Source organism: Helianthus annuus, chromosome 1 (genome assembly GCF_002127325.2).
Source record: "Helianthus annuus cultivar XRQ/B chromosome 1, HanXRQr2.0-SUNRISE, whole genome shotgun sequence".
Classification (NCBI taxonomy): domain Eukaryota; kingdom Viridiplantae; phylum Streptophyta; class Magnoliopsida; order Asterales; family Asteraceae; genus Helianthus; species Helianthus annuus.
In genome coordinates, this window is record NC_035433.2 from 75,791,587 (window position 1) to 75,863,675 (window position 72,089).

The 72,089-nt window shown below is 35.6% G+C and overlaps 2 protein-coding genes across 2 annotated transcripts; one reads left to right on the top strand and one right to left on the bottom strand.

Moving 5' to 3' along the window:
• Positions 1-9,208: 9,208 nt before the first annotated feature.
• LOC110912699 (glutamic acid-rich protein-like) lies at positions 9,209-10,471 on the bottom strand. The gene has a single exon (XM_022157520.1). The coding sequence runs from the start codon at positions 10,469-10,471 to the stop codon at positions 9,209-9,211; it is 1,263 nt and encodes a 420-aa protein (XP_022013212.1).
• A 17,441-nt stretch (positions 10,472-27,912) lies between these two features.
• Positions 27,913-32,661, top strand: LOC110869483 (organelle RRM domain-containing protein 1, chloroplastic-like). Its single transcript, XM_022118737.2, has 13 exons — positions 27,913-28,358; positions 28,484-28,550; positions 28,880-28,943; positions 29,049-29,114; positions 29,644-29,746; positions 29,834-29,931; positions 30,014-30,079; positions 30,658-30,734; positions 30,902-31,059; positions 31,211-31,282; positions 31,488-31,552; positions 31,641-31,706; positions 32,579-32,661. Exons 4-10 carry the CDS (start codon positions 29,063-29,065, stop codon positions 31,230-31,232), a joined length of 576 nt encoding a protein of 191 aa, XP_021974429.1. The 5' UTR covers positions 27,913-28,358; positions 28,484-28,550; positions 28,880-28,943; positions 29,049-29,062; the 3' UTR covers positions 31,233-31,282; positions 31,488-31,552; positions 31,641-31,706; positions 32,579-32,661.
• Positions 32,662-72,089: the final 39,428 nt, after the last annotated feature.

The following is a 72,089-nucleotide window of genomic DNA, read 5'->3' on the forward strand; positions in this document are numbered from 1 at the left end:
CTTTCTCTTAAGCATTTTAACAAACACTTTAAAAGCGTGGTTTTTAAATAACCATTATCAAGTTCATGTCTCAACTATTTAGCCGAACTTTTGTACCTTTTGCAAATTCTTTACTTCTAGCATGTATATTATTATCAGATTTGCTTCATGCAAACCGTTAACATCAGTTTTTCTGATTTCATTATTAAGATTCCCTATTAATCACAAAAACCCATTTAACACCTACATGGGTAAACATGAATATTCATAGTTTGAGAACCAATTTCACAAATTATTAGCTAGGGTTTACATCTAAACTTGTTTTTATTACAAGTTTCATCTAAACATCCCTATCAAGCTCCAATTTTCGACCTTTTATAATATACTTGGAATCTGAGTTGAATCAAAACAATATAATTTAGCATACCTTATGATCCCTTCAACGAGGTGATCACGAATTTGTGCTTGAAAATTGATTTAGAGCTGATTAGAACCTTCAATTTGAGGGAAAGCTGCATGAACTAGGGTTTGTGGGGAACCCTTATGTCGCCCCTGAGTTTGGATCGACCAGACACACTTCTGTTTCTGTGTTTGGTGTGATTTATTTTGTTTTATTGTTTTAAGTTTCTAATTTAACAAGTTTAGTCCCTCAACAATCACTTGGTTCTTATTTTAGGTATTTTAACCCACTTACATGTTACCACAAGACTCATAACTAACTGGGTTATTTATTTCCTAGTTAGCTTATTCTTGTTTATTTTATACTGTATAATTCTAATATAAAGTTTATATTTTCGGGGCGTTACAAGTCTACCCCCCTTAAAGAGGTTTCGTCCCCGAAACCTTCGTTAAGTAGTTCTTTGGTTATTTTTCATGCCTTATTTCTTTTAGTCAAAAGTTGTCATTTGCCTTCTCGCATGCATTTTCCGCATGTAAGTCCTCATGGACTTTATCTTGTGTCTTGTGTTTCTTATTTTATCACGTATTTGTCCCAATTGTCATTTGACCACCCAATATTATGAGCTTGCCCACATGTTTACGTTATACTAACTCTATATTGACAAGGGTTTTGCATAAATCCCACCACTAGTCTGACTTCGAACGGGCCCATCAGCTAGACTGATTATTCACCGTCACTTAATGCCCTGTTAATTTCGGGTCTACCCCTCTTTCCCATAGTCGAATTTAAGTAAGTTTATGATCTTCAATCCCATAACTCACGTTACGACCTGACTATATTCTATATCACTTTTCTTAATCGTGATCGTATCACGTCGTGTTTAAGTTTTGATAATCTTTTTGTTATCAATATCTTCTTCCTAATATATCGTCTTACACCCATCGGTGTTAAGACCTATGTCCTTTATTATTAACTGTTTTCTAATTTGTCTCATAGCATTCGTTTTTTGTTAAACTTTGTTTCACACTAACACTGAATTTCTGTTTAACGTTTATCGCTTTTAACTTATGTCAATTATCCATATCTGAGAATTGATGACAAGAATTTATTCTTATCCGCTATTTTATTGCGCGGGGAGTCGTATCCAGCCCTCTTACTATACCCCGAGTGTCCCGAAGGTTCTTTTGCTTAGCATCGTAGGTTATTTCTTAGGCTTTCATCCCTTTTTGGTTCATTTCCTTCTATTGCTGATGCCAGATTTATTTAGTCCTTTAAACCCTTACTCTGTTTATAATTCCAACTAGGTTATCACCCGGGACTGCTTCCCGGGTAGTTTAATTTTATTAGTTAAAAAACTTGTATTTTTATTAAAATGTAACATATTATTTCATTAAATTTTATCACAAAAATGTTAAAATACTTAAACCAAACAAATAACTACCAAACATTCATATTGGTAATTACGTTTTTTTAGGTGTCAAAAGTTTTAATACTTAAACTAATCATCAAATACTCTTTTACTAATCAAAGTCATATACGGCCCAACACTTTTATAACATTAAAGGCTCAATTTTCATTATCAATAACATAAAAAGCATAAGAATATAAGAACTTAGCAGAGCAAAAGTTAAAAGTCAACGGAAAGAAAGAAAAAAATATATATCATAAATTGCCAAAAATCTCTTTGTTTCATGACGTCAATCCAATCAACGACATTATACCTATAAGAAAAGACACAAATAATAATTTGAGATGACAAAAAAATAAAAGATAAAATTTACGCTATAAATAAATTAGGTAAACCTTGTCGTTTCGTAATCTCCCTCTTCAGTTGATACCTTCAATTCCCATTCACCTCCACCAATCATCTTAATGGTTACATTAGAATTATTATGTAAACTGGCAATATTTGCGATGTGTTCCTGGAGCAACTACAACATAGTAATCAAAATAAACATAATATTAGAATGTGAATTATAAAAAACATAATAATTTGATAGAAAAGATGAATGAAAAAAGTATTTTTTTTACCAAGGTATCAACTAAACACGGACTTGAAACATGAATATTAAATCTCTTACTTTTCATTGTTCTCGTAGACACGAAACTAAAACTGTAAGGAGAAACTTACAAAAACCCTAAACGAAAAAAAACATAAGCAACGTTGTAAGGTGAACTATCAACGGGCAGTTTCGTTGCCCTCTTCCGTAATATCTCCTCTCTTATCTCTGAAATCTTTTGTTTCTGTCCAAAACTCCAATTATTTTAACTAATGAAGGTGATCAATAATCCATTAATATAAATAAGTGACCAGTTCACATGAAAATAATTTTAATAGTAATCTTACCTTACTTAGTGAGAACTCGTTAGTGGCATAGAATCGTTTGGTAGAACATTATATCAAGCTACCATCCTAAAATGTACATGTAACTTTAGAAAATAAAAGGGTGTGAGTATTTTGCTAAAATTCATTTAAAATGCCCTTTCGAATGCTTTCAGGATATGTGTATTTTGCAAAAAAAATGTTTCATTTAGTAATACATGGGTTGACTATCCCTACCTCATCCCTGATCATACCCTCATCTAAAATTCTTTAAACATTAAAAGAATAAAATATTAGGTTCAATGCTTAATGAAAAAGAATGAAACATATGAATATTAATATGATGTACAAAATTCAAGAGGATTAGCCAATGGAAAAGAACAAAACATATGCCAAATTTACCACCCAATATTATGAGCTTGCCCACATGTTTACTTTATACTAACTCTATATTGACAAGGGTTTTGCATAAATCCCACCACTAGTCTGACTTCGAACGGGCCCATCAGCTAGACTGATTTGTCACCGTCACTTAATGCCCTGTTAATTTCGGGTCTACCCCTCTTTCTCATAGTCGAATTTAAGTAAGTTTATGATCTTCAATCCCATAACTCACGTTACGACCTGACTATATTCTATATCACTTTTCTTAATCGTGATCGTATCACGTCGTGTTTAAGTTTTGATACTCTTTTTGTTATCAATATCTTCTTCCTAATATATCGTCTTACACCCATCGGTGTTAAGACCTATGTCCTTTATTATTAACTGTTTTCTAATTTGTCTCATAGCATTCGTTTTTTGTTAAACTTTGTTTCACACTAACACTGAATTTCTGTTTAACGTTTATCTCTTTTAACTTATGTCAATTATCCATATCTGAGAATTGACGACAAGAATTTATTCTTATCCGCTATTTTATTACGCGGGGAGTCGTATCCAGCCCTCTTACTATACCCCGAGTGTCCCGAAGGTTCTTTTGCTTAGCATCGTAGGTTATTTCTTAGGCTTTCATCCCTTTTTGGTTCATTTCCTTCTATTGCTGATGCCAGATTTATTTAGTCCTTTAAACCCTTACTCTGTTTATAATTCCAAAGGTTATGACGATCCCGCAGATCATCTTTGGTTGTGAAATTTTCGTATACTTAGAAATACATTTCTGGTGTCATGGCACCCTTCTCAAGCCTAAAATTTATTTATTTTCGAATTTTATTGATTCGACCGTAGTCCAAGGCTACACCCGCTTTATTTCGGATTATCTTTCCAACTCTATGACTTCTTATGTCCCTTTCGCGTCAGTTTGTTTTGCTCATACCGTCATTCGATTTACGCCCCTATTCCTTTCAACCTGTTACCCGGGTTCTTTATCTTAATGTTTTTAACACTCCGGTTTTATTGGTTTGCATTTTCCTTTCCATGCTCTTTTACGACCTATCACACAGATTCGGTAATATTTCGCACTTCCATTATTCGTTTTGAGCTTACTTGAAATATTAGGTATTATACTTTATTCAGCCCGTCTGGCACTGCAATAGTTGAACATAACTATCGAAATTTCTGTTTTGCGAAATTTCATCGTCTTTTAGTCATAGGCTCATAGCTCTTAATCCGAGCCTTTTGACTTTTAATCTGCGTCATCGTCTCTTGGTTTACGCATATATCCGTAGTCCTACCCATCCATCGGTTATTTTACCGAAGTCATTATTAGAGTCATCATTCCGACATGCATTAAGATTTCGTTTTGATTTATTCGGTGGTATTAGCGTAACCCGTCGCCTTTATTCCACCAATTCCTTAATTCTTCCATTTATTTTGTTTGACTTGTTCTGATGAACTTTATTACTTATAATAGTCAAACTTTATCCTTGTGCCTTAACATTCTTGTTTGTTAGTTTATAATTTTAATTACCTTGATTCTTATCCCTTCCCTTGGGCTCATTACCTTAATGTAATAGGCTCCCGTTATCCGGCTTCCGTTTACCTTTATCATCACGCATTTTACTTATTTGATCCGAACACCGCCTTTCTTTTGTTAGCGACCCTTTGGTCTATTTCTTTTACAAATGTCCGGAAGGCCCATTTCTCAAGTCTTATTTGGTAAAACTACTGCTATTGTTATTCGGCTTTTGGGGTTTACCCGTCCTTATTCTAATACTTTCATAACGTTTATTTTACTAATCTTTTATATAATCACATCCATCGCTGTGATCATCGTCCTTCCTCATAAAGGTTTGATTAATAATGTGTTATTTGGATGGTTACCATACCCAATTTCCAAATTTTCATTTATTGATACTTTATTATTCATAGTAGTGAACAACACGTATCATTCATTTAACTTCTTTCTCGAGGATATGTTTGGTCGAGTTGTAATTTCTCATCTTTAACCTTAATCCTATTGTAACCATAACAGAATCAATTCGTTTCATTTTATTATTCCATATTGTATGAAATTTATCCACATCGTTTATTTATATAACGAAGTTTCTGCATATTTTATTTGGTTTGGCCAAGTCTATAACCTTGTCCTTGTCATCTATTTTTATTGCAAATTTCCGGGTTCGGGTGTTATTAGACTCCTTCCCAATACGTCAGTTATTCACTTTATTAAGTTCCCGGGTTCGAGTGTACGCGCACTCCTTCCCACGACAATATTGACCGTGATTACTTTTGCCTTGGTTTCACATGCTTACCATTGTTTATTTTCTTATGCATATATATTCTTTTCACATAATTCGCTCGTTTCACTACTCATGTATGCCCCTATGCAACTATTGTTCACACTAGTATTGAATAAAATTTATAGTGAAATTAAATTTGTAATAAGCATACCTGGAACAACATCAGGTTCAGCTTTAACCTCCGCGGCTATCATGTGGGAAGACCTTGTCTTCTCTTTCTGGGTATCAGGCTTTAATTTCTTTACGGGTCTTGGGTCCACATCCGACTCACTCCCGTCATCTTTTCCTTGTGAGAGACTATCTTTTAATTCAGTTATCATATCCTCTACTGCTAGCAAAATTGTGGTTTGTAGTCTCTCGGCGAACTGCGGTAGACTAGCTTCTATTGCCTTTCCGACTTCCTTAGAAATTTTAGCTTCCATCTCTTCAGTTAATTGAGATGCTAATTCGCTCTTGGTTACACCGGACATTTCTTTCATCTGTTCGGTGACCTTCAGCACCATATCATTATCGTTGCCTTCATCAGTCATCTTGAATCTGGATGTTTATATTAATTGTTAAACATTTCATTTTGTAACATTTGCATCTTTCGCTTTGGTTTAGCCAAGTTCACTACTTGCTTAGACCATTCATGTTTGGTGCACTTTCCGAGTCTGAGTGTATTACGCGCTCTTCCCATGCACATCTAATCGTATTTATTTTTCTATATTTACTAAGGGGCTGTTTGGTAGCCTCTTAATCCATTCAGAGGTTGTCTCTTAATGAAATCATTTGTGGCCCTTATGTCTGAATGAATAAGAGGTAACCTTATGTCTGACTGGATAAGAGGTAACATCTGAATGGTAAACCATCACATGTCACATTCTTCTACATTATCTTTGTTAAACTCTTAAATGATTTCATTAAGAGGTAGCCTCTTAATGTCATTCAGATGCTACCAAACAGCCCCTAAGTCTACTAAAAACAATTAGCTCTTACCGGATGCTTGATCAAGCTTGAACCGAACACACTTTATTTACAACCTCGAGCTCTGATTACCAACTTGTAACACTTGTCTAATTATTTAATATAAAACGTGCACTATTCAAAAACAAACTACACGATTAACAAAACTTAATTAATAAGAAAAGATGTACATCATCTTAGTACTTAACATAACCAACCGGCTATTTAAAATATTTGACAATCATTAGTGTTTACAAAACAGTCATTGTTTAAGACAAGACTAGGTTAGCGCGGAAGCTACAAAATTTGGTGTTCGGTTCTTTATGTCCTTGCTTGATCGGCATCCGAAATCCTATGAGCATTACCTGAGGTCAAACCTGCACCAATTATTTTTGACGATGTTATAATGGGCATATACAAGTTTTATTATCATGCACATAACAAAAAAACAAAAAATCTCAATTAATGGTCTGTGGCGCCACGCGCCAGACTCAGTTATAACCTTCGCGTGCTGCGGGCGGCCCCGCGTGTCACGCCAGTGCCTAGTATCCCCATCGCATGGCGCGGGGGAGTATGTTTTCCAGCAGGTCTAGTTTCTGGACCTGCACATTTGCCCAGCTCCGAATTTTTCCAAAAATCCCGACTTTAAACTTGCATAACTTTTTATTTACATGTCTGTTTTGTCCGACTCTTTTTCCTACGTGCCCGTAATTAAATTACGGACCCGTTTATCAACACAAATTACATAAAAATTCAGTTTACGAACAACTAGCCTATAATTCCACTTTTTGATTATTCGACCCATTTATTTACAAGTTCTACACCTTGTTTCATTATCCTCTCATGTGTTCAACCATTTTACCCATTCCCGGTTTACCAACCGCAGCGTTTCGCTCCCCTTCCGAGGATTACTTAGGCAGCAACGTCATGCTTATTTTCAAGGATTTGAACATGCTTTCTTAACAATTTGACAAGCATAATTTCTGAACTTTAATCCCCATACTGAGGGTTCGTTTTGCAACAAGTTTAGCGTATCCGCTTCACAGCTTACGCTTTAATTATAACCAATCAACGAGTGATGGTCACAGTTAGCCTATAATTCGGCTCTTTATTTATTCGACCCGTTTGTTTACAAGTTCTACAACTTGTATTATTACCCTCTCATGTTTTCAACCATTTTACCCATTCCCGGGTTTACCAACTATGGCGTTTCGCTCCCCTTCCGAGGATTACTTATGTAGCAACATCATGCTTATTTTCAAGGATTTAAACATGCTTTTCTTAACAATTTGACAAGTGTAAATTTCTAAACGTTAGACCCAATACCAAGAGTTCAATTTTTGACAAGTTTAGCGTGTTCGCTTCACGGCTCACACATTCAGTATTACATAATTATTGAGTGATGACCCATTCACTGAAATATTTCAATTTGATATTGTTTTGACCCGTTTGGTTGTCTGATGGAAATAAGCATATCAAGGATATACCAAACTTTACTCTAACCAATATTTTGACCCGTTTTGTTTGTCTAGTGAGCTTTGTAGGACCGTATTTGACAGTCAATTGAGTCAATTCAAGCTAGCAACTACCGAAAATGCAGCGGAAACATAAAATCGGCATGAATCAAAGCAGAAATGAGTAGAAACAGATGATATACACTTTAACACAGTTTTCTCATTCAATCTTCACAAAATACACCAGCAGCAGTTCGGCTACACGGGTGACATCGACGTACAAAATGAGAAAACAACTTGGGTATTTATAGGGGAAGTAGTTCCGCTCTTATGGACATATACGTATGAGCGAAACCTTAAGCTTGGGATTTCGCTTTTATGACCATGTCCATATAAGCGGAACCTCAACATTACAAACCCAAAATTACATATTTAACCCCTATAAAATACATGATTAACACATCTAGACCCTATACATTCAACAATTAAGACTAAGACGCAGGCTTTAGACATTATGCACCAACAAACTCCCCCTGGATACAGCCGTAGTCTTCGTCTTGTCTTTGGGTCTTCAAATAGCTCTGAACTTTTCTTCATGCTGCTTAGGCTTCCTGTTAAGCGCCTTTCTTATTATTTCGTTCTCTTTCTTCTTTGCTTTTTCTTCTTCAGCTTGAAGCTTCATAAATGTACCTCTCTTTTCTTCAAGCTTTTGACGTTCACGTTTGGCTTTCCGTTTCATCTTCTCATCAAGCGACCACCAAGATGATTTCCATTTACTCTCAGAATTGATACCTTTCTGAAAGCAAAGGGCAACAACACGTTGAAACTGCTGCGCTTGTTCTTTATCTTCTGGTTGATAGTGAATCTTGTTGATGAAAAGACATTCGATATCCTTCGCAGAGCAATTTACAAGCCACATAGGATCATAAACATGTATCTCTCGAATCTCCCCTCCTGCTCTGTAAGTAATTACGGCTTCGGTTGAAATACAACTATACACCCAACCTATGAAGCCTTTATAAAATTCTTGTTCCATCTGAGGCATAGGTATCGTTTTCATCGTTCCTGGCGGTTTGACATTCAAAATAGTCTCTTCGACTCCTGTTTCAGGATCAACCCTCTGCACTCTCTTAGGATGATGTGGCTTCCATTTACGAAACTCTTTTAATGATTCATATTTAATGTAACCCCACATAGCAACATCATTCTTTCGAACCGGATAATCCAAACATCTTACCTTCGGTAGTTCATCTACATCCCACCATGGTAATGACATAATGTCATATAAACGTTCAAAGTACTGAACTCCGCACTCTCTTCTAATTGCATAAGCATTTACTTGGGGTAAGAAACCCCAGCTGATGATGTCACCAAGAGATACGCTTCTATCACGTTGATAATACTTCAAAGGTCTCTTAAACTTTCTCTAGTGACTATTTCTAAACCATTTCTTCCTTTCTTCCTGTTCCATATCCTTTTGAGTGCTTTCAAAGTTCTTATCTTTCACTGCCTCAGCTACTTTTTGTCTCAATTCATCTCTATTCTCCTCTGCAAAGAACCCCATAAGCGTAGGATACTTAGAAGTATCTTCAACCACATCCTCATCATCCGTCCAGTCTTCTACTTCAACTCTGTCGTACTTATCAGCCTCTTCAACATACTTATACGTGTATTCAGGCTGTTGATTGATGTCAAAAGTATTCAACTCTTCTTCAGAATCAAACTTGAACTCAGGATCCACAGTATGCAACATTTCTCTGTAAGCATCCAATCCCAAGATTAACTTCTCAGTATGTTCAACGATCTGAGTTTTACTAGACTCCCCCTTTCCACTAGCTTCCCCTGATTCTTCATTTACTGAATCGTTCATCAAATCATCAACTGTTTTCTCAGTAGAATCTTCAGTAACTTTTAACCCTGTACCACCCTGAGCATCATCATCATCATCTTTACCAGATCCATGACTGCTCGCAGAGAATACTTTTTTATCCTCTTTATCTTCCTCTTCATCCTCCTCTTCATCATCTTCATCATCACTGTTACCCATCAACTCTTCAAGAGGAGTATAATCCTCAAACAGACCAGAAACTGCAGAAATAGGCTCAGGATTATCAACAACGATTGAAGGAACAATCGATCTTTCAGTCACATCTGAACTTCCTTCAACTCCTTTGCCTTTGTCTTTCATTTGCTCATCTATTTTGGCTTGACGTTCAGCTCTGAGCTCTTCAACCTGCAGCTCTTCAAACTTTTGCTCAACAAACGTATCGAGCATTCTTTCCACTACTTTATTCAGCATATAGAACTCATGATCTCTTAATGCTTTAGCTGCTTCAAATTCTTTGTTCTTCAACTTGAAGTATTCATTTTGTTCATCACGTCTAGCCTTTTCTTCTTCCAGCTCAGCAATTTTCACCTTCAAAATGTCTATCTCAGATTGATCTGAGTCAATCTTTTTCACCAACTCTTTATTATCAATCTCCAACTTCTTCACACGCATTTCTAGAATTTTCTCCCTATCGGACACTTTCTTGTTTTCAGCAACTAGCTTCTTGTTTTCCACTAACACTTCGTCCATTCTTTTCTCCAACTTCAACACATGTTCATTGTTCGCAAAACCAAAGTCTCCGATATCTTCAAGATTATCATGTGGACTATAAAGACCTTTGCTAGACAAACCAGGTTGCATTTGAGTGAGTGGGGGGGTCTGAAAGAGTTCTTGCAAGGTGAAAAGGGTTTGTTGTGGTGGTGGTGAATGATGTAGTGGTGATGGTTGTCTTGGAGGTGTTGGTTGTTTAGGTGGTGAGGATTGTTGTGGTGCTGTAGGTTGTCAGGGTGGTGATTGGATAGGTGATTGTGGTGGTGTTGATTCATGTGGTGGTGTAGGTGGCTTCATGGTTTGTTTCTTCTTGAGCACAATCTTTAGCACTTTGATCTTTGGCGTAACTTTGCGAATCTTTGGAGAAACCACTTTCTTTCTAGCTCCAGCTTTCTTTCTGCCACCTGGAGGAGATTGCGATTCAGAGACATGTTCTGGTGAAGGAACGTAAGCAGCATCATCATCCTTCTCTTGTCTCTTTCTCTTTCTCAATAACTTCTCTTTGTTTCCTCTTTAATTCTTCGTAAACGTTCAGCCTCGTCAACTACTTCTTCGTCTGAAGAACTAGAGGAGCTAGTAGTATCTTTATTCACATCATCTCCCTCAATATCATTAATCACCTCTTCTTTCCCTTTCTTTGGCTCAACATTAGCAGCTTTATCAACATCAGCAACCAATGTTGGCCCTGTCTCTAACACATCAGTATCAAACAGATCATCAACATTAAACGGATCATCTTCAGTAGTTATAACTTGTTCCTTTTCTGCAGTGATCACAGGATTATCTTCTTCCGGTTCATCAACTAAAGACGGTTTAGCAGCTTTCTTTTGTTTCTTCTTTGGTTGTGAAGAAGATCCTTCATCCTTTTTAACAATAGGAGTGGCCTTTCTGCGTCTTCTCCCAGATTCCTTCACATACCATTCATTTTTTGTACTTTTGAAGTCTACAAGAACTTTCAATTCTTCAGCATACTCCGCTTCTTTCATTTCAGCTTCATTTCTCCAGTTCTGGTGATCAACTGGATCTGGATCAGCGTACTTAGCATCTTTTATAAACCCAAAGAATGCAGCATCAACTTTCGATTCAGGGTGGTTCGGGTGATATCTCACAAGCTGTTTGATTGTAACTTCATTCATATGAGATTGCACCAATAAATCATCATTTATATTTCTGTCGATCTCAGGATACGCGTGATCAATCAGCATCTGCACGAACCTTGGATACACCCAAGTCTTGCTCTTTGACGTGATGTTCTCTGCCATGTAATGAAATACGATATGCGAAAAGTTGTATTTCTTGTTTAGCACCAATGCAGTGACCATATTCATCTGATAGTCACGCATCGCATCATAACCACCTTTTGTGTGACTTAAAGACATCAAAACACAGTGAATCAAGAACTTGTAAGGCTTTGTAAACTTAGATTTCAGATAATTTCCAGCATTTAAAGCTCCTTGATATCCCATTCTTAACATGCAACCTTTCACCATTCTTTCCGGAAATCTTGTTGGCGAATCAGCTTCATCAGGAAAGTTAATAACTTCACGTATAAGAGCTTCGGTAACAAGAATCTTCTCCATCTTGCCATGTACTTCAACAATCGAAGATATAACCTCATTCTGATCATCATAGCAGGCATTCGTCCAGAAACGTTCAATGTGAGATTTATACAGTGGTCTTTGATCAGTCAACGCCTTCTGAATGGGAATACGTCCCATGAATTCCAATATACCACTGAATTTAACCAGCTTCGGATATTTCTGAACATCCAAATCACAACAGCTGTTGTGAAGAGGATCAAAGACAACACTAAATCCCTGCACATCAACCACAGATACACTGAATCAGAATTACTTAGAAACATCTCAAAAATTTACAAGTTATTTCACATGATATCCTAAATGTAAAATCAAAATTTCACTAAGTACAAAAATTTCATCATGTGTACCAAAGAATGAAATCTCTAAAGTATACAAGAGCGGAACCACAAACACCCTTAAGAGCGAAACTACAGAATAACATATAAGCGGAACCACTAGTGTACAGATGAACGAAACCTCACAATGCACTTATGAACGGAACCTCATTAACATGGACACATAAGCGGAATTACAAATTGTGCATAAGAGCGGAACTACAATATGTACTAACAAGCGGAACCTCACAATGTACATATAAACGGAACTACAGGATGTTCACATGAGCGGAATGTCATGATGTATCAATAAGCGAAACCATAGTATGTACAGAAGAGCGGAACTTCCTCAATGCACCTTGGGGCGAAACCACTAACAATCCCACAAAATTTTATTAAACCTCACAATTTGAATCACTAAACAGTTAACATGACAAATCCAACACTTGGGGTTTTTATTGATTTCATTTTTTACCATTAACTAACCCTAGATCTAAACCTGCAGTGTCCGAACATCAACAAACATCAACCATCAACAGATTTGAACCAATCAATACACAATAATATGATCTACACACTCAGACGACTACACATGATTGATTTTGAGTTCTGATTTAACAGATAAAAGCCTAAAACTATGTTTAGTTCAACAGACGTGGCCGACAGTTCAAATTAAGCATGTTATTGAACAAATTAAAACAGAACTAACCTTGTCCATGATTTTAAACTAAGAGAATAACAAGACATCACTTCGCCTGAAAATGGTCGATACTAGGGTTTCGCTTCAACGTCGCCGGAGAAGAGAACGTATAAGCGAAAGGGTAAAAATGACATTATGAGCGGAACCCCAGTTTATATATGTGGTGAGGTTTCGCTTTTGTGACCAAAGTCAAATAAGCGGAACCACATGAGACAGCCATATGAGCGAAACCAAATTTTAAGATGACACATGAGCGAAACCTTGGTTAATTGTGACATATAAGCGAAACTAGGTTGTCATTTTCAAAAATTGAACTTTTTATCACTTTTCAGATTAAACACCGTCACACCCAGTTGACCAAGTCCAAGTCAATGACCTTGGTCAACTGCTTAGTCCACCAAGTCCAAGTTAATGGCCTTGGTTGACCGAATTATGAAGTAAGCAGTTGTTTTATCTTGAAAAATAGTTCAAATAAATGAACTTTTGAACATTTTGAACTTCCAAACATTTTTCAACTTGTCCAACACTGTACCAATCGTTGTTCTGCATCACCAGCTTACCCAGCCCTCATCATACACTGACCTGATCTGCACTAAGCTTTGATCTTCCGATTCCCAAAGTCAGTTGTCGAAAATAAATGAGAAACTAAAATCTTTTTGGATTTTTAACTGGATAAACTGAAAATTATACACACAATATTTTTGTGAGTATGTTAGGGGATCATATCAGTTGCCGACTAGACACCAGCACCGTTAAGCTGTTATTACATTTTAAGCATTAAACAATTCGCGTAGATTGCCGATATACTGATCCTCTTAAATTCTCACAAAACTTTCAACCTGTTCGGGATACGGAATTAGTGTTTTAGGACTTAAACATCTACATGTGTCCCACCTCAGTATATACTCCCGTATCCAGATCCCAGTATTCAGTCTTACAGGTGAGTATACCTAGATGATATCTGTAATGGGTAAATTACGAGGGCCGTGAGAGCTCAGGTCGATACTTCCGTATACGCAGAGAGATGACGGCTTCGACTTTTAAGGTGTGTCCCCTTTAGAGGATCTTTTGTTTTCAACAGCAGCGACTATCAATTTTATTATTTCATCAGCATGCTGAGGGCGAGCTTATATTTCAAAGCTTTTTGCAGAAAGTATTATCCGGGGACTAGGTCAGTACTTCCATACAGCAGAAGTCCCGGGATAATACCCCAGATATCACTGAGTATAAAGACCTAGTATCTCAGAATACGGGACCCTTCAAACAGGATTTCAGGGGTTACCTATATATCCTGGAGGTGTTCCCCACGTAGACGCAAGTGAAATTTATGTTTATATCCCAAACTGATCTACTAATTTTGCGAAAACCTACCGGCACATCTTTAGAGAGACTGCTTAATTGCATTTTATACATTACAATTCTTTAGCGTACTGCGTCCGTCTAGCTGATGTACTATCATTTCCCCTATTCTACACAACTCTTTTTGAATTTTTAATGTTTTTGGATTTTTTAATTTTATCATGTTTTTGTATTTTTCTGTGAATTTCTCCCCCTAAAACTAAAACATATTTTTGTGTTTTTGATTTTATCGAAAAGTAGAAAATAAACTGTACAAACAAAATTGACAATACGACAAAGGTTCACGTCAGATCGCTGCCCAAATCGGCTTCACATTCAATAACCCTCCCAGATTGCAGATTCTTCATCCCGTTTAATTTCAAAAGATAATAAAATCTCTTTTTATCAAATGGTTTAGTATAGAAATCCGCTTTCTGATCATCGGTGTGCAAGTGTTCAATCCGAATTAACTTTTTCTCGTGACAATCACGGATAAAGTGGTGACGGATCTCAATATGTTTAGTTTTTGAATGGTGAACCGGATTTTTAGTGATATTAATAGCTGCTTCATTGTCCACGTAGATAGGTGTATCTAAGAACTGCAAACCGAAGTCTCGCATCTGCTGTTGGATCCAAAGGATCTGCGAGCAACACCTGGAGGCTGAAACGTATTCAGCCTCGCAAGTAGAGAGCGCTACTGTGGTTTGTTTCTTACACGCCAGGTGACGAGTCGAGTTCCGAAGAACTGACACCCAGCAGTGGTGGACTTTGCGTTTTGCTTGCAGCTCCCAAAATCAGAATCAGCAAAACCAGAAAAAGTAAAGTCACCCGATCGAGGGTACCACAAGCCGATGCTTGGGCAGCCCTTCAAATACCGTAAGATACGTTTCACTATGGTCAGATGTGACTGCTTTGGATTTGACTGATATCTGGCGCAGAGACACGTCGGGTACATGATGTCTGGACGGGAAGCCGTGAGATACATTAGAGAGCCAATGATAGATCGGTACAATGTCTTGTCCATTTTCACACCTTGCTCTTCTAGACAAATTCCATGATTCTGTGCGAGGGGGTGGATGCAGGACTGCAATCTGTCATATCGAACTTGTCAAGCACGTCCTTCACATACTTCGTTTGGTGAATGAAGATTTCGTCGGGCATTTGTTCCACCTGCAGCCCGAGGAAGAACTTCATCTCCCCCATTGAGCTCATCTCGAACTTTTTCTTCATCACCTTTTCAAATTCTTTGCACAGGTCGTCGTTGGTGGATCCAAAAATGATATCGTCAACATATATCTGAACGATCAACAAGTGGCCTGCTTCTTCCTTGGTGAACAAAGTGCTGTCTACTGTGCCTCTTGTGAATCCGTTGTCCAGCAAGTATGTCGAAAGCGTCTCGTACCAGGCTCTCGGGGCCTGGTGAAGTCCATATAGCGCTTTGTCCAGTAGATACACCTTGTTTCTGTGTAGTGGGTCTGTGAACCCCGGCGGTTGCCCCACATACACTTCTTCTCTGATTGTTCCATAAAGGAAGGCAGATTTGACGTCAAGTTGATATACTTTAAAATCTTTCCAAGACGCGAAGGCTAGAAAAATCCAAATTGCCTCAAGTCTGGCAACAGGTGCGTAAACTTCATCGTAATCTATTCCTTCCTGTTGACTAAAGCCTTGAACCACAAGTCGCGCTTTGTTTCTCACCACGACACCTCTGTCATCACGTTTGCACTTAAAAACCCATTTCGTCTTGATTAACTTCTGATTCTTAGGCAGATCGACAAGTCTCCAGACGCCCAGCTTTTCGAACTGTTGCAGCTCCTCCTGCATTGCATTCACCCAGCTATCCTCGGTTAATGCCTCTTTGTAAGTTCTGGGCTCTATCTGCGAAATAAAACATTTTAATGAGACTTCTTTCTACATATCAGCAATAGATGAATAGAAACACGTAAGAGCTCGATCTATTTGATGTCGGGTTTTGACACCACTTTGCAGGTCGCCAATAATCTGTTCTGAGGGATGATAAGACAACGTCCGTGGCATCACGGTGTCAGGCACCATCACTTCCGATTCCAAATTCGATATGTCGAGATCAATGGTTTGATCCTCAGCCTCCGTCGAAGTATCATTTGGCTCCTCGTCAAAGGTTGGAGCGGGTTCCTCCTCTGAGTCATCAGAAACGTCAAATGATGGAGCTGGTTCCTCTGGTGGTTCATGAGCTGTTCCACTCGGTCCGGGAAGTTGTGGCGATGGAGTGTGCTTCTGACAATCCACATGTAGGACTTGAATCACCTTCCCCAGGCATGGTACAAACACCCTTTTCAGCGGGCTAGCGTAACCTACAAAGAAACCCTCATTAGATTTAGCGCCAAATTTACCGTTTTCATCAATAAAGGTATAAGGAGACCCAAACGGCTCCAAAAACTCAAGATTTGGCTTATAACGGTGCAGCAACTCAAAGCAAGTCTTTTTATACTTCTTGACAGTGAGAATTCTATTCAATGTGTAACAAGCTGCTGAAACTGCTTCACTCCAGAAAAAGATTGGCAGCTTGGAATCGGCTAACATTGTACGTGCTGTTTCAATCAGGGTCCGATTCTTTCGTTCAGCTACGCCGTTTTGCTGTGGAGTGTACGGCGCACTGAATTCATGAAGAATTCCCTTCTCGTTGCAAAACTCGTATATCTTGTTGTTCTTGAATTCCGTTCCGTTGTCGCTCCGAATCCTCCGGATTGGCAGTTTGTACACCGTTTCCATTTTCTTGAAAAGCACCATCAATGACTCAAAAGTTTGATCTTTTTGTTCCAAGCACACTACCCAAGAAAATCTCGTAAAGTCATCAGTCACCACCAAGAAATATAAATCTCCGATGATGCTCTTTACGTTGACAGGCCCGAAGAGACCCATGTGCAATCTCTCAAGAGGTAACCTGATTGTATTCATCATCTTTAATGGGTGTGACTTTCGATTCTGCTTTCCTTTCTTGCACGCTATACAATCATCATTCAAGTGAAAATTCTTTAGATTAACACCATCAACTAAATCATTGTGTACTAAAAAGTTCATTTTGCAAACATGAATGTGGCCCATCTTTCGATGCCACATTATCGAATCTTTTTCTGTCGCTTTCGTTTTAGACACAAAACACTGTTTTTGATGAGTTGTTGGCGTTGCGATGCTCATATCCAAAATATAAAGATCATTTTCCCGCGGAGCGCGCAACAGCACCATCTCATCAGGGATTTTAAACCCTGGTTTCAACACAACACATTCAGTTTTAGTAAAGTGTACACTAAATACTTTATCACAGATTTGCGAGATACTGAGTAAATTGTTCGTTAGCTCTACTATGTAGTTCACTTTGTCGAACGAAATTACTCCATTTGACAGCGTCCCTTGACCAACGATCCTTCCACCTTGATTCCCAACAAATCCAACATAGCTTCCGTTTATGGATTTGACATCATAGAGCAGAGCAAGCGTCCCAGTCATATGCCTTGAAGCACCACTATCCATAATCCACTTTGATAGTATCGACTTGGGCAGCCCCTGCAACAATCACATCAAAACAAATTTATTCAAACAATGAAGCCCATGATTTCTTTACTTCCGACACATTTCCGAACACAACATCACATTTTTCATTTGTTTTCGGAAAATCAAATGTGACATTTGGAACCTCTTCTTTCACATTTTGTTTTATTTTATTGTTAATTGTGGGAAATTCTGAAAGAAATTTGTGAAGCTCAAATTCAAACTCAACAACGTCGTCTTTAACAACATTTGATTCAATTTTCAAAGCATGTTCCATCTTTTTAACCTCAACAGATGGTTTTGACTTTGCGATCCAAGATTGGTTTTCGAAAATTTTTGTCTTAGGGTAAATCTTCGAAGTCTTTCAAGTCTTAGAGGATTCGCCAATCTCGAAAATCGATTTCGGTTTCAAAGATTCACCTCTTTTCAAAATACGGATCGGAGAAACCATCGGCTTTTTGCCTTTTGTGTCAGTCAGAGATTTAGGTCGTGGTTTGTGAATGTTTGACTTTTGAACAGTTGGTTTAGAAACAGCTTGTTTTTGAACACTTGGTTTTGAAACAGTTTGTTTTTGAACACTTTGTTTTTGAACCGGTTTTACAACAACAGGTTTCTCAATCACTTTCTGACACTGTTTGCCATGTGGCCGATCTCATTGCAGCGGTAACACACCCTTTTGTCATACTCAACAAAAGTAGATTTGACTGACTCTTCTTTCAACTTCTTTGCTGCATTGAAATCGTCCACAGCCTTTTGACTGAAAATATAATCTTTCTCATCGTCAACACTTGGACCAGCGACAAACACATCATTTATCTTCTCTTTCGGCTTAAACACCTGCTTAGCCGATTTCTTTTCAAATCCGATTCCTTTGTTTTTAAGATTGTTTTTCTTGTTATGACCATTACCAACCCCATCTTTCTTTTCCGAACTTGTGGGACGTGAAGTAACAAACGACTTTTTGGTTTTTGAAAAGAATTCATTGTTATTAACTTCGTTTAGGTTCAATTCAACCAGTTTAAACACTTTTTCGACATTTTCGATCTTCACATTCTGAAGCGGGTACTCGAAGTCGGAATAAAGTTTGTCAGTTCCAACCATAGTGTATACCACCATGATCGGATCTTCATTCACACTCTTTTCTGATTTCGGTACATATCGATCTAAGAAATTTCCTTCATCTTCAGAATCACTGACAGCCTTCTCAGAATGAGCCTTTTCAGATTTCTCACTCTCCTCATCCAACACCTGATCGACAACATTTTTGATAACCTGAGATTCGTTGTCGGTATCGGATGGGGAAAATGTGACATCTATGGTCTCAGGCAACTCATCTTCTATCGTTCTCAATTTGAGATTCAAAGCCGCTTCCACCCCATCTGGATACTTCTGTGTGTAATGATTCCACATTGGGGGTGGAACGCTTTTAAAGACTGGTGCCATATGTAGCTGTTGGGGAACAATCTGATCAAGAACGTACGAAGAAGCCACATAACTCATTAACTTCTTATCAATCCGATCGTTTTCAATTTTAACCAATTCGAGTTCTTTTTTAAGCGATGCGATTGTGTCTAAATGAAAATTGACTTCTTGTTGTTTATCAAATAATGTTGCTTTAGCCAATTTTGTAGCTTTATAATTTTCGACACTTTCTTTTTGTATCATCTTGATTGACCTTTTAAGAGTATCGTACGCTTCTTTAACTTGGCCTAGGTCAAACTTAATCATATCAGCATGGTGTTTCAATTCTTGATACTTAGTGTCTTTTTCAAGACACTCCGTGCATGGTTCTAAACACTGTTTGCATGGTGTTTCAGAGATTGAAACAACCTTTTCAACAACCTGCTCTACACACACAGTTTTACCGACATTGTTTGACTCAGACTCAGACAGTTTGACTGATTTGATCTCCTGAATTCCAGATTCCTCTCGTTTAACAGACACACTATTGACAGACTTTGACTCCTCGGATTCTGAATCTACCTCTCTGAGTTTTCCCATTAAGGCTTTGTTAGCTATGTCTTTCAAAACTTCTCCAGTTATCTCTTTTGATGCATCTATCAACTCTTCAACGACTTCTTTCTTCTCTTCAAACCTTGGGCATGATCCAGTCTTTGGTTCCTCGAAATATCCTGCAAAAGATTCAAACACATTAGGAGGCAATATTGATTTTATAGTATATATCAAATCCTCCTGTGCTGACTGGTAGTAATACACTTCAGCAGCTATTTCTTCAACATCGACTTCATTATCAGCAGCAACCTCTTCAACAACAACTTCTGATCCATTCATTGTCTCAGAAATTTCAACAACTTCAGCCATCATTTCCTGTCCATCGCTACCGGGGATATATTTATCCCAACTGAAACCTGCAGCTACCTTCTCGTCGTCTTGATTCACGATCAGTGCCTTTTCTGGTTTATTCTCAATCTGTGGCCTATGAACAGTTGGCTGTTGATTTGGTCAGTGATATATCGCTTGCCTGTAGTAGTCGTTGGTGAACGGGTTTTGATGATTGTTTACTTCACGATTGGGACATTCTCGTTTGAAGTGACCGCGTTCTTTACATTTAAAGCACGTAACTTTCGACTTATCAAACCCTAACTTTTGATCTGGGCCTGATAGACTGTTCCTGCCTGTAATTTCCATGAAACGTTGAGCCCTACACACCAAACTCGCCATACACCACTTGATGTCAATTAATTCAAGCTCTTCGGGATCGATTTGGTCGTAATCCTCCTTCGTCATGTCAGGATTACCGATCCTCCCTGCTACTAAGCCCTCATAAGCCTCAAGAACGGAAGCAAGCATTGCTATGTGCTATTTTGCGGCTATTTCAGTTATCTCGTTTCCATTCTTTATGTTTACCGCAATGTTGCACTGAACCCCAGAAACGTACGCCTGATGATTTGATCCTGTTGAGCTTTGAGGTGAAGGCTGTTCCTGAGTTTTGACATTCGATTCAAAGTTCGCAAATGGTGACGAATTGCCAGATTGCGGAGTGTTTGAAGAAACACTTGAAGTGTTATCAGCACTGAACCCTGTATGTATTTTTGGACTTTGATTGGTTGAAACTGTAGGGTTGCCTTTGTAATACAACGATACATCCTGCTGCACACTTGCTGAGTTCATTTTCTTGATTTTCAGCAATTCCAGCTCGTGAGCTTCAATCTTCTCGATGAATGAGCTGAGGTTGAGATTCACAAAATCAGAATTGTTCTTTAGCAACGTTAGATACGTGCCCCACTCATCATACGGAAGAGCATCACACAACTTATCAATCCATTCTTCATTTGTCTTTTTAATTTCCAAACGTTTCATTTCGACCACAAGATGACAGTATCGTTCGATTAACTGCTTTGTTGTCTCGCCTTTAATCCCAGTAAAGATATCAAATTCCTTTTTGATTAAGGCTTTCTTGCTCTTAATCATTGAAACACTGCTTTGGAATTTCAGCTGCAACGCTTGCCACATTGACTGAGCATTGTCTTCATGTTGTAGCAGAACGAGGATATCTTCCTTGATGGCCTGTTGCAAAATGCTCACCATCTTCTTTTCAGCCTTGAAATCAATTTGTTCAAATTCTGTCAAACTCCCGATGCCCTTTTCCAATCCCATTCCATTAACTGGTGGTACATACTTCTTTTCTATTTTAAACCTTTTTTCGAAGTGATTAGCTTGCACCCAGTTTTTGAAACGGCCTGACCAACCCGCATATTCATCCAAACTCATAAGCTTCGGAGACTTTTGCATCGTCCCCGTCTCGTTTTCCATGTTAACGTTCTTCACTATACTTGTCGGACTTGGCGTAGCCGTACCACTCCCCGCAAACAAGTTATAAAAATCTTGATGTTCCATTTTAGTGACAAATGTTCAAAAATGTTTAACTTTTTGATTAACAGATTGTTTTACTCGAAAAACTTTTCACACAGACTGAGTTTCCTACACTTGATCACGTACGAAATGGACTAACCGCTCAAAATACGATTTTTACACTAAAACAGGTCAAATAAGCGAAACCAGACACTAAGTGTACTAATGAGCGAAACCTGTTTGTGACCCGATAAGCGAAACCTGTAACTTGACAAATGAGTGAAACTACTTATAACACTAAGAGCGGAACCACTAAATGACACTTGGAGCGAAAACTACGAGCGAAACCCCTGAAATGTCAATATGAGTGAAACCTTAGGAGCGAAACCTCCAAAAATGTCACTAAGAGCGGAACCATTCGAGCAAAAACCCCTGATAATGACACTAAAAGCGAAACCTCTCGAGCAAAACCTCTGACAAACATATGCCGTAAAAGCGAAACCTCTAAGATGACAGATAAGCGAAACCTATTTTCGAGCCATTTTATGTCACTTTTAAGTTGTTTTTAGGTTTGAATTTCTCAAGGGTTGTTATTAATCAGTTTTACACTATATACTCAAATCTCAGTCCATTTTGTCCGTCGGAAAGGTCTGAAACTCAAAATGTGCTTGAAAAAGGCTTTGATTCGGGTCAACTAGCTCACAACTGGCTCTGATACCAATTGTAGGACCGTATTTGACAGTCAATTGAGTCAATTCAAGCTAGCAACTACCGAAAACGCAGCGGAAATACAAAATCGGAATGAATCAAAGCAGAAATGAGTAGAAACAGATGATATACACTTTAACACAGTTTTCTCATTCAATCTTCACAAAATACACGAGCAGCAGTTCGGCTACACGGGTGACATCGACGTACAAAATGAGAAAACAACTTGGGTATTTATAGGGGAAGTAGTTCCGCTCTTATGGACATGTACGTATGAGCGAAACCTTAAGCTTGGGGTTTCGCTTTTATGACCATGTCCATATAAGCGGAACCTCAACATTACAAACCCAAAATTACATATTTAACCCCTATAAAATATATAATTAACACATCTAGACTCTATACATTCAACAATTAAGACTAAGACGCAGGCTTTAGACATTATGCACCAACAAGCTTCGTCACTTCAGTGACGTAATGAGTTTGCAATTTGCGCTAATTTCGTTTGCGACAAGTTAGAATTAATAAATAAACATAATGTAATGATACTACGGTTACATACTTACATAATTCATCAATGTTGGTCTCTAACCATAATTACCCATTCCCGGGCTTGTCAACCTTATCGTATCGCTTCCATTCCATGGTTTGCGCTTTATAACCCAATTTAATGAATGATGTTTGAGTCATTTAAAACACTACCAATTCAACTAATATTTGACCCGTTTGGTTTGTTGAGTGAGTTACATCATTCATTGGCATTCCAAACGCCATCATTTTCACTATATCAATATTAAACATATCTACAACTAGGTCTATCTACATAAGTGTAACGAGACGACAAGTCACGTACCTTTAAAGCGCTCCTTTCAAACGCGTGTCTTCACCGGCTTGTCCACTTGACGATCCGGATTCCTTTCCTATAGAGTTCAATCAATTATTATTTAGAACTCTTTCACAACATTTCACGCTAAATTTGCTATATCGTTCAAATATGCGTTTTTATCTCCAATTTGCAATGTCAGCTTTCTCTTAAGCATTTTAACAAACACTTTAAAAGCGTGGTTTTTAAATAACCATTATCAAGTTCATGTCTCAACTATTTAGCCGAACTTTTGTATCTTTTGCAAATTCTTTACTTCTAGCATGTATACTATTATCAGATTTGCTTCATGCAAACCACTAACATCAGTTTTTCTGATTTCATTATTAAGATTCCCTATTAATGAGAAAAACCCATTTAACACCTACATGGGTAAACATGAATATTCATAGTTTGAGCACCAATTTCACAAATTATTAGCTAGGGTTTACATCTAAACTTGTTTTTATTACAAGCTTCATCTAAACATCCCTAATCAAGCTCCAATTTTCGATTTTTATAATATACTTGGAATCTGAGTTGAATCAAAACAACATAATTTAGCATACCTTATGATCCCTTCAACGAGATGATCACGAATTTGTGCTTGAAAATTGATTTAGAGCTGATTAGAACCTTCAATTTAAGGTAAAGCTGTATGAACTAGGGTTTGTGGGGAACCCTTATGTCGCCCCTGAGTTTGGATCGACCAGACACACTCCTGTTTGTGTGTTTGGTGTGATTTAATTTGTTTTATTGTTTAAATTTCTAATTTAACAAGTTTAGTCCCTCAACAATCACTTGGTTCTTATTTTCGGTATTTTAACCCACTTACATGTTATCACAAGACTCATAACTAACTGGGTTATTTATTTCCTAGTTAGCTTATTCTTGTTTATTTTATACAGTACTTTATAATTCTAATATAAAGTTTATATTTTCGGGGTGTTACACCAGTACCGAGAACAAGGGGCATCAGTGGATGATTTTTGGGACACTTTTCCTAAGTCAACCACTTATACAACCACCGCTGGTGGGAAATCAGATAATCCCATTAACTTGGGTGATGGTTTAAAATACAAAGAATTGCCGAGAGGGTTGATAAACTTGACACATCTGTTGCAGAAATCAAAACTATGTTACAACAGTTATTACAAGCTCAAAAGGCTACACCCACTGCTACACCATCTGCAACATCTGCTCCATCCCCTGCTGAGCTATGGCATCTGCTTCAACCTCTGCTTCACAAACAAAGATAATATGCAGATCAACAGCATGAAGTTCAACTTCAAATGGTCAGAAATGTCATGGAAGCTAGGAACAAAGATACTCAAGCAGATATCAAAGCCATTAAAGCTCATCTGCTTCAAACCACTGGCACTGCTCCGCCTTCAATCATCTATGTTGAAAATCCTGATGATGCCAAAAAGGGGGAGAAAACTAAAGGGAAAAGAAGATGGTTTAAACATGCCACCAGATCCAATGTCCAAACTTGTGGTAGAAATCCCAAGGCCAGATGGTTCTAAAAAAGTTGATGAGACTCAAAATGTATTTGCTGAACTAAAAGAAAATATGAAAGAGTCAATGGAAATAAAAGAGTGAAAAGGGCTTGCTCAGGGGAAGAAAGTTTTGATGGAAAAAGAAGACCAGGGTACTTCTAAACCTAAAAGAAGATAGCCTACCAGAAAAGTAAGCCAACCCAAAACCATACCTTCCAAAACCACCAAACAAACTCCTCAAATCCCCAAAAGTTCCTCTTATCAAACCTCCAAACCAACAGATGTTAAAACACCTGTTGTATCAACAGTTGTTGGTACTTCAGTGGTTTCAACATATGTTATCCCAACAGCTGCCATCATTACTACATCAACCCACATTCAATCCACTGCCATACCAAAAACAATATCACCACCACAAAAACCACCTGCCAAAAAGTAGATGACAACAGTTGACATATCAACTGTTGTAGTGACAACAGTGGTTGAAACACCAGTTGTTTCAACAGCTGTTAGTCAGATACCCATTACTTCAATCACTGCCACTCAACCCACAAATACACCACCAACTTCTCCAAAGCACAAAAGGAGAAGGATAACAAACATTGTACTGGAAGATGACACTTCCCCAACTGTAACATCTACACAACCACTGTCCCTTGTCACCATTCCAAACCTTGTTCCATTATCTTCAGTTCAAGCCTTCAATCAAAACACTGCCATTGTCCCTGCAGGAGTATAATATCCTCTAGATCTTCCAGCAGTCAGGGAGGAAATCAAATCCTTCTACTCTAAAGATAACCCTGAAAAGAGGAAACTCCCATCTGTTCAAGGTTATCCTTTGCCAAGAAATATAGAAGAATATCTCAGAATAAAGGCCCAACAAGCAGAGGATATATCTAAAAGAGACACAGATGGAAAGTCTGACAAAGAGATTCAAAGAAATTTGCAATACCTGCTCACCAAAGTTAGAACTTTAGAGCAGTTCTCAAAATTCCTTTGTCAGAAATTATCAGAAAAAGATGATGAAAGCATGAGAAATGACTACCTTGAATACATCATGGCATACAAGAAGTACAGGGCAGAAAAGTATCAATACAAAGAATGGACCATCGGTGAACTGCAAAAGGAGATAGCCAGAATTCAAAAGATGATTCAAGACAAGGTAAAGCAAACTCCTCCAGTCTGGGCCAATTACAAGAAAAATGTACCAGAAAGGGCCTTGAAACTGAAAAGAATGAAAGAAGAGCTGATAACTGCTGATTATGGGTCCAGGAACCAGATTACAAGGTGGTCAGAAGAAAAGGTGTTAGCTACCTACAAAAGGTTGGAAGAGTTAAGGAAGAGAGATCCCACTGCTCCTAAAAAGCCTGACTATCCGGAAGCAGTGGTTCCAGTCAAACAACAAAAATTGTCAATCAGGAGACCCACTGCTCCACATGCTACCATCCTTTATCAAAGAAGGAAACAAAAGCAGATGGATGAATTAATAAAAGAAGACAAGGCTAAAGAAGAATACATCATGAAAATAGTTCTTCAGACACTTATGGCAGAAAAACAAGACTCAACACAATCTAAACTTTAAGTTTTTATACTCTAAACTTTAAGTATCTACCGACTGACTTATATATTTATTTTATTTATAAGTCTATATAGATATAACTATATTCATCATTTATATTTGTTATGCATGGTTTTCTAAGAAACGACCCGTGTTTGCACACGGGTCTTACCGCTAGTACCATATAATAAAAGAAACCAATGAGGTGACACATGTCATTCATTGGAACCATCTAATTTTTAGTTTTCTCATCTTTATCCCATACTTAATTATAATTAATATTAATTAGAAGGTAATTATAAAATAAAATTTAACATAAATTTAAACAATTCGTATAGAAGATAATATAGTCTTTTGAAATATTTATTAGATTTCAAAATAATTTATCTTGAAATTAACAAAAGACGTACATTAAATATAAATTAATATAATGTAAAGAGTTAAATGTCATTTTAGTCCCTGTGGTTTGGGTCATTTTGTCAGTTTAGTACAAAGGCTTTATAATACACATGGTTTATAAAGATATAACAAGATATAACTTTTTATTGATTGGTATATAAAATTAGATGTACTCAACCCATACAATACAAGAGGTTCTTAAAAATGTAATTTTTTTTCATTATTTAATATATAAAATTAAATTTACTTAACCATACAATACACGAGGTTCTTAAAGATGTAATTTTTTTATCATGTTCTCTCAGTTACTTACCATCATTCGTAATTTAATTACATCGATTCATATGCAACTTATATGAGTTTTAATTCTAATCTTGATTTCTTGGTGGAAAACAGTACCTATCCTTAAACTAAAAATTACACATGGGTATCACTACTAGCCTTAAACTAAAAATTACAATATCTATACACCTATCTATACTTTCTATCAATATGTGTTATGCATGGTTTTCTAAAAAACGACCCGTGTTTGCACACGGGTCTTACCGCTAGTACTATATAATAAAAGAAACCATATTTGGGACACTTGTCATTATATTAGGCCATCTACTCTATGGATAATTATCATTTAGTTTAATATCTTCTAATTAATTATAGATAATCTCTTATGAAATATTATTTAGTTAATTTCTTCTACCTAATTATAGATAATTATTATTTATATCTATACAAATAATAATTAAAATAAAAAGATTTCTTCTACCTAATTATAGATAATTATTATTTATATCTATACAAATAATAATTAATATCTATACTTTCTATAAAAGGAGAAATCCAAATGACATAAGAAAAGCTGATGTGTCAGCCAGAAAGGTTGTCCAACAATGCTTTTCTTATGTCATCAACGATGAGGTGGCAGCCATAGAGGGAGCATAGTGACACCATAAAGCTTAGTTTAAAATACATTTAAAAATTCAAACATCTGCCATCAAACCACTGTCCATCTCCAAAATTCAACCTATGTTGTAAATTCAAACCTCTGCAATCAAAAACACTGCCCATATTCAAAATCTTGGCTCCAGATTCAAAATTCAAAACATATACATGTATAAACTGAGTTCACTAATCAAAAATTCAAAATCTGAGCTTCCCTTTCAAAATTCAATCCATTTCTCTCTCATCTCTCTCTCTCTCTCTCTCTCTCTCTCTCTCTCTCTCTCTCTCTCTCTCTCTCTCTCTCTCTCTCTCTCTCTCTCTCTCTCTCTCTCTCTCTCTCTCTCTCTCTCTCTGAAACTCACTTTCTTTCTCTCAAATCCAGACCAAACCATCGTGTGCTTAATTATTCAGTTCATATGTGTTGATTATTAGTTTATTACTAAGAGATTTATATTTATCAGTTACATATTGATGTATATAAATAGTGAAGTTTGCCCTAAATCTCTTCCATATGACTGAATCTTATGCAAAAAGCATAACTTTTGAAGCTCTTGAAGAAACTCATCACTTCTCAGTCGCCGCCAAACAAGAAACCGGAAAGGAATGGGAACTCTTCAAAGAGAATGTCATGGATTCAAATGCTCTATACAATCTGCCCTAATTTCTTTCATGGATTTAAATGCTCTGTATAATCTGCCCTAATTTCTTGATCGTGAAGGTGAGTTTATACAGTAATTATATATTATCAATTTGTAATAAGTATATGCCCTAATTTCATGGATTCAAATGCTTTGTACCTCCTGCTACACTCTCTGTCTTATTTCTTAAAACTGTTTTCTCCAGATTTTTGACTTGAAACGTGTGAATCAAAGAAGTTTAATTGGGGAAAAATGGGCTTCATTTGTTGAAGGTACGGTTAACTCCTGCTATTTGCCGAAGTGGTAACTCGGTTTTTTCAATTCTTCATTCATATTGTATTGTCTTTAATTTAACCTCAGTTTGCAATGTAATTAGTTATATATGTAGAAATCCCTCTAAGATTATTCTACATTTGAAATGTAGGCCGGCCTACAGATGAATTTTGGGTTTATGTTTGGCTGAATGAACTGATTTCAACAATTATTTAATTATTTATGTTTGGAATGTAAAAGTTTGAAAGGGGAGATGTAGATCTATATTATAATTTGATACTAAGTTTGACTTTCTTAAGTATTGTGATTATATCTCTTTTTTCTGCAGAACCTTTCTTTATATTGCTACAACCTACTTGTTCAAGAACTTTTAGATATATGAAGAAAAGAAAGTAAGCATCCTTCATCGTTACTAAACGAACAAACAGTCTAAACCTTTCTTTAACATTTAAGCTTCTTACACTCTCTGTCTTATTTCTTAAAACTGTTTTCTCCAGATTTTTGACTTGAAATGTGTGAATCAAAGAAGTTTAATTGGCGAAAATGGGCTTCATTTGTTGAAGGTACGGTTAACTCCTGCTATTTGCCGAAATGGTAACTCGGTTTTTTCAATTCTTCATTCATATTGTATTGTCTTTAATTTAGACCATGGGGTATGGTGGGGCTTGGGTTGGGGCATTGGTTGACACGTGGAAATTCAAAACTCAAGTCTTCAACCCACTTTGAAGGGGGTATGGTGGGGCTTGGGTTCAGCTTTCTTTTCTTTTAATATATATATATATATATATAAATATATATATATATATATTTATAACCATTCACAGTCCGCCATGTCAGCTTGCTCCCCCGCCCCACGCCTGGCTTGAAACCCAAGCCCCAAGGGCCACGCCCCAACCCAAGCCCACCCGGGGTGGTGGCTTGGGCGTTTTCCCCCAACCCAAGCCCCATACCCCATGGCCTTAACCTCAGTTTGCAATGTCAATAGTTATATACGTAGAAATCCCTCTAAGATTATTCTACATTTGATCTTTTACGATTTTAATATTTATCATTTTTGGCTGTGTAGCTTTTTAAATCGGAAGCCTACTGCAGGTGTTCCTGGTGTTATATATGTTACGCCAGATGAAAATGCCAGAGTCATCAGGGCACAAGTAGTTGATTATTACACCGAGTTGCTAACCAAGGTTTTGGGGAAGTATGTGACTTTGTGATTGTATACTAAAAACTTTTTTTTTCTTCTATTCTCTCTTAATGAATATTTGATTTTATCTTCTTTAAATAGCGAGAAGGATACCCAAATGTGTATGTATCACATTTCATGGCCACCAGATTGTGGATTCTGTTGTGAACTAGATGATGACTGCGTAAAGGAATTAGTCGGTAATTTATATTTTAATCTTTTACGATTTTAATATTTACCATTTTTGGCTGTATAGTTTTTTAAATCGGAAGCCTGCTGCAGGTGTTCCTGGTGTTATATCTGTTACGCCAGATGAAAATGTCTATTCAGATTATAAAGATTACGGAGGTATCTTAATATGCTAATATCTTAGACGTAACAAGAAGAGAATACAAGAAAAGGAGATTCTTACACCAACATTTCAATCTCCTGATTACATTAGGTGCTTCTGCATCAAACGCATAAGGTTTTCGAGCCAACAGTCCGAGTACATGCCCGTTTATGGCAAGTTCTGGGCGGTCGGTCACAATTTGTAATGGAAAATATTAGATATAATGGTGACTTGCTGAGAAAAGCTTTAAAAACAAACGAAACAAAAGTATGCAACAAATATTTAGGCCATATATCTATTTATTCAACTCCAAAGTCCTAACGAATACACAAGGGTATCACACTATTTTTAAATGCAATGAGATTTTCGACGCTTACCAAATAGATTAGACTCTACGGATTTGACAAGAACATCGGCCCGATTCTGATGTGTCCAGAAGTCACCAGTCATTCTCTACGAATTTTGATACAATTACTTCACCATATCATGCTTTCCATATAAATCTGGGCTATTTTCACATGTCCAGCCATAGCTACTTTCCATAATTGCTCTATTGGCATAATTGTAATGTGAAGTTCTTATATTTTTGTTACAGGTATTCTGAAAGAAACGTCCAGAAGAAACTTTCCAATCAAGTGGATTTATTCCACATCAACCATGGAAGATACAACTGTAAGCAAGTCTTTTAACTTACACATCATCGAATACATTTTGTATGTATATTGATAGTTGAAACTAGCATCATATACATTTTTGTTTGAAGTTTTTTCTTGGTTCTCTCTTTTATGTTTATTAGATGGAGTATTTTGATTGATTGAATTTAAAAAAAATGCTTATAGGCTCAGTATCATGACTGGATTCGACTCCTTGAGGTCATATCAAAATATAAGACATATGTTGAGGTGTCACATTTGAGGCATACGGTGTCGGTCACTGAGGGTCCTATACTGTGGTGGAGTTATGCGGCTCAAGCTGCATTGCAGCAGAAGAAAATGTGGTAAACATATATAATTTGAAGATTGATAGATGATTTAGGAATCAGTTTAAACTTAAAATGTTAAGTAGGTGTTTGGAAATGTGTTTCGAAAGTGATTGTCATGGTTTGAAGAATAACTTATGGTTATGTACTTATGTCACAATATACGCAGGCAGACCGTGGCATCCATGTGAAATCCAAAATCAAGAAAGAATACCCGACATTACAGTATGCAGGGTGGACGGTACTTCTCTTTTTTCGTTTTTATTGTTATGTTTCAAATTTCTGTTGAGTTTCCTGTATTTTTAAACTTTTGGCGTGCGAACATTTTATAGTTGAACATCAAAAAATAATAAGTACAAATACAATTAACTGTCTTTCTGGCTGTCTTTACCATTTAAATACGAGGCACATGAATGAAAATGACTTGGAAAATTAATATTTTGTAGATCTTCGGGATGATAAACAATTCTTAACTGACCATCCTGGTGCAGTTCCAATCACAATGGCTCAGGTACCCTCTACTCCCATTTCAATCTTTATTTTTTAAAGGAAAATTACCAGTAATAATTAGATTTGACATTTGTTTTATACTTGTGTAGGGAGAGGAACTGAAGAAGCTAATTGGCGTCCCTGCGTATATAGAGTGTAGTTAAAAAAAACAGCAGGTGATGTTTTATTTATTCATATCATATTTATATTAGTACATTTTCTTCATTCCATGAAATTTGTTGAAGAAGCTATTTGGCGCCCCTGCGTATTTGAACTTACAACTTTAACAAAAAAAGTTTCGAGTATAAGTTGTAAACGGCCAGTATACATGCATCTGTGTTTATACATGCCACTAGATGTTGATACACTTCAAATATCTCATAAGTTTACAGTATTTGACTTAATACTTTGACAATTTGTCAAATGTCACACATCTATTGATGGCAAGATAATACAGAAAGTTAGGTCCATGTTACCCTAAAAATTACGACTTCTAGATGAGGAAGTAATGTGATTTTTGGTGAGCATTTGAAAATCGAAGAAGACCTTATAGTTTTCATTGTATGGTTATTTTTTCCATTTTGAGTGGTAACATATCGAGGGACAAATTAAAAACCACTGTTGTTGATACATCTGTTGATACAGTGGTTGATGCATCTATTGACTTTCCTCAACAGATGGATAAAAACAGATGTTTGAAACCACTGTTGGGTTAAAACATTGTTTTGTGGACAAAAAGTAGTTGCTTTTTTTTTTTGCAAACAATGGTTTGACTTTGGTCAAATAGTGGTTTGACTTTGGTCAAACAGACTTTGGTCAAGACAGACTTTTGAACCACTAAGAATCATAGTTTTGCAAACAGTGGTTTGACTTTGGTCAAACAGACTTTTTGAAAACAGTGGTTTTGACAGTAATAGAAGTAATAATCCTTGACCTTCTAACAAATTGTTACTTTAGCTTTCAGTTTTCATAGGGATGTGATGTGTATTTTTATTCTGAGAAAAATTCAACCTTGATCTTAACCAAAATCTTGCTATTATTGTTGCAGAACGTGAAGGCTATTTTTGATGCAGCCATTAAAGTGGTTCTGCAGCCACCGAAGCATAAGAAGAAAAAGAAGCGTAAGTGTCACACCCCGACCACGAAAAACAACAAATCGTGGCGGAAACGTCGAGTGTCGTAACAGAATCATTGTTTCATAACGATGGATTAAATAATTTTGTTTTATTGAATTATTGAACACATTTTTTTACTACAAATCAAACAAATACAATTATTGTCTTTCAAGTTTTAAAGTCGCTAAGGCACGAGTCCATCCTATGTATAGCATGTATCAACAATCATCACATAGCAGCACATGAAACATGTGTAAAAATAGGTACGTCAGCATAAAAATGCCTGTGAGATACATAGGTTTTATTAATGCATGATTCATGACCTGTAAGTTTAAAAGAATGTTTAAAAAAAAAACAGTCATGAACTTAAAAATGTTTTCTTTATAAATCATATAACAAGTGATAAGAAATCAGATGATATCAAAGAAAGATGCATAAATAAATAACTAAGTAAAATGAGTTTGTATAAAATATGTTGTTTGTAAAACAATGTTTTGATAAAAAGGTTTGTAGTATATATAAAAATATACTTTGGTTTTAAGGAAGTCGAATAAGTAATATATTAAAATATATTTTAGTTCCAAAATAGTTAAACAGATAGTATATTAAATATACTTCAGTTGTCAAAATAATAGTTTTCAGTAGTATATCAAAAGTATACTTTTGTTTATTAATAACATATTAAACTATGCTTTGGTTTTGTAAATTAGATATCAAACTGTGTTTCAGTAATTAACAAAATATATGTTGTTTTGTACAATATCACACATGAGAGTATATCAAACTATACCTTTGGGAGTATAACAAAATATACAACAAAAATGTGATTTAGAATTCATTCAAACCTTAGTGTATCAAAATACACCTTAGAGACTATAGAAATACCACAAAGGCAATCCCTATTTGGACAAAAATCGGTTTCTAACATTCCATACAACAGGAATGGGGTGTCAAATCCTATAGCGCTATATCGTACTACCAATCGGTCTGGTGAATGTATAAAACAAGTACAATCCAACAATTAATTTTATAATCTTTGAAAATTAGTGTTTAAACTATAAATAATCATTCAGTTTGTCAAAAGATAAGTACTAACATGTATAATCAATTTATACATTGAAATCATGAACATAACAAATAGGTACACATGTTTCCCCCCAAAACATTTGAAAACAGTAAAAGAGGGGACAATATACTCACTTGAGGATGCTTATAAGTCTTGAATTACAAGCAAGCAAAGCTAGAGGGATCACGGAATCAAACGGCACCTAATATAGGTAACTATGTAAATAAACCGGACCCAAATCGGAACATCGGATAGTGTAACAACTCTCACTAAAATTAATACTTAGTATCTTAATTATCTATTAAGAAAACCCTAATTAAGACACCCAAGTGATTCTGCACAAACCCTAAAATTTCCAGAACAATCGGAACCAGGATCAGGGCCCCTAAAACCCAGGGGGGTAAACCCTAGTGGACGATTATCTAAACTATGTGCCGTCGAATTCAATTTTGAAGAAATCATCGACTCAGCAGGCCTAGTCCCACATGTGGCAATGATGTGTGTAAAATGCAACATATAAATCACATCAATTAAGGCATAAAACTAACCCTTTTTAAGTACTAATGTTGGAAAAAGAGTGTTTTTGTCTTTCTTTTGTATTTTCAGAATGAAATGAGCTCAAATTCACAAAAGAAGCAAAAAGACAACTAATTCTAGCATAAATACAAGAAAAGGAATAAAAGTAGACTGCCCGGACCCTCAACGGCATCCTCCAAGGCAAAGAAGAGAAAACAGAAGACTGAACACGCCCCGTGTCCAGCGGACACGGGGCCGTGCCCAAGAAGCAGCATAAAAGACAAACCTATAGAAGCTTCCATTGCCCACCACGGGGCCGTGTCCAGCGGGCACGGGGGCGTGGTGAAAGTACAGCAGGCGCATTAATTGTAATTGCGAATTACAATTAATGAGGAGAGAGAATGTCAGACGGGCACGGGGGCGTGTCCAGCGGACACGGGGCCGTGCCCAGCCTTCTGTTCAGCCTATAAATAGGGGTGCTTGGTTTCATTCCATCTCATCCCTTGGCACACCACCTCTCTCACACTTCATCCACCACCCACCACCACCATAACACCATCATCCACCACCATCATCCATTGTCCATCGTAGAGTGTGTGAGTCGTCTCGGGATCCAAGATTGATCGTAAGAGTTCTTGACAATCAAGGCCATGTTTGCCTAAGTCTCTTACATCACTTGGTGAAGACAAGTGTTTAGTATAATACTTTTTATTTTTAATCTTTTGCACTTTTTATTTGGTTTTGTATTAATGACTTTAATAACTAGTTACTTATGTTGAAGGTGATCTTTCCTTATCGTTTGTCCGTGGTGTCTTGGCGTTATTTTACTGTCTATATAAAATAAAAGATTTTCACCATTCATATCTCCACGGTCTATATGGAGGTATGTTGGCTACCTGGTCGGGGGTTAAGGGAACGGTTTGGTAAGGGTCTTGCCCTTGTTCAGCGTTTAGAGGTCCTGCTTGGGACCTGGGTCAAATTTAGTAGGATCTCCTTCAATGCTCATAGGTATTGGATGGCGGGGATCCAAACTCTTTGACCCCCTCATAAGTTAACTACTATTAATACTATAACCCGGCTATTTAGGACTGTATCCCTGCTGACTCAGACTACTTAGCCGAGGGTAACGTCACCGCCGAAAGCGGGGCCTACCACAATTTGCATTAATAACTTAATTCATTATCTTTCAATAATCCGACCCTTTAGGATTGTATCCTTGCTGACTCAAACTACTGGGTTGAGGGTAACGTCGCCTTCAAAAGAGGGGCCTACTACAATAACTAAGATAATCTCTTAAATAAGTGCAAAAGTGCGAAAATAATCAAAGGTTATACTAATACACGTGTCGGATCCAAGTGATTCATCTTGTCTATCTGTTTTTATTTTATTTTATTTTTCAGCATTTAGTTAGTTTTTATTTTCTTAGATTAAAACATTTTTCTCACTTTTTTGATTTGATTAGACGTTGAGGATAAACCGGTATTAAAAGCTCTTGTGTCCTTGGACGACCTCGGTATCTTACCAACACTATACTACGTCCACGATGGGTGCACTTGCCCATATGTGTGTTTAGTGTTAGTGAATATCGTGTTTTATAAATTTAAAACTTGGCTAAAAGTGTAAAAAGGGGCTTAAATATACATCAAAAATATATCGCACTACACACGCATCAAGTTTTTGGCGCCGTTGCCGGGGACACAAGGATTTTAAGAAAGTTAGGAATCAACGGCCTAATCATATTTTTATTTTTCTTTTTAATTTTTAGGATTTTTCTTAGTTTTTCAGCTTCTGCAGAGCTTAGCACGGGGCCGTGCCTGCTGAACACGCCCCCGTGCTCAATCATTGGAACTGGCAATCCTGTTTTAAGTCAGACAGTAAGCTGAACACGGGGCCGTGTCCACTCAACACGACCCCGTGCCCAAGATTCTCTTACTGAAAACAGAACCGTTAGACCCTGGCGGTTGGTAATTTCTGACACAAACATGAGTGATAGTAATTCTTTTTACTTTCGGCACTCTTATGGTGTGTGGTGTCGATTATGTGGAGGCGAACATGAGGAATTAAAATGTTACTTTCTAAATTATAGGCCCCACTATATAGACCCACCGATTCCTTGTAACCTTAAGAGGGGCGAAAGTAAAAATAAGCACTATCTCTCCCTCGAATGCGCCCAGCCAGATATTCTAGGGGAAATGCTCCTTGACGAGTTATTTCAACTAGAAGAACTAATTCTCAATTGGTCAAAAGAACTTAGGAAGGATTTTATTGATCCGCCCCAAGATGATGACCATGAGGAAACGTTGGAACCGCATTCCGACAACCTTGTTGCTCCCGAAAATACCTTCATACCTAGAAAAGACTTGGACGATAGTCGTCCCTGTGCCGATTGTGCCGTGAAGGACTCCCCATCGACTTCGTTCGATGCATACATAGACCTGAGCGATTCGGCATACACCTTCTTTAACGAGAGCCCGGAAAAGGGTTGGACTTGTCCACCTAGAATGAAAATAGGAATTACCCTCACCGATAACCTCTTGCGTTCTCGCCTTAGTATAGGACAATTAAGGTATCTTAGGCACTTTGGGGTTGTTCCAACAAATCAAGAACCACCCGATATAAATAAGCTCCTTAGTAGCAACAAACTCCATGAATCAGCCTCCCAACACGGGGCCGTGCCCGGTCAACACGACCCCGTGTTCACTCAGAAGATTTTCTGCTGATTTTGTCAGAATACGGACAAAATGTGTCAGGATTTTCTCTGCACACGGGGCCGTGTTCAGCGGACACGGGGCCGTGTCCAGTGTGCTGTCGTTTTCTTTAAATGCAGCCTGATTCCTGCTCATTTTTGACCACTTCACTAAGCAGAGATTCCTGGGATCTTCACATATACCATCCTAGGTAAGTGCTAAAAGAAGGTTCCCAAGGACCATCTTGTCTTTTCCACTTTTGTTCATTTCTCCTTCTTCCAAAAATTTTCAAACATCTCCTCCATGGAAGCTTGGAAACCCCATGATTCCAATCTTCTATGTAAGGTTTGTAGGATTTCTGGCTACGGATTCTTGTTTAAAGTTAGTTCCATAACTTTGTTTTAAATTATCTAAGCTTAAACCACAGTAAAAGAATGTTAAAATAATTTAAAACCCAAGAATCGTTAGAAAAAAATCCTGCAGACCACTGAACACGGGGCCGTGCTCAGTGAGCACGGGGCCGTGTTCAAGGTACTGTTCTGCAAAAGTTTAGTTATCTTCGGTTTCTTTCACAGAAAATGGTCAGCAGGAATAGCGGATCATCTTCACGAAATAACCGAAATGGAAGAAGGTCGTCCACGGCAGAAGATTCCCTAGTAAACTACGTTTACGCTTTGAGGGAAGCCATAGATGAAATGACGGGAGTAGAAGAAGCATTAGTGGACCGTATTAATCATCTGACGGTAGGATTGGAGGGCTGTCTTCGAGAAGTAAACCTCCTGCACCAGAGGTTAAACCTTCTCGCTTCCCCGCCTTTGGTTCCCGTGATAACCCAAAGAGCGTGGAATGTAGTACCCGAGGTCATCATTCTGGCCGAATGGCACGCCATGCACCAAATGCCTCAACCAAGGGTGGTGCAAGGAGTCCCGGTGAGCGTTCCTCCTCAAGCCACTGAAGAGAATGAAGCTACCTTCTACCTCCCAAGGGAGATAGAAGAATGGCTTTAAACAACCACCGAGGAGCCGTCGGCTAAAGAGTGTTACTACATCGGGAAGCTATTCCCGAAATTTTCCTAAATAAGTACAACCTTTATGATAACCTCATGTATCCCTTAGTTATTTAGCTAACTATATGTAATGTTTCTCTATGTTTGCAATGATATGATGGTTTCTAAGATTGGTGGTTATTAATGAATAAAACACACTCATGGTGGTAATGGATGAAAAAGGGAACGAGAAAAATGGACCCATGCACGAAGAACAGAGCAACCCGACATAAATCTCCGTCACAGAAGGCTCAACACGGGCCGTGCCCAACCAACACGGCCCCGTGCTGAGCCACCTGCAGAAAAACACCCAGTTCAGGTAACTGGACACGGGCCGTGTTCAGCGGACACGCCCCCGTGTCCAGGCTTCTGTCTTAACTCTTTAATTTCTGTTACTGGCACCTGACCACGGGGCCGTGCCCGGTCACCACGGGGCCGTGTTCAGGATGCCAGTAACATAAATCTTTGCTTTTTAACCCACTTTTACACATTCTAATCAACCGAAAATATTATTTTTGGACACATTGAGGACAATGTGTAATTTAAGTGTGTGGGGGGGGGATGCTAAACCTTGAATTTTGCAAATCCTAATTACAAGCCTTACACAAAACTCTATTGGAACCGCTAAACACCCCAAATTTTTTTCAAAAACTTTTCGTTTTTTTTTACTATTTGCTTGTCTTGGTTTAATTCGGGAATAACAAGTTCTAAAAAGGTTATATTTTTACAAATTTACAACCGATAGCGTCGTGATAACAAAGAACCAACATAAGAAAATTACGAAACGGCATAACAAGTCTAGTTAAAAATTCGATTATATATACTTGATCACATTAAAAAAAAACCATTCCCACAAAAGTGAGTTTTGAGCCTTTATCGAGCATACAAATATACATCTTTAGACTAAATGCTCATTTTTCGTTTCTTGTGTGAATAGCCGCTTGGTTCTTACAACTCTAGAACTTGCCACGACGATACATTCCCGGTCCTTACCAACTTAAACCCAAGTAAGTAAGTGATGGAGGCATTAGGACTAACCATATTTTTCTTTCTACACCATTATTTTTCATTTTTTTTACCACCTACCCAAAATCCCCCTAGTTAGCCCCTTTGAGCCTAAACCTTTCATTTCATTACCCTAAAAACCTTTTCACCCACCAAAAACCTTTTTATTTTTCACCCTTTAATTTAGTAACAAGCTCGGTTTTTCGTAAGCTCGCTATTTTATATGACTTAAAAAAAAAATGATGAAGTCAAAAACAAACAAAAGCTATATAAAAGCTTGTTTGGAGAAATACTTCAAAATAAAAAGTCACTAAAAACAAGGTATGTCACGAAAACCGACGCTTTTTACGATTTTCGCCCTTTTACTAACCACTAACCCAACCACCCACCTTTAATCCAAGCCTAACCCTTCACCCAAAAAGTCCTCTTGATATTTACAAAGGTAAAAAGTTAAAAAGGAGGAGGATTGATTGCTTGGCAAGCCTATGGAAGGCGTAAGTTCCATGCCGCTCTCGAGTGATTCACTAAAAATTACACCTTCGGCCGAGTGTTGAGTGATCTCCCGTGAGGTATGTGAACTTGTATATAAATGGAATTTTAATAAGGCATGCTATGCCCGAATAAGTAATTTATCTTCTGAAACGTTCTAAATAAATCATAACGAATAGGATTGTAAATAAATAAAAATAAAACTTACAAAGATCTTGGATTCCCGACACTCTAGGACAAGCCAAAAACCTTCTCTTCTACCTATTCCATTTGGGAGTGTAAGCCACATTTAAAGAGTTTTGCTTGAGGACAAGCAAAAGTTCAAGTGTGAGGGTATTTGATGTGTGTAAAATGCAACATATAAATCACATCAATTAAGGCATAAAACTAACCCTTTTTAAGTACTAATGTTGGAAAAAGAGTGTTTTTGTCTTTCTTTTGTATTTTCAGGATGAAATGAGCTCAAATTCACAAAAGAAGCAAAAAGACAACTAATTCTAGCATAAATACAAGAAAAGGAATAAAAGTAGACTGCCCGGACCCTCAACGGCATCCTCCAAGGCAAAGAAGAGAAAGCAGAAGACTGAACACGCCCCGTGTCCAGCGGACACGGGGCCGTGCCCAAGAAGCAGCATAAAAGACAAACCTATAGAAGCTTCCATTGCCCACCACGGGGCCGTGTCCAGCGGGCACGGGGGCGTGGTGAAAGTACAGTAGGCGCATTAATTGTAATTGCGAATTACAATTAATGAGGAGAGAGAATGTCAGACGGGCACGGGGGCGTGTCCAGCGGACACGGGGCCGTGCCCAGCCTTCTGTTCAGCCTATAAATAGGGGTGCTTGGTTTCATTCCATCTCATCCCTTGGCACACCACCTCTCTCACACTTCATCCACCACCCACCACCACCATAACACCATCATCCACCACCATCATCCATTGTCCATCGTAGAGTGTGTGAGTCGTCTCGGGATCCAAGATTGATCGTAAGAGTTCTTGACAATCAAGGCCATGTTTGCCTAAGTCTCTTACATCACTTGGTGAAGACACGTGTTTAGTATAATACTTTTTATTTTTAATCTTTTGCACTTTTTATTTGGTTTTGTATTAATGACTTTAATAACTAGTTACTTATGTTGAAGGTGATCTTTCCTTATCGTTTGTCCGTGGTGTCTTGGCGTTATTTTACTGTCTATATAAAATAAAAGATTTTCACCATTCATATCTCCACGGTCTATATGGAGGTATGTTGGCTACCTGGTCGGGGGTTAAGGGAACGGTTTGGTAAGGGTCTTGCCCTTGTTCAGCGTTTAGAGGTCCTGCTTGGGACCTGGGTCAAATTTAGTAGGATCTCCTTCAATGCCCATAGGTATTGGATGGCGGGGATCCAAACTCTTTGACCCCCTCATAAGTTAACTACTATTAATACTATAACCCGGCTATTTAGGACTGTATCCCTGCTGACTCAGACTACTTAGCCGAGGGTAACGTCACCGCCGAAAGCGGGGCCTACCACAATTTGCATTAATAACTTAATTCATTATCTTTCAATAATCCGACCCTTTAGGATTGTATCCTTGCTGACTCAAACTACTGGGTTGAGGGTAACGTCGCCTTCAAAAGAGGGGCCTACTACAATAACTAAGATAATCTCTTAAATAAGTGCAAAAGTGCGAAAATAATCAAAGGTTATACTAATACACGTGTCGGATCCAAGTGATTCATCTTGTCTATCTGTTTTTATTTTATTTTATTTTTCAGCATTTAGTTAGTTTTTATTTTCTTAGATTAAAACATTTTTCTCACTTTTTTGATTTGATTAGACGTTGAGGATAAACCGGTATTAAAAGCTCTTGTGTCCTTGGACGACCTCGGTATCTTACCAACACTATACTACGTCCACGATGGGTGCACTTGCCCATATGTGTGTTTAGTGTTAGTGAATATCGTGTTTTATAAATTTAAAACTTGGCTAAAAGTGTAAAAAGGGGCTTAAATATACATCAAAAATATATCGCACTACACACGCATCAGGCAACCCTATGCCCCTCAGGTGTCCTTTACGGACCGTAAGAAAAAAATTCTTTACGGTCCGTAAGCGTGTCCAATTTGGTGTATAAATAGCAGACATTGGCAATTGAAATTTGGCTTTTGAACAACGAAGAAATTCGTTATAACCACTGAGTTATATCAGAAACAGTCCACAACACACACCAATCTCGAAACGCTGCCGCAAAACAGGGTAATAACTCGATCACTATTACGATTCAACGTCTGATCGATTGAACTATCCAACGTATGATTAAGTGCTGCTCAAATTGAGTTTATACTTTGTTATTCATCGTGATTTCGACTTGAATGTTTGAGTGTTGTCCGAACTCGGGCTATACTCTGTCATTCGTTGTGAATCCGCGGAATTGTTAAGTATTGCACTTTATTAATCGTTGTGAGGGTTTAATCTCGTGAATTGACGTAACTGCTGTATTAGTTACTAAACCCGTTTGTGTGCATTGCTATTTAAATTAGGTTAATCAAGGCTAAATCAGTAGGCTCATACACTGCTCGTTAAATCTGCAATGTGAGTCATTCTCTTTTTATCAACCGTTTTACAATACTCCAAATTATTTTCAAAAGTTATAATTACAGGGAGTAAGTCGTGGATATCTTGAATCACTGGCTAGTAGGGTATTGTGCACATTACTAATTTTCTCCCAGTTAGGTTCATTGACCTACTAGGGATAATCATCACTATTTGGGTTCATTGACCTAATAGTGGTATGACCATCGTCAGCATTGTGGCATGTCACCATTGTGACATGGTGCCAGATAAAAATAAGATATAAACCATTGTAATCGCTCTTATGCTGTAATTAATAACTATGCATCATTTTATGTAAATAGAATGATTCACTCAGTATTTCCCGCTGACAAAACCTTTCTCAAACATATTTCAGGTGATCTGTTATGATCCAGGAAAAGTGCCGTGAAGCACTACAAGCTTAAGATAGTGGCTCATGATAAAATAAAGAAATATGTTTTGTAAAATAAAAGATTTCCCAAAGAAATCAAATGATTGTAAATTAACGGGATTTTATCCCTAAATTATGTAAACGGGCAATTTTAAATATTGAAAGATCCTGTTTTAAAAGACTTCCGCTGTCGCCTAAATTAAATACCACGAGATTTCTGTCCCGCGGCTCCTGAGACGGTCAAACCGGTTCGGGGGCCATGACAGAAAAATGTGGTATCAGAGCCGCTGATCAAGCCACTAATTTAAGCCAATTAAGTATTTAGAAAATACTTAATTTTTATTAATTGCTATTCTGTGATTATGTATTTTATTATCTGACTAATAGTGTACAGTATGGGCAGATCTTTATATGCTAGCCAATGTAGCGATTAATGCAAATTCTTAAATAATTTAACCCAAGTTTTAGCACCTTTATTATCTACAGTCTAGAAGCTTTATTCAGTAAATAAATAAATTTACAAATAAAACCTAGTGTGTTTTAAATTTCAGTTGTTTTGGTAGTTACCCAGTATGAAATAATATTTAAAAGTTTTTCTGCAAAATTTTGTTATGATTTTTAACTTGGTAATTGTGTGTATTTTGCTAAACAGCATGAGTGACTTGTCTGACGCCCTTCAGAATTTAAATCTCTATCCAGTAAGAATAGAGGTTTCCAGAGATTTCAATAGATATATACCAGACATAAAAGAACCTATAGAATTCAACGCTTTACATCTCGGGAAACCCAAGCCTAAGAAAATGGGAATTGGGGAAAGTTCTAGGCAAATTGAAAGGTTACCATCTCAGGAAGAGCTAGATTTTATATTGACAAGCTATAATACTATTAAGCCTGTTAATGAAAATGTTTTTATTCACTCTCTTGAAAGACAACTACCAATGAACTTAGAACCAGCTATTCCAAATCCTTCAATCCACTCACAAATACACGAATGGTTAACTAATGAAATACAGTTCCAAAACAATCCCTATAAGCTTTTTCCTCAGTTCCATCCAGAACCTTTACCAAATCCACCAATGAGTAACGAGAATATGGCTGAACTCCGCCACTTTGGCAAAGAACTAATGGATACTGGTAATAGGATCCAAGAGATTGGGGGACAGATCTCCTGGAAATACGATGAGAGGAAACGCCATTACTAGAATATCATCTGATAAAGGATAGGGGATTTATGGAACTGTGGTTGTATAATAGTAATAGTCAAAATCAGTCTGTAAAATAACCTAAAATAAAACTTTGTAAGATAATGGTGTGTATTGATGCGTACTATTAAATATAAAATGGAAATCAAGAAATCAATGAGTTGGCTATATGTGTATTGTGAAATTAATATGATTATTTTATGTATAATTGTTATTTATTGATACTAATAAAATTAAATATATTATCAGATGGAAAATGCTAGTAATGAACCAGTTAATGAGGTTAATCAATCTGAGCAACAACCGGGGGATCAATATATGACTAGGCAGGATATAGAAAATATCGTTGCTCAAGGGATAGCCAACGCTATTCCAGCAATAGTTGCTCAAGGGATAGCCAACGCTATTCCAGCAATCGTTGCTGCTGTTAAAAATCTAATAGAACCACAACAAATCGTTTCTAGCAAACGTATTTCTGAAGATAACTTCAGTAATAGCGTAAATGGAGGCAATAATCATACTAATAATGAGAATGAACCACGGCAAGCTCCTCCCCCTAAGAAAATGAAAGTTGCAACGCCTGGTTGCACTTACAAAGAATTTCTTGCTTGTAAACCCACTGAGTTTGCAGGCAATGAAGGAGTGACTGCGGCACTACGTTGGTTAGAGAAAACCGAGGCAGTAATTGCCATAAGTAAATGTGCTCAGGATGATCAGGTCATGTACGCGTCAAACCTTTTCAAAGAAGGGGCGCTAGAATGGTGGAATACGGTGTTACAAGCAAAAGGAAGAAGGATGGCGTATGCTATGAACTGGGAAGAATTTAAGAGCTTTGTAGAAAGAAAATTCTGTCCCGAATATGAAAAGGAACAAATGACAAATAAGTTTTTAACCCACCGGATGGTGGATGTAGATTGTCGAAAGTATACTTCGACATTCTTCGAGTATGCTCGAGTGGTACCAACCCTGGCTTTGCCAGAGCCGGTACTTATTTCTCGTTATATTTGGGGATTGATTGCTGAAATCCGTAATATCGTCAAGGCTTCGAAACCTCGTACGATTGATGATGCGGTGGATTTAGCCAATACTCTGACTGACGAACTAGTACGGACAAGAGAAGAAAATAGAAGGAAGGAAGTAGCCCAAAAGATTACCCAAGGATTCCGTCCGGGTAACCATAACAATTTCAAGAAAGGAGGGAATGGGCAATCTTCCACTAGCCCATTTTGCAATTCTTGCAAAAGAAAGCATTTTGGAAGATGCAAAGGATATTGCAATTTTTGCAAAATTCCGGGGCATCAAGAAGAAGACTGCAGGAGGAAGAGATTTTCAGTCTGCTATAACTGTGGAGAAGCTAGACATCTTAGGCCAGATTGTCCAAAACTGAACAAACTATCTAACAATAAAGCCAAACCTGCCGAAGAAGCAAAAAGGAATGTAAGAGCCTTCCAACTGACTGCTCAGGAAGCAGAGCTCATTCCAGATGTGATAGCCGGTACGTTCTTAGTTCACAACGTTTACACAAAAGTATTATTTGACTCTGGTGCAAACCAAAGTTTTATAAGTATTTCATTCTGCCAAACTCTTAACTTACCTTTAACCAGCATTAGGCAAATTTCTACAGTAGAAACGGCAAATGGGAATTCAGTTAAAATAAATAAGGTTCTGCAAAAAGTAGAAATAGAACTTTTAAGTCATAAATTTCTGCAACTCCATTATCTATGAAATTAGTTGAATTTAATGATGTATTAGGAAGGGATTGGTTAGTAAACAACCATGCTTAAATTATCTGTGATAAAAATTCCATAAAAATTTGTGCACCCACTGGAGAAGTAATAATGATTACAGGAGATAAGCCATATAAACCCATAAAGTTTATATCAGTAATGAAAGTTGCTAATTATGAACAAAAGCAAGGAATAGTATAAATGATTTCAGTAATCATTAATACTAAAGATAAAGAACTTAAGGAAATTTCTGTAGTTTCAGAATACCCAGATGTATTCCCAGAAGAATTACCAGGGTTACCATCAGATAGGGAGGTAGAATTTAGGATTCATCTAATTCCAGAATCTATACCGATAGCCAAGGCACCTTATCGGTTAGCACCCACAGAAATATTAAAACTGAAAAATCAATTAGATGAATTATTAAGTAAAGGTTTCATACAACCTAGTTTATCCCCGTGGGAGGGGGCACCAGTATTGTTTATTAAGAAAAAGGATGGTTCGATAAGAATGTGTATTAATTATAGAGAATTGAATAAGGTTACAATTAAGAATCGATACCCATTACCTAGGATTGATGATCTTTTCGATCAACTTCAAGGAGCTAGATATTTTTCTAAGATATACCTACGTTCCGGATATCATCAATTGAAAATACAAGAGGAAGACATACCTAAAACTGCTTTCAGAACTAGGTATGGTCATCACAAGTTTACAGTCATGCCCTTCGGATTAACGAATGCACTTGCAACATTCATGGACAAAATGAATAGGATCTGTAAACCATATTTGGATAAAATTGTAATTGTCTTCATCAACGATATACTTATTTATTCCAAAAGTCAGGAAAAACATTATCAGCACTTGCATGCACTCTTAACTTTGTTAAGAAAAGAGAAGCTTTTCGCCAAATTCTTGAAGTATGAATTTTGGCCGCCAGAAGTACAATTTCTAGGTCATATGGTGAATCATGAAGGTATTCACGTAGATCCTGATAAGATAGCAGCAATTACCAAAAGGAAGGTTCCGTAATCCGCAATGGAAATTAGGAGTTTTGTAGGTTTAGCCGGATACAATAGACGATTTATTAAGGATTTTTCCAAGATAGCTATATCATTAACTAAGCTAACCTGTAAAACAGTTAAGTTTGAATGAGGACCTAAACAAGAAGAAGCCTTTAGGATCTTAAAGCATAAATTAACAAATGCCCCAATCCTAGCCTTACCAGAAGGAACAGAAGATTTTAAAGTATATGGTGATACTTCAAAGCTAGGATTTGGATGTGTGTTAATGCAACGCAAAAAGGTAATTGCGTATGCATCAAGGCAATTGAAAAAGCACGAAGAAAGCTATACCACTCATGACTTAGAATTAGGAGCCATAATTTTGCCCTTAAGATTTGGAGACATTATCTGTATGGAAGTAAGTTTATTGTCTATACGGGTCATAAGAATTTAAGATATATATTTGAGCAAAAAGAATTAAACATGAGGCAAAGGAGATGGATGAAAATCCTAAGTGACTACGACTGTGATATTCAGTATCACGAAGGAAAGGCTGAAGACGGCTAGAGATCGCCAGAAGAGTTATACAGATAATAGACGAAAGCCGTTGGAGTTTCAAGTTGGAGACAAAATGCTATTGAAAGTATCTCCTTGGAAAGGCGTTGTTAGATTCGGTAAGAAAGGAGAGCTAAGTCCAAGGTACGTAGGACCATTTCCAGTGATCCAACGTATAGGACCAGTTGCTTATCATTTACAACTACCAGAAGAGTTAGCTGGAGTACATGATATATTTCATGTATCCAATCTCAAGAAATGTTTATCAGACGAATCCCTGGTAGTACCTCTTCAAGATATAGAGGTAAATGAAAAATTAAAATTTGTAGAGAAACCACAACAAATAGAAGATAGAAAGATCAAATTTCTCAAGCACAAACGTCTAGTGCTAGTTAAAGTCAAATGGAATTCAAAAAGAGGACCAGCATACACTTGGGAGCTGGAATCAGAAATGAAGCAGAAATATCCTCATTATTCCAGTAAATCTCGAGGACGAGATTTTTCTTAAGGTGGGGAGGATGTAACAACTCTCACTAAAATTAATACTTAGTATCTTAATTATCTATTAAGAAAACCCTAATTAAGACACCCAAGTGATTCTGCACAAACCCTAAAATTTCCAGAACAATCGGAATCAAGATCAGGGCCCCTAAAACCCAGGGGGGTAAACCCTAGTGGACGGTTATCTAAATTATGTGCTGTCGAATTCAAATTTGAAGAAATCATCGACTCAGCAGGCCTAGTCCCACATGTGGCAACCCTATGCCCCTCAGGTGTCCTTTACGGACCGTAAGAAAAAATTCTTTACGGTCCGTAAGTGTGTCCAATTTGGTGTATAAATAGCAGACATTGGCAATTGAAATTTGGCTTTTGAACGACGAAGAAATTTGTTATAACCACTGAGTTATATCAGAAACAGTCCACAACACACAACAATCTCGAAACGCTGCCGCAAAACAGGGTAATAACTCGATCGCTATTACGATTCAACGTCCGATCGATTGAAACTATCCAACGTATGATTAAGTGCTGCTCAAATTGAGTTTATACTTTGTTATTCATCGTGATTTCGACTTGAATGTTTGAGTGCTGTCCGAACTCGGGCTATACTCTGTCATTCATTGTAAATCCGCTGAATTGTTAAGTATTGCACTTTATTAATCGTTGTGAGGGTTTAATCTCGTGAATTGACGTAACTGCTGTATTAGTTACTAAACCCGTTTGTGTGCATTGCTATTTAAATTAGGTTAATCAAGGCTAAATCAGTAGGCTTATACACTGCTCGTTAAATCTGCAATGTGAGTCATTCTCTTTTTATCAACTGTTTTACAATACTCCAAATTATTTTCAAAAGTTATAATTACAGGGAGTAAGTCTTGGATATCTTGAATCACTGGCTAGTGGGGTATTGTGCACATTACTAATTTTCTCCCAGTTAGGTTCATTGACCCTACTAGGGATAATCATCACTATTTGGTTTCATTGACCTAATAGTGGTATGACCATCGTCAGCATTGTGACATGTCACCATTGTGACACGGCGCCAGATAAAAATAAGATATAAACCATTGTAATCGCTCTTATGCTGTAATTAATAACTATGCATCATTTTATGTAAATAGAATGATTCACTCAGTATTTCCCGCTGACAAAACCTTTTTCAAACATGTTTCAGGTGATCTGTTATGATCCAGGAAAAGTGCCGTGAAGCACTACAAGCTTAAGAAAGTGGCTCATGATAAAATAAAGAAATATGTTTTGTAAAATAAAAGATTTCCCAGTGAAATCAAATGATTGTAAATTACCGGGATTTTATCCCTAAATTATGTAAACGGGCAATTTTTAATATTTAAAGATCCTGTTTTAAAAGACTTCTGTTGTCGCCTAAATTAAATACCAAGGGATTTCTGTCCCGCGGCTCCTGAAACAGTCAAACCGGGTCGGGGGCCGTGACAGATAGAATGAGGTTTCGTAAACCAAATGATATGAGGACTCATGTAATATGGTTTAACAAAGCCTACATACTAAATCGAAACCTAACCTAAGTGCTTACAACCCATTACGACCCGTTTAGGTAGCTTACGCTACTTTAACGCGTCGTTCGCGTAAAACACATTCGGACCGGCTAACTAGTCCTATGACAAGTATTATATGCCTTAACATGTCTAATAATGTTGCCTAATCAGTTTAGATGTAAAATTTAGGTTACATATGCTTAAAATGAATTTATACGTAAAAAGGGCATTTTGGTCATTTTACTAAGGCATATAAACTACCTATCATACAACTAACTAAACATAGTGACCATAAGGTATAACCTCGAAAGGTTATTCCCTATATAACTATGATCACAAAATATGTTTGGTCGAATCCTAATGATCGACCAAATCGGTCGGGTTCGAAAGTCTAAGTGGTTGTTTAGACCGCTTACCTTACGACCCTATATAAGCACTAAACCTAAAGTGACGAGTTAAACATGTTAAAACATGTTTAACGAAGTTAGAAAACAAGTTTGATATCAAAACAAAGGGTTTTGATACCCAAGAATAGTTTGGTTGCAAAATACGCATAAACGCGCATTTTGACCGAAACTATGACTCGTCACTACACCTAATCAACGTGGTAATCAGTAGGTATAGTCACTAGGGACTATAACCTTCGTGATTACGCTCATGATGCGAAGTTCAAACGAACTTTGTGTTGACCATAACCTGGTCAAAGCAGAAAGTCAAGCGCAGTTTGACTTTCATGCTTAAAAACGCATAAATGCACGAAAGAATACTTACAAAGGGTCCAAGCTAGGAAGATCTTGATCTAAATACTCAGGTATGAAGTATAAAGCTTCAACTTAGAGCATAAAATCAGATCATGAGTGAAGAATGAAGTGAAGAAATGGTGGGTATTTATAGATTTCCTAGAACCGTTAGATCGTTCATCGATAAACGAGCTTCGATCTTGAACTTCCATGTGTCACCCATGGTTTACAAAACATGGGGAATTCAAAAACCATCAAAAGGTATTGCAAAACAAGGATCAAAACCATCCATGTGTGGCACATTGTTTTACAATTCTATGGGTGTCCAAAACTAGCTCATGGTATTGAGAAAGTTACATAAAAGCCCCTGAAAACAACCCGGTTGTCAAAAATAGGCCTGCTGTTGCTGAAACTGATTTTTTCTGCCCAGATGAGGTTGTGGCATGCCGCCTCAGCACAACCATTAGGCTGTGGCGTGACGCCACCACTAGCCAGATCCAGAAACTTTGCCAAAATGGCAGAAATGGTCCCTGCAACACTTTTAAGCCATTTTCGATGCGTTTAAACCCCGTTAACCCATTTTCAAGGCTCTAAAAGGATGTTAAAGCATAGGGGACTTCAAGAATGCTTAAAAATATCTCGGATTTCGGTTCCTTTGGTCGTACGGTTGCGTTATTCGGTTAATTACAACGAAAACTCGAACGGACGCAAAAACGATCCAAATTGCGCGACGAATGGTATTTTTGCATTCCAGTCACTAAAATAAAATATTTTAATAATTACAAAAAATTTTGGATATCCGGATATGCTCGGAACGTGAGATATGCGCGATAATGCAAACTTATGCACTTTTTGATGCTTTTAGTCCTTGTTTGATCAAAAAGTTTATTTTCGCATACCGAACTCCTCAAAGCCTATTTCTAAGTTATGTAAAGGATATTTATGGTATGTTTAACTTATGATCAAGTTCCGGAATGTTCGTTATCATACAAATCGGTAAAGTTTCGCAGTTTGACACAAATAGTCCCTGCGATCGAATATACTTGATTTCAACACACCAAACCATCCAAAACTTATTTCTAAGTTATGTAAAGGTTATTTAAGGTATGTTAAGCCTATGTCACTATTCCGGAGTGTCTGTTGCGTTAAAATGATTACGTTTACGCATCAGTTCGCGTATAACTTTCCAGAAAGCGATTTAGAGCTCGAAATCGAACACGAATTGATATGTGCAAATGATACACATATTTATACAAATCCCAAGTATGAAACACAATATTTCATTGGTTTGGTATTTGTTTGATGGTCGTAGTGACACAGGTGTCATAGTAAGGGTCAAAGAGCGTGCACGATACTGTAACGAACAAGATTTCAGTCCACTGTGAACCGAAAATGGGCAAAAAGTTGAATTTTCATTACTAAATGCTTAAGTACTGCTGATTAGTGATTACCCTTTATATAGTATCGGTTTATTTGCATACTTTTGTCGTGTCTTGAAGCAGGATGTGCTATGTAAGTTGGTATATGTAATTCTTTTAACACCGAATAGCCAAGATTTGGAACTATTCGGCTATTATGTAATATAAAAACTTACGTTGATTGTGGAAAGATGTTTGATTTCACATGGGATGAAAATGAAATTACTTCTAAATGGTCACGGTATGCTTAGGTGTTGTTTAGTGTCAGGATATTGAAAAAACATGTTTACTTCCTTTGTTAATACCAAGATGCTCTTTTTTCGTTTTTATTGTTATGTTTCAAATTTCTGTTGAGTTTCCGATATTTTTAGAATTTTGTAACAAGCGAATAATGTTTATTAACCAATCTTCAGTTCTGGCTGGTAATCGGGTGGATAAACCACCGCCACTGCAATTCCGTGTGATTCTCCAAAGCTTTGTTGCAATGTGCTGGTACGTGTTTTTAGTTTATAACAAAGACTGAAAGGTCTATTAGGTTACGTTGTTTTTCACCATTCTTTTATCATCATTATTCATTGATAACAAATTGATGAACTAGACCAAATTTTCTTTATCTTCAAACTTGATGTAAAATTCAAATCAAACTAGAATGTTAAGTTTTAACTTTATTTGAATTAAAGGGTGTGAATGTAAAATTTGTCTAACATGAGATCATGGAGTTTGACTTTAAGAAATCATCAACGAAATTGGTCAACTTTATTTGCAAGAATTGGTTTTAACTTTATTTGAATTATAGGTACCGTATAATTCTCTTTCTTATTGCAAGAATTGGCTTGGATCTAAAGTTAATAAAATGTGGTATGCATGGTTTTCTAAAAGCCACCCGTGTTTGCACACGTGTCTTACCACTAGTAAAAAGATAATAAAAGAAACCATGTTGGGACACTTGTCATCATATTAGGCCGTATACTCTATGGATAATTATCATTTAGTTTGATTTCTTCTAATTAATTATAGATAGTCTTCTACGAAATATTATTTAGTTTAATCTCTTCTACCTAATTATAGATAATTATTATTTATATCTATACAAATAATAATTAAAATAAAAAGATATTAATGGTAGCAATTATAATTAGAACATAATAATACAAGTAACACTGCTAATAATGATATTAATAAAAAAACAATATTTTTTGTCATATGTATATTAACAGTTATAATTAAAAAAAATATATAATATTTACTTATAACAAGATTTAAATATAAATACGAATTAAAGAAACACTAATAAAATATAATCGATTACAAATATAAATATACTTTTGTCTCAAAATGTTTTTCCCGAACCATTAAACTTTACGAGCATATAGGTGATGATAATGTACCTGCCATTTACATGTGCTCAATCATTTTAGAAATTTTAAAAGCTAAACATTAATTACTGTATGTGTTTTATTATATATTTACTTTTAGTCATTTAGATTTTAAAATCTTGATATCAGATTATCAAAGAATTTCATAACTAATACAATTAAACTTTCTAAAAGAATGATGATAAACGTGGATTAAGTTATTCCATTTATATATTAAATCAAACAGATTATATGTTTATTTAAAAATAAAATTCGGATAAAGAGGAGTTTGATAAATCAAATTGGGATAGACAGGAAAAATACATGGTTTTAAAGATATAATATTTTTATAGTATATAAAATTATATTTATTCAATTCGTACAATACTTATGATTTATATATGTATAACTTTTTAATATATAAAATTACATTTATTCAACCCGTGTAATACACGGGGTTATAACCTAGTACCATATAATAAAATAAACCAATGAGGGGACACATGTCATTCATTGGAACCATCTATTTTTTAGTTTTCTCATCTTTATCTCCTACTTAATTATAATTAATATTAATTAGAAGATAATTATAAAATAAAATTTAATATAAATTTAAACAATTCGTATAGAAGATAATATAGTCTTTTGAAATATTTATTAGATTTCAAAATTATTTAACTTGAAATTAAGAAAAGACGTAAATTAAATATAAATTAATATAATGTAAAGAGTTAAATGTCATTTTAGTCCTTGTGGTTTGGGTCATTTTATCATTTTAGTACAAAGGTTTTATAATACACATGGTTTATAAAGACAAACAAGATATAACTTTTGATTGATTGTTATATAAAATTACATGTACTCAACCCATACAATACACGAGGTTCTTAAAAATGTAATTTTTTTCATTATTTAATATATAAAATTAAATTTACTTAACCGTGCAATACATGGGGTTCTTAAATATATAATTTTTTATTATTTAATATATAAAATTACATTTATTCAACCTATGTAATAAACGAGATTTTTAAAGATATATTGTTTTATTATTTGGTATATAAAATTGCATTTATTCAACCCGTATAATAAACGAGGTTTCTAAAGATATTTTTTTATTATTTGGTATATAAAATATAATATTATATTATATTTATTCAACCCGTGTATTACACGGAGTTCTAACCTAGTAAACTTAATATAGCAAAATGCGAATCAATTATACAATTATAAATTTAATAATCAAATTATTCTTACGATTGTCACGAATATTTAGTTTGTCATTGATCATGATTTCATATACATATAAAATAAGGTTAGATGGATTAAGTAACATGTTGGAAATATACTCTTTGGTATGGTTCAAATCATTACTAATAAATCTCAGACAAACATGTCGATTATACCAACACAAAACACATAAATGAAATTAGAGAACATACATAGGGCATGCCTCAAATCGTTACTAATAAATCGACGACAAACATGTCGATTATACCCAACACACATAAATGAAATCAGAGAACTTACCAGAGGCGTCTCCGAGAATTCACGTACCTTGTTCGAGCTTTAAAAAATATGCCCTTCCGTACAGTGGTGAAGCTTGAGATTTCCGATCGAGGGATCGAAAACGTATATACCTAATAAAATTATAAAGCCAGGGGGTCGAAAACATATATACCTGAAAAATTATATACGAAAACTACATACCGGACACTAACAAGCGAAAAGTTTGGGGGGTCGGGCAAGCCCCCGACCCCTACAAAGTTGCACCCCTGCTTCTGTAATGTTTTATTATTATTTAAAAAACTAATAATCAAATTAGTATTGGGCTCAATAACCCTAATGCCAAGTGGGCTAAATTCTAAAACATAAAAAATTATTTGTAAATGGGCCTATATTGGAATTGGTACGTGTTTACTATTTAAAAAAATAACATATACATATTGGATTTTTTTTAAATCGCGTGCCCCTCAAAATTACGGACCTGGTGCGGGGGTTCTCCCCGCACACCATCAAAGCCGGCACTGGAACATACATAGGGCATGCCTGCATGGACCTTAATACTTAAAAGAGAAATTGATAAAGATCTTATATTTAAAATTTAACTAGAATTACGACCCGCCGCAATTGCGGCGGGGTTCTTTAGTTATAACTAAGTCGATTTAGGACGCGCACGTTATGTTGAACCTGTTAAACGGGAAAAAATAGACGATGTAAAAACGTTCACCCACACATGCACGTTGCGTCGTGTTAACTCGCAAAATTTAGAACGAAACGTAAAAAGCTAAACCAAAGACGCACGTTGCAATGTGTTAAGTCACAAAATTTTGAACGAAGCATAAAGCGAAAAATTTGCGGAAAACGAAAACTATAAATGACCAAAGTTGAAAGTAAAAAAAGTTGTGATGATATATTGCAAAAGATAAAAAGTTTTGTGTTAAAAGTAAAAAAACAAATAGTTTTAGTTTAAAAGTAATTTATGAAACACTTTTGGGTGAAAAGTAAAAAAATCAATTTTTTTTTTTTGAAAAACCCCCAAAGCCAAGGTTACAACAACCATATGCATAACCATTTTTTCTTTGGAAAACCCCCCAAAGCCAAGATTACAACACATAAGTAAAAAAAATCAAAGTGGTTAAATCGCAATAGATGAAAACTTTTGAATTAGAAGTAAAAAATCAAATTAATCAAAGTGGTTAAATTACCATATATTAAAACTTTAAACTTAAATTGTTAAAGATTAAAACTTTAGGGTTTAAAAGGAAACAAAGATTAAAAATTTTAAACTTAAATTATCAAAGAATAAAACTTTAGGGTAAATTGTCAAAGATTAAAACTTTAGGGTTAAAAAGGAAACAAAGATTAGAAGTTTAAACTTAAATACCACCCGCCGCAATGCGGCAGGGATTCATTAGTTATATATCAAATTAGATAAAAGTCAAATATCTCTTACATGACCGTGAACCTGTGTGTAAAACATAAAAAGAATAACTAAGTTGATCTCTGACCCGCGCGTTGCGACAGACTTATCAAACGGGGGAAATAGATGCGTTGCGAAAGGCCTGTCAAACAGAAAAAAAATAGATGAAAAAACGTTGAAACCGCACACGCACGTTGCGGCGTGTTACCTCGGAAAATTTAGAACGAAACGTTAAACGGAAAACTTGCGAAAGATGAAAAGTATAAGGGACCAATGTTGAATGTTAAAAAATGTTAGGGTTAAATTGCAAATGATGTAAAACTTTGAGTTAAAAGTAAAAAAAAATCAAAGTGATTAAATTGTAAAAGATATAAACTTTTGAATTATAAGTGCAAAATCAAACTAAGGGTTGCAAATTACAAAGAATGAAACTTTAAACTTAATTTGCCAAAGACTTAAACCTTAGGGTTAGAAAGGAAAAAATCCAAATTTTTTTTTGAAAAACTCCCACAACATATGGTACAACTTGCATATGCATATATATGTTGTTTTTTTATATAGTTAGATAAAAGTCAAATATCTCTTACATGACCGTGAACCTGTGTGTAAAACATAAAAAGAATAACTAAGTTGATCTCTGACCCGCGCGTTGCGACAGACTTATCAAACGGGGGAAATAGATGCGTTGCGAAAGGCCTGTCAAACAGGAAAAAAATAGATGAAAAAACGTTGAAACCGCACACGCACGTTGCGGCGTGTTACCTCGGAAAATTTAGAACGAAACGTTAAACGGAAAACTTGCGAAAGATGAAAAGTACAAGGGACCAATGTTGAATGTTAAAAAATGTTAGGGTTAAATTGCAAATGATGTAAAACTTTGAGTTAAAAGTAAAAAAAAAATCAAAGTGATTAAATTGCAAAAGATATAAACTTTTGAATTATAAGTGCAAAATCAAACTAAGGGTTGCAAATTACAAAGAATGAAACTTTAAACTTAATTTGGCAAAGACTTAAACCTTAGGGTTAGAAAGGAAAAATCCAAATTTTTTTTGAAAAACTCCCACAACATATGATACAACTTGCATATGCATATATATGTTGCTTTTTTATATAGTTTATAATTGTTTTACATACAATTGTTTTTTTTGGGTCAAAAAGTAAATTTAGAGTATGAATATGCAATAAAAAGAAACTGAGTTATCGTGTGCGTGTTAACACACAAATATTTTTGTCGTGTTCGGTTTTATTTGCCTGACACAATTTTCAGGTACGGGTCGTGTTTGGGTTGAACTCATCAACTCGCAAACATAACTTTTTTAAGCACCCCGGCCTTAGGCAGGGTGTGGAATCGCTTAGATTATTAGGGGAATAGTGAGTTATAAACTTTGGGCTGCTCTTCAGGGGCGTAGCTTAGTTGATACCCGGAGATGCAACCCCTCCCCCCCCCCCCCAATTAATGTTTCGGTTAGAAGTGTAAAATTTCTGATTTTTCGTCGAAAAAAGTTTAAAATTATAAAGGATCGCCCTCCAATTATTTTGCCGAAATATTTATAAAATATATAAATTGGGTCCCATGACTTTCCGCACCCCCCCCCCCTTGCGTGGAACTTTTAGTCATGCTCCGCAACTGCTGCTCTTTATTTCCTACTAGCGACTGATGAGTGATGAGGAGGTTAAAACTTTAAGTATAGCCCACTATTAAAACTTAAGAGCATTCACATCCATCCCATCATATTTTCACCCTAAATTATACTAAAAAACACTACATTTTCTCTCTCATTTTCAATTAAATAATATTTTTGATACCTTTATAATTTTCTCATCCACTCACAACCACTTTCAAAATATATTAAAAAATTATAAGGGGTGAATAGTGTCCCCCCAAATATACAGATGAACAGTAACATTTTCTCTCTCCTCCAATCACAACCACTTTTTATACTCTTTATATTTTAAAAACACCACACACAGAATTTGATTCCATGGATGTTACTCAAGAACGTTAGGAGATGGAAAAGTTGAAAGCTAGCGTTGCAAGAAGACTTGGTTTTATGTAGCTTTTTTTTATTTACGTTTTTTAATATTATTATTATGTGTTTTCTTTTATTATTGAACAATAAAGTTTTAATTTGTATATTAAATCATTATATATACATGTTAAACAGTAACATTTATATTTATATACATGTTGAACAAGAACTATTTTGTTAATATTCTAAAATTGTTCCCAAATATATTGTTATAACCCGGCGCATATCAATGTTTCCCTCACATATTCAATCGTTGATTAGGGTTTCTCTTCTACTCCTCCTTTCTTTCAATTTGAAGGTATAGCTTTCTCAAGAAACTTCGGATTTCATTCATGTTATCTAATCCATTATTTTGCTATTAAACATCTTGATTTCATCATTCTCTTCGTCGATCTATGTTTATATCTGACCTGATATGCTCTTTTTATGTAATTTTTGGTTTTAGGTTTTAAATATGCAATCTGTTCCTTCAAGGTATGAAATCTGTATCATTTTCCGAATTTCTTCATTGTTCAATACATTTTCTGTTTGTATAATGAAACGTTTTTATCGATTGATTCATATTTAGGGTTTTAAACATCTTTGTCATTTGAATAAATCCGAGTATAATCTGAGTACAGTTTGATTATCTTTTTTGATTTAGGTTTTTTTTTTTAAATATTTAGTATTGTGTTTCAGATCTGAAGATTAGATCTCTTTTATTTTGGTTTGTTATTATTTTTTTTTATTTTATACGATGTTTTCAACATTGATGTCTGATCATTTATTTTGTTTCAATAAGATTTGAAAAATATGAATAAGATTTAATGTTGTTATTTTTAAAACCAATGGATGAATGTATATTAACATTCATCAATAAAATTTGTTTTTAAGATACTTCATATTCATAAGAAAATGTGTTTTTAAGATTCATCAATAAGATATGATGTTGTTATTTTTAAATCCAATGGATTGTAATTGATATTTTTGTTATATTGTTTTTTTAGAAATCTTAAAAATCTACTCGATTATGTTATTGACATAAATAATTTCATAGCATGAGTCTACCTTTGTAATGTTTCATGTTCGTGATAATTGATTTTTCGTGTTAATGTTGTTTTTGAGCTTAAGGATTTGATGTTGTTATTGATCATTGGATTATGATTATTGTGTTTGTAATTTGGTGTAGGCTAGATAAATTTGTGGAAATTTAGAATTGTTTGGTTGCTTTTGATTTCCCTATGTTGTCGAATCTTTGCTCCACCTTTCTATTGTTTTGTTTGAAGATTGGTTGAATATCATATGTGTTCTTGGAGTTTAATGGTTTGATCCTTGATGTTTGCCAATTGAATTTCGGATCATGATAATGGTTCAGTACTATACATTTGTTTGTTACAAAATTATTATTGTTAATTATTATTTCCTTATTTAGAGGATAGTAATAACTTGATTTTAAATTCAAAATTGATTTGGAGGATAATATACTTGGAGTTAATAACATTAATTGGATTGCATTTTTTGGTGGGTTCAATGTATCTAGACATGTTAGTGGTTTAATATTTAAAATTTTATATATAACTTTTGATTAAATTCTTCCAGAATATTATAGTAATTTTAAATTTAAATTCTATTTGACTTATTTTTAAATAAAGTTACCTGAAATAGAGTTTGACTACATTCATTTTTATAATTGCTAATTATCCTAATTTTTAATAACCTCTAATCAACAATTATTGATTTCTATATAACTAATTAGATTCAAATTATTCAACAATCATTTTAAAAACATTTGTTAGTTGTTACCATACTGCTTGAGTAGGCCATGAAAGTAGTAAATTTTGTAAAAATGAAAGAAGAACTTGATTACCAGTTTGGATACTTTTTATGTATAAAAAATGTAGAATTATCTCCAGCTACAAATTTATGCTTTTCTAATTCGGTTTGTTTGAAATTAATTTGGTTTGTTTATTGTAAAATGCTCTATAATGGCAAACTGTAACGAACAAAGGCAATGATGTGGAGCAGTGTATGTCACAGGTGAGCTTCAAGTTAACTTACCTGATATATAATTGGTGATTAGAAGTAATGCAAGGATTTATTAGCAAGCAAATAATGCAAAGATTGATTAGCAACCTCATTATACTTTCAAAAAAGGTAATTTATTATTGTTTTGTGTTTCATATCTTCTCTCAATTTGAAACTCAACCTTATTATCTAGGTATCTGTGTGTGGTTTAAGGTGTTACAACTTAGGGTTAGTACTGAGAAAGATGTGGACACGACAGAGTCAATGTGGGAGATACAACATCAACATGTTGCTGATAATATTTAAGCCATCTACGATGACATGGGTGGATTACTTTTAAAGGTTAGCACTACAAATTTTTAATTGCACGTATACATCACCACAAACACTTTTGCTTGCTTAGAGCAGATATTACCATGGATTTTGTTATCATAAAATTTGTAGGCACATCAAAATTCTTTTTGTTTGTAGAGGGAAAAGCAACATCCCAGATGTATCTAACTCTCTTAGTCTATCCATGTGAGTTCACGTTACATATTGTCTATTTTGCGTCTTCAAGACATGTGGATTATTGTTCCACTTAATGACTTTAATTAACAAATCTGCAGTAATTTGTTTGCAGGAGGTAAAGTTGATATACAAAATAAGAAAACTTGAATAGCAACAAACCAAGAGGTTAGTTGTGTTTGTATATGTGAGTTTATATAATTAAGAAGAGAACAAATGAATGGTTCCATCAGGTTTGATACTTAATATTGTAATGATAAGTTGTTTGAACTAAAGACAGATTCATGATTGTTAATGTTTTATGATAACTTATGTTAATATATTTATGTTTGTTTATGTTGTTGAGATCAAACAACATCTTCCAAGTGGTTATGGCTTTTTTTCTAGCAACAAACTTTGAGATATAAGTTGGTGTTAGAAAGGTTAACATGATATGAAGTGTCATTATATTCTTTTCCATACTTGGTTCACTAGGGTGAAGCTTTCAGCAGTAAAGTCATATTTAGCATTTACATATTACAAATAAAAATTGAAAACAAAAAGTTATTAATAATATACTTTATAAATTTCTTATAACTGGCCCATCAACATTTCTACTTATTGAAGCAATGCAAACCGAACAACCTGCCATTCTCATTTGGCCCCCATAATACATTTCTAATTATTTGCCAGATCAATCTTGGAATTTACCTAAAAGATGAAAAGGGTGAGCTTTCGATTTTAGTAGATAGATCCGTTGGTGGGTCCAATACTCTTGATGAGGAATTGGAGTTGATGCTCCACGGGTACATCTTTCATTGATAATGTCATTAGTTTTCATAAATTGTACTTACATATATAACTTTCAAGCTAATAAATTGTGCTTTATGTTGTGCATTATGAGAAATTAGCGACATACTGTATTTTGAAACTTACCACCAGCATGATGCCTTTTGTAGTTAGCTAGCTTTTTATGTATGATAAAAGATTGTCTACTGCAGAATTTTAACCAAAATTCTGCAATTTTAATGGTCAAAAAATTGCACTTTTTAAGGGTTAAAAAGCAGCATCGTTTGTTTCAAATTTATGCATTTTTTTTGGACAAAAAACTGCATTTTTATGGGTCAAAAAGTGAACTTTTAAGGGTTAAAAAACTGCACTTTTAGGGGTTAAAAATGCAGCATTTGTTTCAAAATTCTACACTTTTTGGGTTAAAACTGTACTTTTAGGGGTTAAAAAACCGCAGCGTTTGTTCCAACAAGAAACAGACTCAGTGGAGTAGAAACAATCACGCGTGGGATTGCTAGAGTGCATAAAAACAAGGAACATGCTGAAGTCGAATTCAGTGTAAGATCAAAAGTATTTGTTCTTTTAGTTTGTTTTTGTTTTTGTTTTGTGAACATGTTTATCACTAATAATATTAATTTCAGGTCCGTTCCATACATATAGGTGATGGAGTTGGGAAAGAAATTGCAACAAAGATCATAAGCACCATAAAAACAGTTCACACTAACTCTAACGGTTGAGATTTCATTGAACGGGGTATGTTACAGTACTCTTATTTGATTAAACATTTAATATATGATTTTTTTATTTTTATCATATTATTTAATACCATTAACATATGATTCTCAAAGAAACATGTTATTCATAATTTAAGTTAATTTTATATGGCAAATTCGAGACTATAAAGCTGTTTGTGATCATGAATTGAATCAACCTTTTGCAGGAAACTACTATCATGTATGCTTTTTTTTTAAACTTATTTCTTTAATTTTCATATTTTACTCAAGCTGGATCACACATGTTCAACTTAAGTTGAATTATTTGCCAGATCAATCTTGGAATTTACCTAAAAGATGAAAAGGTGAGCTTTCGGTTTTGGTAGATAGATCCGTTGGTGGGTCCAATACTCTTGATGAGGAATTGGAGTTGATGCTCCATGGGTACATCTTTCCTTGATAATGTCATTAGTTCTCATAAACTCTACTTACATATATAACTTTCAAGCTAATAAATTGTGCTTTATGTTGTGCATTATGAGAAATTAGCGACATACTGTATTTTGAAACTTACCACCAGCATGATACATTTTGTAGTTAGCACTAAGTAGTTTAACTGGTAGGCCATTAAGGTAGATCTTTCAAGCCCTAATTTTGATAAAAAGTTAAATAGGGAGCTAAATGCTGAAAAGATGGATGTCTTTTATAGTTAGCACTTTGTAAATTGGTTCTCAAATGATCTTGAGTGTTATTATCTTAAACAAGTTGTTTTATATTTTTTCTTTGAATTTAATAGTATCTATTCATGCTCTTGCTTTCTTTTGCTAAGATGATGATCAAGTGATTTTAAATAAGTGTTTTAGAAATGTGATTATGTATCTTAGGAAAAAAGACCATTTCCTAATATATATACAATATGAGTATCCCAAAGTCACTTATATGTCTGAGGGGCTTAAGCTAAGAGGTAAGGTTGTTTTCACAATGTCATGGGTTCTTTGATAGATGTATTGAGATTTGACTTTATTGGTGTTTACTTTTTTACACTTATGTTTTATTTTTGTTAATTTTCTTTTTGCTCTACACCTTTAGCATATACCGATAGATGTTGCTCGGTTGGCAGTGATTAGAGATCCGGTGACATCGAAGATGAATAATTTTAATGGAGGTCAATATGACATGGCTGGGGTTAGTTTTTTTCCCTAAAACTTTGTTAGATGAACTTACTGTTAGGAATGTTTTTTTTTTTAGTTTTCGTTTAGGATGTTATTTTAAATCTTTTGGTGGATCTAACGTGTGAAGATTAGTTTGTTATAAGAATTTTTTTTTTGTTTTGCATTTTGTATTATTATTTTTTATTCCTAACTAATTAAAGAAACTCATTAATAATACAACCATATCTTTGGTGATGTTCAGTTTGTAAAATAAAATTTATGTTAACATTCCAAAACATTGAAATATTTTCGAAAAACATAAACTTCCAAATAATCATGTTAAGACAATTTTTTAAACAAATAAATTGTACAACGAATTAGATTTTAAGTTTCGAAAATTCAAAATTTTAAAAGTTGGAGTCAACATTTAATAAAAAAAATTATAACATAGGTTAATGGAATTTGTAATATTTTCAATTTGGTCGATGAAAATGGTGTTGTGGTGGATAATGATATACTAATATAAATATATTTATATTTATATTTGATTTTCTCAAAGCAGGAAAAGTAATTCAACTGTTACTCTTAAATTTGATGAAAGTCATTCATGGTCAAACAAGGTTTGTCAATCGATTACTCATGTTATTGATTACTTTTATTTTACTTTATTTTTCAATATATTACTAATAATTTTTTTCATATATTTTGTTTACTATAGATACGCTGTTGTTGGATGGCATGAAATAACTGAAGCCGAACATATTTCGTTAGGTGATGATTGTTTTTTCAATTGGTCAAAAAGGAATTCGAAGCTCCAGCAAGTAGAAGTATTAGAGTAATAGACTTTCAATTTATATTTTCAATCCAGAAAAAACGTATTTCCTTCATTTACTTATCTTTTCGGTGTTTTTAGATTTATAGTACGATGCTTCGTTGTATTTTAATCTTCAACTTCAGAATTCCATAATAATTCCATGCGTACAGTTTCATTATGATCAGTATAAAATTAATTTTTTTCTAAAAATAAGAAACATATCATTTCTTAACATCGCGAAATTCGCGGGTATAGCCACTATTATAGTATAGATTTAACAAATATTTAAAAATACTTATTCTTTTTATTTTAAAACGATTTATTATGAATAAGTCGTCCTATCGAAATGAGATGGAATTTATAATTCATATTTTGGCATCATACGTAAAAAGGTCAATATATACAACTTTAAAAACTTAAGTCAATTGCTTATATTCATAGTTCATCCTTTTAAAACTAAACTTAGTACAATTTCAAAACTAACCCATATAAATATTCAATAACAAATCAGGGGTTCTCACATACTCGCATATGTTATATTTTTAATGGTGGTTTATGGATAATGTATACTAAACTAGTTGATGCCACGTCCGTGTTGCGGGGCGATGGCCGAATAATTCTCAATTAATTAAAAAAACACAACTATAATTTTGCTAGGAAAAAAACTAAAACGATGATAAGACCGTAATTTTCGGCTCAGGGCAAAACCGTAATTTTTCAAGACTAATAAGCGAGTGTTAGGCAGCTCTTTGACACGAAAAAAAAATTAAATGGAGTAAACTAATTAAAACAAAAAACTTTTATAGTTTTGCTAAAAAAATAAAACGATGGGAAAAGCGTAATTTTGAATCGAGGGCGAGATGATAATTTTAATTCAGGGATGAAATCGTTAATTAAAAGGACCAATGGGGGAGTGCCAGGCACCTATCGGCATGACTGCAAATTTACACTGGGGGCAAAATTGTAATTTAACCAGGAAAACAAACAAAAACGATGGAGGAAATGTAAATTTAAGTTGGGGAAAAATCATAACTTGGCTGTGAGAAAAAAAAAACTAATGACAAAACTCTAAATTTAAACGGGGCAAAATCTTAATTTTTAACCGGGGGCAAAATCTTAATTTTTAACTGAGGGTAAAATTGAAATTTTTTAGCTGGAAGCAAAAGCGTACATTTATTATTAAGTGGGGGGTAAAAACATAATTTTGAACTGATGGCAAAATCGTAATTTTAAGGAAAAAACTGCTAGTAAAAGTGTAAATTTAAAGGGGGCAAAATCGTAATTTTTAACCGATGGCAAAATCGAAATTTTTAGCTGGGAGGAAAAGCGCAAATTTATTTTTAAGTGGGGTTAAAAACATAATTTTGAATTGATGGCAAAATCGTAATTTTAAGAAAAAAAACAATGGCAAAAGTGTAAATTTAAACGGGGCAAAATCGTAATTTTTAACCGAGGGCAAAATCGAAATTTTTAGCTGGGAATAAAAGCGCAATTTTTTTTAAGTGGGGGCAAAAATATAATTTTATACTGATGGCAAAATTGTAATTTTAAGACGGGATATAATCATAAATTTGTTGGGCCAATAGGGGAGTGCAAGGCAGCTGCCTAACACTATTACTACCGCCCATTTAAACCAATAGGGGAAAACAACTATCGCCACCAATTGGTTTTGTATATGTTGAAAATTAGTGTGAGTTTTATTGGGTAATATTAAAAAAGTGGGGAATCAAGAAACAATGCATTTAACATGTTAAAAACATATCTTAAAAATTCAACTTAACACGTTAAAAATTAGAGTAAACTGCAATTTTACCCCCTGAGGTTAGGGGTCATTGGCACCCTTACCCCCCCTAAGGAAATAATTGCAATTTTACCACCCACTGTTTGAGGTTATGTCGCAATTTTTCCCCCCGGCTTCAATTTTGTTGACCGGTCAACATAAACATGGGAGGGTCAAAGAGTATAAAAGTAATTTCAACTTTATTGTACTTTATATATTAAAATAACCCATAAACTCAACCTTATATCACAACCTTACCCCCCTAAGTTTCCTCTTCTTCACTTCCGGCGATCTCCATTCCCTCTGACGACCTCCATTCCCTCCGGCGACCTCCATTCCCACCGGCGATCTCCATTCCCTCCGGCGACCTCCACTCCATCTTCTTCACCATTCCTTCTTCTTCACCACACAAGCAGAGGATGAGTGAACAGAATGCAATGATGCATCCAGCTCCACCGGCAGAGCCAGGGCCGGCGACCACACCACCGGCCATCGTTGATCCAGCTGTGGTCCAGAGATCCTCCCTTTTCTCGCAGTTTTCATGTATAATCAAACAACTATTTTGATTGTGGGGTAAAATCAGGTCAGAACTAGTAATGGATGTTTCTGTATTTGCAGTGGACATGAGGATTCATGTTTCACTACGATCGATTGTGGTCTCATTGGTTGTCAAGATGTGAGGCCGCCCGTTCCTGCATTTCCAGTTTCCCCCTCAGCAGGAAATGGTTGTGTAGGATACATAAACTCTAATCTTCTAGGATCTTTTGGGTTAATATGTAGTGTAGTTGAACTCTATTTATATATTAGGATCTTTTGGTATGCTTGATCTTAGAACAGGTTATGTTTGATCATAGAACAGATTGACTGTTAATGTGGGTTATATTTGACTGTTAAGTTGCTGCTGTTTGGTTTGATCATAGAACAGAACAGATTAACTGTTAAGTTGTTGCTGTTTGGTTTGATCATAGAACAGAACAGATTGACTGTTAAGTTGCTGCTGTTTGGTTTGATCATAGAACAGAACAGATTGACTGTTAAGTTGCTACTGTTTGGTTACTCTGCTGTTTGGTTTGATCATAGAACAGAACTGAACAGAGGTTCTGATGCATTTGTATTCCAAATGCTTCTGATATAGATTCCAATTGTAATGGTTGAGACCTTGTGGCCTTTAGCAATGGTTTTAATGTTTCTGATATAGCAATGTTCTGATGCATTTGCATTACAGAAGTCCTTTAACATGCCAGTTTTAATGCTTCTGATATAGTAATGGTTCTGATGCATTTGCATTTGCATTACAGAAGACCTTTAGCAATGGTTTTAAGTTGTGGCTGAAGGTTCTTCATGGTTGAGACCTTGAGGGTATATATACACAAAACTGCAATCGAATATTTAAATGAATTTGAATTTCTATAAAACCTTGCATATTAAATTGTTGAAAGTAAGAATTCTAACATGAAGTAAGAATTCTGTTACAACCTTGCATTCCAACCATGAAGTAAGAATTATGTTACACCCTTTGCATTCCAACCATGAATTCAATCTTTGCATTCCAAATGCTTTGGTTCAAAGTAAGAATTCTGTTACAACCTTTAAATGAATTTGAATTGAATCAGTCAACATATTTGATGCCAGGGTGTTTATATGGGTGGTGGAATCGTATATGGATGGTGGCGGGAAAGGTTTTGGAAGTTGCAGGGGGTAATTTTGCTTTGAAACAAAAAGTATAGGGGGTAATAAGAAAGGGCATTTTAGTAATTTACCCCAAGTCAACAGATCAGCCAACATATTTGATGCCAGGGGGTAAACATGCGACATAACAGCAAACGTTGGGGAGTAAAATAAAAGGGTAAAATAGTCATTTCACCCCCAAGTCAACAGACAAATCAACAAAATTGAAGCCGAGGGGTAAAATTGCGACATAACCTCAAACAGTTGGGGTAAAATTGCAATTATTTTCTTAGGGGGTAAGGATGCCAATGACCCCTAACCTTAGGGGGTAAAATTGCAGTTTACTCTAAAAATTATTTTTTGAAATTTTTTCTTCAGTGCTTTTTCATATAAATACATGTAGATACTATTCCAACAAAAAAATCATTTTTTTGTAAAAAAAAAATTAAACTTTCTTAATTGTTTTTAAACTTTTTTTGTATTTTTTATTTTTGATTTTTTTATTAAAAAAGCTTACGTGTATTTGTAAAATTGATTTTTAAAATGTTAAATTGAATTTTTAAAATATTAAATTTATGGTTCTTCAGTTCTCCAATTTTTTAGTCTTACACAATAAAATCTTCCCTACTAAATTATACATATGTTTTATATTATTTGCATCTCAATTTTGATTGTTTTTGTGTTAATACTTGTAAGATAGTTATTTAAATGGTTTATTTTTTATTTTCAGAAACAATACAATGGAGACCTTGGATGATGAAATGAGCGAATTATTATTACTATATATTACTATATATTATTTATAACGAACTGAAATGAGTAGTGATTTTAATATTAAAATAATATATAGTTTTTTAATACTTTTATTATTTTAATATTATAATAATAGTTATTTTCTTTATTTTTTAACTTTAATCCTTTTTTAATATCAGGGGTTGGGATAAGCTTGATGTCAACCGGTATCGAATCAGTACTGGTATCGAAAACACCGGGACGGTCCTGTTCGGTATCAGTACATGAAGGTAAAAACTGACACTAATACAAAAAGCGCCAAAAGTTGGTGCCGAATTGATATTGGAAATCTTTTGGTTCGGGAAATTCGGTGCTGCTACCCGATACCATTTGCTCATCCCTATCCCTGATCACGGTTACCGTATGAACAACGGTATCGTACAACTTTTTTTTATTGATTTTCTTCAACTTTTAATTTTTTCTTTTTTTTAGTTTCAGGGGTAGGGATGAGCTCAGTGCCAACCGATACAAAATCGGTACTGATACCGAAAATACCGGTTACGGTACTGGTATATGAAGGTAAAAAACGGTAGTGAACCTGTACCAGGAACGCCAAAAGTGGGTACCGAATTGGTATTTAAGATCTTTCGGTTCAGCAAATTTGGTACCGGTACCCAGAACAATTTGCTCATCTCTGACCACGGATTTCATACGAACAACATCATTACCATACAACTTTTTTTGTTGATTTTCTTTCGGTTATCTTTTAGTGTGTTTTTCTACATTTTCTTTTTATTCTTGTTAGCAGTTCCGTTCGCAACATGTTTGTAATGATTTCAAAACACATGTAAACACAGACTAAATAACAAAAGAAATTCGCCGCAACGCGGTGAACTTCTTTAAACCTAGTTCTAATTGAAAAATGAAGAATAAGTGGTTTGGTTGTGCCTCATTAGAGACACCCCTGTATTTGGAGGCCAGAAATAGGGTGTGCCTTATTAGAGATATCCCTGTTCTTAGAGGGCGTGCCTCACCAGGCACACCACCATGCTCAGTAGCTAGAAGGCAAAATCTTGTATTGTAACACACCCTTGTACCCTATCAAACACGCCTCTGTGCATGACAACTTCTAATCAATATGAAAGAAATCAAGTTAGTGAAGATAAAAAAAATTGTACTTCCAAGGGGCATACTGATATGGGTTAAAATGCACATTTTTTATATCAAATTATAACAACTTTTTAATATGTTTTGTTCAAGAAATATTTAAAATAGGCTTAGCTTGGTTTGTATTGGATTTCCAGTACAAAATAACCTAAGAATAACAAAGGAAACAAAAACAGGAGAAAAAGGGGATAAAATAGAAGAAATTGTTCAGACACGCCCCATGTCTCGGATCCGGAAACTACCAGACACCTTCAGAAGCCTACCATGCAAAGATTAAGTGAAGAAAGCCAGGCACACCCCATGCCTTGGCAGTACAAGGAGAGCTTCTAGAAGATTTAGAAGATCCAGTGGGGCCCACAAAGTTGACCACACCCCGTGTCTCGTAGGCACGACTCGTGCCTCAAGAACGTTTTTTATTATAATTATATTTTTTCAAGTTTGGTAACATTTAGTTCCATGGCCATTCTTTGCTAGATTCTTCAGGGTGTTTGGGGGGAAAATTATCCCCTTTGATGTTGAGTCAACTAAGGAGAATCATGCGTGAACAAGGTGTGTGTGTTTGTGTTAATGACTTTAACTATATAAATAGTTTATTGAAAGTGAATGAAATAAAAGTGTCGCCATTAACTTGGGTCATTAGAATTTCTGTCTAATCCTTAAAATCTATCAACAATCTTGCGACGCCATTAACTTGGGTCTTTCATGGTTTCTATGTCTATGTATAGTCAAAACATGTTGATGCTCTTAGCAGAGGTTAAAGGTTTTGGATGAGATTACGGGTTGGGTAAGCTCTTGCCTTTGCGCGGAGATAACACTAAAGTCTAAAGAACTTGGTTTATATAAAAGTAACTACCTTAGGGGAACTAACAATTCATTGGCGGACTAATAGAGATAAGTGATATAGACTCGTTAAACTATATAATTAATTAATACTATACCCGACCTTGAGTGACGTTTCCTAGCTGATTCAAAGTGATATGGTTGAGTGTGCTAGGGTCCCCAAAAAAACTATACAATAATACGCATTTATACACCCAGTTCCTCGTCTGATAATCGAGCCCTTGCGACCCCATGGTCCGAGCTAGTTAACAACGTATGTTGATCCTAAACACCTCATTTTCCTATCATTGACTACAATCTTTTTATTTTCCTCTTGAGCCATTTATTTCTTTTCTTTTTATTTCTTTTTTAAACCTTGACTTTTGGACTTGACTAGACGTTAACAACGACTTGGTACTAAAACTCCTGTATCCTTGGATGACCTCTCGGTATCTTACCATCACTATATTACGTCAATGATGGATGCACTTGCCTAACATGCGTTGTAGTGTGATAGTATTATATCGTGTTTTTATAAATAACAAAACTTGAACTATTCTATAAAACAAACTAAAAATAACCATCTTTTTATAACCACACCGACACACGTCACATACCCTACCTCCTGATTTGGCTATAAAATAAGTTTCAAGCTCTCATTCAAGAGAATTCTGATTCCACCCACTTCTACTCTGTTTAAATGTATTTTCATTTGTATTTCCAACAACTTAGGGTAGTTTAATAGTTCTCTAGTGATTTAAGCCGTTAGAACAAGCATTACACATCCAAATGTAATGTTCACTGTGAATTTAGCAAGTTTGAATATATTTAATTTTATAGTAATTCTTTGTTAAGTTCTTGATTCACTTGGGGAGGATAAACCTAATTTGATCTTTTTATTTTGGTTATGGATTTTACAATGATTTATGTTAGTGACGTTGAGTGATGAACTTTTTCATTGAAAGTTGCTCTTTAAAACCTTTGAAACAAGTCACTGATTTTGTGTTTGTTGATTCAAACATTCATGTTTTCTATGTCTTTTTAAAATAAAACATGTTAATTAGCTACTTCAAAGAGGGTTTGAAGTTATGATTTGTGGATTTGGTTGTGAAAGCTTTTTCTTTACAAAGAGAGGTTGAACATTTAAATTGTAAGAACTTGGTTGAATATATTGTCACTATCCTTGGAGAGATACAACCAAACCAAGGAGTAATAGTGATTTGTGGGTTAAACCCCTTGTCAAAAGTCATGATTTGATATACTAATTCCTACATTGTGGTGGTTGTTATGTGATATGAAGGTGAAAACTTTCAAGTATAGTTGTGGGGATTGATGATCATAACTAGGGTGGTTTCATCTTATTGCACTAACACACATATTCACTTGCTCAATAACATGATTTTAGGTGGTTGTCATGTGACATGATTATGATAACTGTTTTGGTCAAAAATCAAGCTAAGACAATGTAACCAAACTTTCTGTAGTGAGGAATGATGCTTGAATTGATAAACAACAAGGATCACTCAGAAATGAATTGCACAAGTGACACAAAGATTTATACGAGGAAAAAGCCCTTGATCAATGAATGATCTCCGGCATAAAAAACCTCGGGTGATGGAAACTACCGATCACCAACTCAAATTAAATAATTAATGTGTTACAACCTGGATGATAACGAGCTAAGTACAAGGATCACTATAGTGTATCGTGTAAAAATGTGTGAAAATTGCTAAGTGTTTTGCTGAGAGCTGGTGAGAGCAGTTGTACGAGTGTGTGTAGCCAAAAAATAGCCAAGTGTTTTCTAATTAGCTCGTTACCCCTTTAAAATAGAAAAATAACTACACTAACTAACATTCCGCAAATCATGCAAGTCCCCCACGACTCCATAACGTCCACTTCCAGCCAAGCACGTGCGGAATAAACGTGGAATATTCTCCAGGAACGTTGCCAAGACTAAGTACAAGCTGGTACTCTTGCAAAATAATACCGAATTCAAAGTAGACAATCATTAGTATAAGGATCCTTAGGATGATCCATGATCCCGATCCTGAAGCACTTCTGAGGATCACTAATTGTCACAGAAGTAAGAATCACCAAACAGGATTATAATTGAGGATCACAGGTCATTAAGAAATCCTCCCCTAACAATTGCCCCCAAAATATAAGGAGTAATTATGTAAATAAACGAGTTGTATTTTGTTGATCTTATCCGCAACAAGCTAACGGATAACTAGCCGTTGAAGACGGACTAGCCGTTGCAAACCTGACGTCACTGAAGTGACTCTCCTGCAAATCATCATTATAAATAGGAGTTAGAGATAGGATCAATTTGCATTTAAATCCAAGAGAAACTCCCTTTAAATTCTCATCCGAAGATCAATCAGGTATCTATTTTCCTCTTCTTCCTTTACGTTTTCCTTTTCTGCTCCTTCTTTCTTCACCTTCTTCGCAACTAAGATGATGCTGAGATCCACTCCCGTCAAGGATCATAAGAAGGATAGCCCTTTGAAGAGTCAAGGGATCATCAAAGACTCAGCGAATGAGAGGTGTTGCTTTACTGACCCACAAGTTGACAG

Bases quoted from the DNA above. Each gene is read 5' to 3' on its own strand.
- LOC110912699 (XM_022157520.1), bottom strand. From the start codon at position 10,471: ATGCAACCTGGTTTGTCTAGCAAAGGTCTTTATAGTCCACATGATAAT.
- LOC110869483 (XM_022118737.2), top strand. From the start codon at position 29,063: ATGTGTGAATCAAAGAAGTTTAATTGGCGAAAATGGGCTTCATTTGTT. The intron at 29,115-29,643 runs GTACGGTTAACT...AGCCTACTGCAG, and splicing joins ATGGGCTTCATTTGTTGAAG to GTGTTCCTGGTGTTATATAT. The intron at 29,747-29,833 runs GTATGTGACTTT...TTCTTTAAATAG, and splicing joins CTAACCAAGGTTTTGGGGAA to CGAGAAGGATACCCAAATGT.